Source organism: Aplidium turbinatum, chromosome 17 (assembly GCF_918807975.1).
Source record: "Aplidium turbinatum chromosome 17, kaAplTurb1.1, whole genome shotgun sequence".
NCBI classification, from domain to species: Eukaryota; Metazoa; Chordata; class Ascidiacea; order Aplousobranchia; family Polyclinidae; genus Aplidium; species Aplidium turbinatum.
In genome coordinates this window covers 3569414-3641502 of record NC_137488.1, presented here as the reverse complement: position 1 = coordinate 3641502, position 72089 = coordinate 3569414, and the positions used below count along the sequence as shown (strand labels likewise).

The 72089-nt window shown below is 37.8% G+C and overlaps 3 protein-coding genes and 1 non-coding gene across 4 annotated transcripts in view; 3 read left to right on the top strand and 1 right to left on the bottom strand.

Annotated features, from left to right (window-relative positions):
• Window positions 1–1686, bottom strand: part of LOC145786869 (ceramide kinase-like) — a 1968-nt gene extending 282 nt beyond the window's left edge. The window contains exons 1-2 of the mRNA XM_082598610.1: window positions 934–1686; window positions 1–189 (exon numbers count right to left, since the gene is read on the bottom strand). The exon at window positions 1–189 is cut by the window's left edge and continues 282 nt beyond it. Of these exons, the coding sequence (XP_082454736.1) occupies window positions 1–189; window positions 934–1686 (942 nt within the window). The remainder of the gene's footprint in view (window positions 190–933) is intronic.
• Window positions 1687–8212: 6526 nt separating this feature from the next.
• Window positions 8213–9826, top strand: LOC145786868 (uncharacterized). Its single transcript, XM_082598609.1, has one exon. The coding sequence runs from the start codon at window positions 8213–8215 to the stop codon at window positions 9824–9826; it is 1614 nt and encodes a 537-aa protein (XP_082454735.1).
• A 28789-nt stretch (window positions 9827–38615) lies between these two features.
• LOC145787012 (U6 spliceosomal RNA) lies at window positions 38616–38722 on the top strand. The gene has a single exon (XR_014291340.1). It is a non-coding gene; the product is annotated as a U6 spliceosomal RNA (small nuclear RNA).
• Window positions 38723–42597: 3875 nt separating this feature from the next.
• On the top strand, window positions 42598–68901 carry LOC145786867 (cAMP-regulated D2 protein-like). The gene is made up of 10 exons (XM_082598608.1): window positions 42598–42753; window positions 45281–45504; window positions 55194–55426; window positions 61049–61187; window positions 63662–63843; window positions 64223–64403; window positions 64595–64768; window positions 65978–66151; window positions 66582–66785; window positions 68437–68901. The coding sequence occupies exons 1-10, from the start codon at window positions 42612–42614 to the stop codon at window positions 68653–68655; spliced, it is 1872 nt and encodes a 623-aa protein (XP_082454734.1). The 5' UTR covers window positions 42598–42611; the 3' UTR covers window positions 68656–68901.
• Window positions 68902–72089: the final 3188 nt, after the last annotated feature.

Here is a 72089-nt window from a genome sequence, read left to right as displayed (position 1 = left end):
ATAATTTCCATTAGAACTCAATGATGACAAAAACGAATTCAGAAAGGATCTTTTAGATGTTTCTTCAATGAACACAATATCAAATTTCCCATCAGCAAGATGTGCGGAGGGTGAAAAGCCAAGAGGAACTCTTGGAAATATACATGATATGTTGAGCAAATGAAGACTGAGCAAACTTCCTCGTATCTTCTGCGAAAAAGAGAATACTTAAAATCTTGAACATTCAACCAACAACAGTTTACAAATTCTTTATGGTCCGACACATGGAAACCTATACACACAGGTCGCCAGACCACTCGGCATGCGACAACTCAGCAAGTGCTTCAGCTGAGCAAGTACGCGTCAGCTACTGTCCAAGTCAGGAAACGAGATTTTCGCTTGCTAAACAGTGATTTTGCTGACTGGTGACATGCCAAGTTTCAGTGTAGGCCTACCGGTAGCCTATTAGTTGCTACTTGGTTTGTTTGGTCATTTGTCAACTTCAGCCACTTGCTGAAGGGTTACCAGCTCAGTTATCACTTGCTCAAGTGCCATTTGCTCAGTTTATAACTGCTGATTTGTAGGAGACTCAGAAACACAGGTCATACCAATGTGCAAACTTTAGCTTTTATTGAAGGCCAATCTGCTACCGTTGATAGCAGTCAAATTGGTAGTACAGTCTGTAGTCCCTGCTTGTTAAGCCCAAGTTGGTCCGGTGCAGAATTATTCCTATCTATTACTGTAATAAAAAAAGCTTAAAAGCCAAAATTATCATTACATCGACCAACAGTCATTATCGCAAGTGCCCTATAGTTAGCAAGGCCTATGTATAAAGATCGCTATGGTCGGATGTAAGTTAAAGACTGTGCTGTAACTTTGTATGCAAAAAAAGTGTATAAAGTTACAAGTTACCATTTTAAATAAAAAAAACTTTTGAGCAATAGTTTACTTTACCTTTTGAAATAAATTTTGATTTGCAAAAGAAGACGACAAATTTTCTAGTGGATTGCTATCTTGCAGATTTGAATGAATGCTTCCTTTCGGAGCAGATTGCAAGAACTTTTCCATTGATTGATCATTACAACCCTGACTACATTGATCGCATGGATATCTACATTTTGATTCTTCTGAATAATGATCAATGTATTCGTCAGAAGAGTTGGCGATGCAAGTTATTTCAAAAGGATATGGACGAAGGTTGGCGAATGCAACTGCAAAGCTCACGAAGTCTCGAGTGGGACCGAAGTTTTTGAACCTGTTGTACATCATCTGAATGTCAGATGCAAAACCGTAACTTGTCAAAATAATTGCAAATTTCAGAAACTTTCCTTCATCATCGTGAATTGAGGAAACATCTAGTGGATGATTTTCACCACAAAGTATTTGTAAAGTTGCAGTTTCAGGGTCACCGGCTCCTTGCGTAGTGTAGTTTATTGCATTGATTGATCCACTTGGAATACAGCCCAGTTTCATTGAAGGTCTAGCAAGCTGTATAGGTTTGTTAAGATCAGTTTCTCCATCCAAACAAATTTCACGTTTCTTTTGTTCCACCAGTAAAACTCCATTCACAACTTCACTGAATGTTCCATCTCCTCCAACGGCTACAATACCATCATATACAGACAGATCAGCAGATTTAATGTATTCTAGAACATGACCGGGATATTGCGTTGTCACAATAGTTTCCTTAACTCCAGCTTTTCGCATCATAGGAGAGATCAAATTGTGGTGAAGAGATTTAGCTTTTTTCTTTCCAGAAATTGGATTAAGAAATATCAACAAATTATGAGGACGAACATAACCTTGCTTTTGTAATTCATTGTGGAGTTTTTCCTGAACCACAGTCTTCATGTCAATACAATCTTTCTCATTCTTTGTCTGAAGCTTGATTTCTTGAAATTTGCAGCAGTGCTTCTCTGACTGCGACCAAAAGTAAATAATAAGTGCAAAGTATGGTGACGATTTTTGTCGTCGAAAACTGAAGAATGATGGACGTTTTAGAACTGGTTCTCCTTGATCATCAACGTTCCAAGTATCTTGTTCACAAGTTATTGAAATCACTTTGGTTATTTCAACATACTTGTCGAATGAAGAGAGTGGCAATGCATTGGATGGTGGTGCTTTGATGCATTTTAAATGAACAGCGGTATCTTCCACATGAAGATTACATATAATGTCATTCCACAAAAACTGGACACTGTCATTTGGAGCTTTGTCACCCATGTCATTAATTAAGCATAATTTATGTGAATACAACTGAACAAATGAAATAATGTAACATGCGTCTTTAAACGAAGTATTGATAAAAGTAATGTAAACTGGCATCCGAACGTAGCATTTAATCAACATTTCATATTTAACCTTCATGAAGGACATGGTTTTGACTGAAGCAAAATATAAAACAACAGTGAATTTTTAGAAAAAACGCAGTTTGACAAAGTTTAACATCCTATAGCCTACCTGCAGGCTATATACAATTGTGTATTTTCCCAATAGAATGTGAATTATTTTTGACTGTAGCAAGACACGGCGAAATGTTAAGCAGAATACAGCGTAGACTAGTTCTTCAGGATTATTTGAAAGCCTTTAATTTCCTTAGTGGTATTTTATAAAACTTTCTTTGAATGCAATCAAAAATGCTTAGCAACTTTTACAGTAATAGCTGTCTGAATGCTGAACCTATCACCACGCACTACATATTTTTGTTTGATCTTCCGTGAAAACTTTGTGCAATAATATCCCTTCCGGAAAGTGGTTTGATTTTTTCGACGCCAAAATTTTCCCAAATTTTTGTTTGTCTCTGTTTTGCACGGTCCCTCCCAGCTGCGGAACAAAGTTTTTGCGAAACAATGACAACAAATGTTATTCACACCTCGCTGCTTTCTGTTTTGTTCTTTCGTATGAGGAGAGATTTCTTTTTTAGTCGATGGTTTATCGGGGTCAGATGTTCAGGCATTTCTTAAGCTGCCAATTGTTAGTAGGCCTATACCGGCTATGGTGCCGTCCAGAAATCAACTGCCCTTAAATTCTAAAAGTTTTCGTGCTTATAATACTGTAAGCTGGGGGTTTAACCAACTGAGCTATTGAGGATGTAAATTTGCTATTAAGCAGAAAATCATCACTATTTTAAGAAAACAAATCCTCCTGTATTTGAATGAGCCTAGTTGTTCTTATTACTCACTCTAGATTAGCCTTGTTCTAGATAAACAATATGACTTAAGGAGTTTGTAACCGAAACAAACACAAAAGTGAGTCAATAAGTTGCCTACACCTGGTTGAACTATAGCTACCTACTATGCAAGTTTTCTGCTTGGTAAAGTCTTTGTTTGCGCAAGCTTGCAGTACAGTATGCTGTGCCAACAAAATCACACCTTGTCTCCACTGTCGACTCTATTTACTTTCTAATCCAGGGGCCACCAAACTAGGACCCGCGGGCTCGATCCGGCAGCTCAGTTCATCCACCCTGCCTACCGAACTATGAAAAGAATGTGATAGACAGTACACACCCGTAGCCTGCATATAAATCTTATTAAAAGTTCATGCTGCCTGAAGTGTTTAAGTAGGCTAATTAATTTGTGGTTTCACATCTTTATATTCTTTTTTTTAATGACTGTGGCTGTTTTTGAAATATTAAGTAGACCCATGGCCACCTAAAGATACGGCCTGATTTGTCACATTTTACAGAAATTTCCAGGTTTTTCTAACTTTGGGCGAACGTTTAAATAAATTTTTCTAAAAATTATATTTTTTTGCTTTCTTTACTGTTTTTCCCAGATGACACAATAGGTTTTAACATCCTCACATGTTGAAAAACAAAGAAAATTTGATTTCGAAGATTTTAGTCAGACTGTTAATTTTCAATAACAGTCTGATTTAGCGTTTTTCAACTTATTTTTTCTCATTTGCTACTGCTTCCCCAAGGCAACAAAAAAGTTTTATGTCATTAGGAAACCGCAAAAAGTAAAAACATCTCAGAAAAATGTCAGTCAAGCACCAGCAGTAGCGGTAATCAAAATCTGCAAAATGTGACAAATCAGGCCGCATCTCCAGGTGGCCATGGTAGACCTATGCGTGACTCTGGTAGAAGATAAACTAATGATATTTTTCTCCTCAAACCGTTCGCCTGCTACAACCGAAAGTGTCAATTAATTGTTACTTAAAGGTAAAGGTAGTCCCATACACAGTTCTGAGTTTTAGGGAATGAAAAGATAAGATTCTCATCACAGTATAGGCCTTCGGCACTAATGAGAGTAGGGTTGCCAGCTCCTTTCTTTCAGCCGCCATTACTTCAGCAACTACTCCTACCCAATTTATTACACCCTGGGTAGAGGTGAACGGTGTTTTTTAAAAACCAGCTCAAACCGTGTGTCGAACCAGGTAGGCCTATGCATAAGTGGAAGGCCAGCGCATTATCCGTTGCGCGTCTCACCACCCAATTGTTGCTTACACTTAGCCTACAGCTGAATAAATCACATCTAGCCTACTCTGTTAAATCACCACCACCTAAGTTGCAGACTGAACGCTACTGAACAAAATGGGTAACCGGACGGTAACTCTTCTCACAGTGACCAGGCCCTTTCTCCATGGGCTCCGTTAGAGGGGGGCCGCGGGGGTGATTACCCCCCCACCAATCGGAGTGGGGTTAACTAATGCAAAATTACCCCCCCACTAATGTAGAGATAAAAATTTCATTTTTAATATATTTTTTACTTTTGTGTTTTATTTTCATGTTTTTATTTTGTTGCACAACTTTTAAGGTTTTTGCTTGGAAACTCCGACTCGCCTAAAACAACGCCAAGTCATCTATGGTCAATGTATCCTGTCAAAAATATAGGCTGCGCATCACAATGCGCTATGTGTGACGTCATAGTTTCTCACTGCTACAAACTGTTTAATTTCGCTTTTACCACTCACGAACGAAACCCACTACAGTTGCATTATTTCAATGTCTTTATATTTTCGGTTGTTGTAAAAGTTAATGCATTTTAGCTTTTCTTTAATTTTTTTTCTGAATTGAATGTAGGCCTAGACCCTAGATTAGTGGTTTTCAACCTTTTTGGTGGAACGGAACCCAATGAAACATTCCAAAAGCTCGAGGAACACCTGTTCAATAATTTAATTGCCTTATGCAAAAAACATCGTTTGATTAATGAAATTAAATTCAAATACTCATGTTCAGATTTATTTATGTACAATAAAAATACGAACTGTAAAAAATTACATTTATTCTCATAAAAAATTCAATGAGAAACTTGAGCCATATAATACTAAAATAGACTCTCGGATTTGAATGTAAACTTGCGGAACTCCTAGACTTACTGGCGGAACCTTAGGGTTCCGCGGAACCCTGGTTGAAAACCACTGCCCTAGATCCTGAAACTTTTTCTTACACTGCGGATGTTATGGCACAGGTTATCGTGTTGTATTCATGCAATTGTAAATTAAGTTATAGAAAACTTGGCCTTAACGCTTTTGATCTTTTAAATCTAACCATTTAGCATCTGAAATGCAAAATGTGGAGGACTTGAGCCAAGGAAGAACACAGAGAGGAATTTTTGCGTACGACCTCTCTTCCAGTCAAAATTATCTAAAAACCTCAAAAAATGTGGCAAATGTTAAAGAGCTTTTGCTCGCGATTTTAGATTCGTTGAAATAATTTTTCGATTTTAAATCGTGCTAAAAGGCAAAAATTTTGCGCCTTCGGCGCAAAACATGCTGCCTAAGACGCTGTATAAGAAACTGAAGCGTTCAATAATGCGAAGGAGGGTCTGGGTGGCGAACTCCTAGAAGTATATGTGATGCGATTATCCAATAAGCCCCCTGTAGATGTCAAAACATCGTTCCCGCCCCTGCTTAAATTACCCCCCCACTCTCAAGAAGTGTCCGGAGCCCCTGCCTTTCTCAAAAAAAGATTGATGACTTCTGGTCTAATCCATCCAATGGCTTGCTATTATTTGCTGTTACGATTACAAAGCGTGCAGTGTGTTAGCTTTCAACATAGCTTAGTTATCTAAAGCAGATACGCTTAACTGGCCAAGCGCAATCTTCGTATTATGTGAAATTTGACCCTCTGAGAAAGGATGCAACCACAAACTAGCACAGCAACTATGTTTGTTTGCCGGACTTTGTCAATAGGTAAATAAAAATTGCCTTAGGCCACAAGTGCGATGTCGGGAAAAGGTAATCTATGCTCGCTTTAGCCTACTACTGAAACACATGTTGTAAAAGCTATGCTAGCCTACTAGCCTATTGACCACAATGGGTTAAAATCAAGGATGAAGCCATCGGGGGCAGGGCCGGATTTAGCCTAAGTGCTGCCCTAGGCAGATGAGAAAAAAGCCGCCCCCCCCAAAAAAAATTGTTTTGATGGTGATTTTCGATAGGCCTACAACACAGGCACTTGTTTTCATTTGTCCTCAATGCCGCCATTTTAATAAAACTTTATGAAACTAAAGTTCTTTCGTAAACTAGTCTTACTTTTTGGCTTGTTTACATGTAGGCTACTTTAAGCATCAAGGCAAGTAGGCCTAGGCTACACAAAATAGCCTGCAACTTTTTAATGAACCTAATATTGACTAAAAGCCTAGTCCTCCATACTAAGCAAGACAGACAACTAAAAGAAACGCTAAGCAGCACATATTGTTGAAAACCATTAACCAATCAAGCGTGAAGTACTCTAGGGGCGATGACTTGCCATACATGACTTGTCGCACTGTTTATAAATGTCTGTGATGTGATAACATATTTAATAATTGCTGTATGTCTGAATATATCTGTTGTGAATTATATTCACGTACAGTATTATCAATGTAATATATTCGTATGTTTTGCCGCCCCCAATAATTTTGCCGCCCTAGGCAATTGCCTACTCTGCCTACTGGTAAATCTGGCCCTGATCGAGGGGAGGGAGGGTTTGGACTTGAGCTTCTGGACTAGACCTTGGGATGATTTTAGGAGCTCGGGAATTAAACAAAAACACAGTGCATGTTCACCGACCTAATTTTGAGATTGCCACTGGACATTTGTCACCTATAGTTTGAAAGCCCTGCTCTAATCAAACCTAAGAAGGTTGCAGTTGCAACAAATCTGATACATATATACGCTACCTGGTATTCTTCTAAACGGCCTTGGCAAGCATTTTTTCTAATGAAAAAGATTTTATACGCATGTATTGTATAGTATAACGCAGTGATGGACATAAATGTAATCCAATTCATTTTTTTTTTATAGAAACTTGTTTGCCAAGGTATTGGTCAAAACTGCAAGACAGGTGTAATAAACTTGTCGTTGACGCACTGTTTGAGAGTAGGCTATTGTTCTGTAGTGCTATGCCTCGTTGGAGACGCAATAATTGCCGTTAAGATTTAACTTTGTTTCATCTAACCCGTGCTACCAACTGGACAGAATATTTTCCTGTATTAGATGGTATAAGATCAAATACGATCTGCTTTTTAGTGGCCTCTTTGCGTAGGCTACCTCGGAAACAATCTAATGGGTAAAACGAGTATGCTATATCAACAGCCCCAAACGAATATACTCTCATCCCCAAAAGCTAGAGTAAAAACACTAAGTAAAAGAAACTAACTTTGTCTTACGACATTTCCCAACATTTTTTTATGTATTCCTCTTTTTGCCTATGTTGTAGCTTTTTATTCCTCATCTAATGCATTAAAAAGAAACCAGACAGTGACTAAGTAACCGGCGTCCTCATATCTATCGACAACACGAGAAAACGAAACGTTATTGAGTAGACAGTTAATGACTGAAAGAGTTGAAAGAGATCCGATAGCTCAGTTGATTAGCGCCTGACTTCGTAAAGGAAAAAGCTTCAAGATTAAGCGGCGCTGGTTCGACTCTTGGAGTGTGTGCTTGAGCAACGCATTCTAAGGACTACTATCCATTCAGTGGCACTCAATGGATAGAATAATTTTCCGGCAACAAGACCTCAACAATATGAAACTTCACTTTGTCAATCTCGGTAACCGGCTGTTGTATAGTATTTGCAATAATATGCTGGAAGCACTGCTTGTTGCAATCAGCGCGAGGAATGTCCGATTCTCCAGAAGCTACATTCTTGCGCTGACTGCAACGTGTTTATATTAAGTTTAATCAGTTCGACTTAAGCACTGGTAGAGAGTACAGGTGTAGTTCTTTTCCCTCAGTTTTCACAAATAAAAGGTATCAAACATGGCGCTGCGAACAGGATAACGATCGTTTTAAAAAATAAAGTGAAATGGCTTACACGTTTAGAAAAAGCGACGTCCATAGGCTAGACCTGGAAGTTGACAGAGGCGCTTCTTTCAACGCTTGGGAAGAAGAATGGAACGCTTATGTAGCAGTGTCTGGGTTAGCCGCCAAAGATAATCTTACAGTTTACAATGTACTAAGACTTTCGTTCTCAAGAGAAACCGCCAACGTCGTTAGCAACTTGGGGTTGAGAGATAACGAAGAGAAAAACCCTAGACGTATCATAGAAGCATTGAAAGCCTATGTGAAGGGGTCTATAAACGAAACTGTGGAGCGCAGAAATTTAAAAAAACGTCTGCAGGGACCGCAAGAGTCTTTCGATGACTATTTAGTATCGTTACGTGACTTAGTGAAAACCTGTAATTACTGCAATGAAGAATGCGCAAACAAAGCCTTGAGGGATCAAATCGTGGAAGGAACTCACGCTGAAGAGACCGTCGAAGAGTTATTGAGAGAGAAGCCTTTAACATTGGACAGATGCGTAGTAATTTGTCGAGCTCGCGAATCTGCCCGTCGGCAAAGAGCAGATCTTACAGTAGATCGAGTAAACCACGCTTCGGCCTACAAGCGGTACAAAAGAAATTTTACTCAGACGGCTAAAGGGACAACGGCGAGTAAAGAAAGCTTAACTCGTAGCATGTGTGGCCGCCCGTGGTATAAAACTTTAAAAGACTGTCCAGCTCGCAATAAAACCTGCTTTAAGTGCGGCAAACTTGACCATTTCTCGGCTCAATGTAGAAACCACATGGCAAAATCTGGTAATAAATTGCAGTTGCTAAGCACTAATAAGGCAGATAAAGCTCTAAAATTGATGACGTTTCAAGAAACGACGCGTTCACTACGTGGAATCGGTAGCGCACCACGAGTAAATTTGGAAGTTAGGTCACCTAATGGATCGGCGAAAATCACCGTGCTGCCGGACTCAGGAGCGGATATCTCGGCCGCCGATGAAACGACCTTACGTTTGCTCGGAGAAGACGCACGGAACATGAGCCGTACCACGGCACCAAGAACTATATACACAGTCGATGGATTACCACTGAAGGAGATTGGCCAGCTCAAAGTACAGCTGACGCTGGGTGAAGTAACTACTGAAGACATTTTACACATTTTTCCTTCTATTCCAGGCGGCATGTTAATCTCGTGGAGAACAGCTAAAACTTTGCGAATCCTCCCATCGTTTTATCCTAAGCAGATTAATAGTGTATCACGGAAAGCAACGACGAGCGCTACACTGGAAGACTTGGTCGAAGAATTTCCAACCGTCTTCGATGGAAAGATCCGGGTAATGAAAGGGGAAGAATTTCGCATCAACATAATGGATCAAGCGCAACCATTTTGTGTGAGTACCCCTAGGGTGGTGCCTTATGCTTATAGAGATAAATTAAAAGAAGAGTTAGAGCTTCTGGAATCTCAAGGCATTATAAAGGCCGTGACGGAACCTACAGAATGGTGTGCACCTATCGTGGTCGCACCAAAAAAGAATTCGGATAATATTAGATTGTGCGTTGATTTCTCCAAGTTAAATAAATTTGTGCGACGTGAACGTTATACATCTTCCTCGCCGGCTGAAGCTGTAGCCGACATTGATGCAGACTAAGCACGTTTTTTCACAACATTTGATGCTTTAAAGGGTTACTACCAGTGTCCTTTAGAAAACAATAGCCAACTGCTAACGACCTTCATCACTCCATTTGGCCGGTACAAATTTCTACGTGCCCCATTTGGTATTTGCTCAATCTCTGAACATTACAATCGAAGAATGGATGAAGCTTTCTCTGGATTAGACAACTGTCCAAAGGTAGTAGATGACGTTATTATATTTTTGACTCTAACGTAACCGATCACATCAATAGAGTAAGAAAATTTCTTCAAAGGTGTGCAGAACGAGGGATCTCTCTTCATAAGGAAAAGTTTAAATTTTGTCAACAACGCATTAAGTTTGCTGGATTCGAACTATCCCAGGAAGGCTATAAAATCGATAGCTCCTTGTGTAATGCACTTAGTGACTTCCCAATACCTGCTAACGTCACCGACTTACGTTCGTTTTTTGGCCTCGCTAACCAGTTATCTAGCAACAGCAAAACTGTAAGCAAGTACTTATTGCCTTTGAGACCCCTGCTTAGCAGTAAAAACGAATTTATCTGGACTCCGGAATTTACTGAAAGTTTTAAACAAGCGAGAAAAGCGTTGTCTGAAATCCCACTTCTTGCTTTTTACGACGTTAACAAACCAACGCGATTACAGACTGACAGCTCGAACAGTGGTCTAGGCTTTTTACTTCAACAATGCAGTGACAGCACCTGGCGTACGGTTCAAGCCGGATCGCGCTTTCTGACGGATACAGAAACTAGGTATGCCACAATCGAAAAAGAAATGCTGGGTGACACCTGGGCGATAAAAAAATGCCACAAATTTCTTGCAGGCCTGCCTCATTTTGACGTCATAACTGATCATAACCCTTTAATTTCGATTTTAAACCACAAGCGTTTAGATGAAATCGAAAATCCACGGTTACAGCGCATGAGGATGAAGGTCATGGAATACAACTTCACTGCTCACTGGCAAAAAGGTGCGTCGAATCAAGCCGCTGACGCCCAGTCTCGAAGCCCCGTGTCGGACCCTACACCAGATGATGAAATAACAGAAAACGGTATCCAATCTGTGCACAGGTTTGCAGAACTCAACGCTTGCGTAGATTTAAATTTAAGGCTTGTCAAGCTCAAAGAAGTCGCATCAAACGACCAATGTTATCGCCAACTAAAGGAGAACATCGTCGATGGATTTCCCAACTATCAATCTCAATTGTCTAATACGTTGAAACCCTTTTGGAAGATACGACATGAATTATCAGTTGACAATGACTTTATTGTGTATGGTGGTCGATTATTCATTCCGAAAAAACTTAGAAGTGAGATACTTGCTAATTTACACGAATCTCACCAACGCGTTACCCGTACCAGGGAACGCGCTCGTTTGGCCGTTTATTGGCCCGGCATAGACCATGACATTGAAACCGTAATTTTATCGTGTCAAAAATGTCAAGATGACCTCCCCTCGTTGTGCAAAGAGCCAATGGTGTTGAGAAATCAACCCATTCGCCCTTTTCAGGAACTAGCGATTGACTTAGCTGAATTTAATGGACAACACTATCTAATTATGATAGATTGTTTTACAGACTGGCCGTCAATTTATTTCATGAGGCATAGCACTACGTCTATTGTGATCATCAAAGCTTTAGGTGACTATTTTACTCGCACTGCAATACCAGATGTTATTTGGTCTGACAACGGACCCCAATTCAAGTCTGAGAAATTCGCCAAATTTCTTCATGAATAGGGAGTGCGGCATCGTACATCTACTCCAACCTATCCGCAATCTAATGGGAAAGTTGAAGCAACCGTAAAGAGCATGAAAAAGTTAATTCGTCGTTCATGGACGCATCGCTACCTCGACGAAGATCAACTAGCAAAAGCTTTGATGCAGTATCGAAATACGCCATGCAGGAAGGACGGATTGTCACCTGCTCAGAAACTGTACGGACGACCGACTCAAGACACCCTTCCAGTACATCATCGGGCCTTCTCTCATAAATGGAAGAGCGAGAGGCAACAAGCTGAAACGCGAAAACAGATGTCCGTTGAAGACACCAAAGCCTACTTTGATAATCGTGCTCATCGTCTTCCTGAATTCCCGATCGGAACTCACGTCGCCGTACAAAATTCGAACACCGGACTGTGGGACATTTATGGGAAAATAGTCGCTGTGGACGACTACCGGAAATACACTGTTAAAACTGCTAGCGGCCGATTGTTAATTAGAAACCGCAGATTCATTCGACGAAGAATATCTGCGTCTATCCCCTGGCCCATCGAGCCGCCGGACAATGTCAGACCTTCCGCTAGTGTCAACGTGGACTTGCCTGCTCGACCGCGCAGACAGGTTAAGAGACCGAATCGACTTATTGAAGATCCGAGTTGGCCTTAACCTGCCTGATGGAATGTATTAATTTTGGTGTTGTATTTTGTAGTGTCATTGAACTTAAGGGGGAGATGTTGTAGTATTTGCAATAATATGCTGGAAGCACTGCTTGTTGCAATCAGCGCGAGGAATGTCCGATTCTCCAGAAGCTACATTCTTGCGCTGACTGCAACGTGTTTATATTAAGTTTAATCAGTTCGACTTAAGCAATGGTAGAGAGTACACGTGTAGTTCTTTTCCCTCAGTTTTCACAAATAAAAGGTATCAAACACCGGCCATGCGTCGAAATCCTCTACAAGTATCGGAAACTACCAGGAATAACCTATCAAGGCTTTGTCAGTCTGAGGATAACGATTCAATCCAAATTATCATCATAGTCAAGTTTTTATGTCTTTCTAAAGCCACCATAGTCATAACAAGGATTGTTACATGAGCCTGTTTTACATAAAAATAACCTTGCAAAAGCAATTTTTTATTTTTTTTTTATTGAGAAAGTTTACTTTGTTTATGATAAAATTGTTTTATTAATGTAAGTGCAAGTTATGTGAAACGTTTTACAGTGTAACCTCCTTGTACCATAAGCAAGCATGAACAGAACTGTCTGAGAATGAAGAGTGTTTGTAGACAATGACGCCAGAACGTCATTTATTACCTATCCTGGACATTTTGTATGACACAAGACACTTAATACCTATCTTTTAGTTAGATACAAAGATTCCCTTCTCATCTACCTACGTTACTAAAAATCTTCAACTGCCATCAATAAGTTGGTATAGGCTACAACGGCATAGGCCTAAGTTCAAAAATGCCCCAATTGTACAACATAAGTGGTGTAATTAATTGATAAAGTCAATGTCAACTTGAAAACAAAATGCTTTCACAGCTAAAATTCCCCTTCTGAAATTCCTACTCGGGAGGAATTACTCTTCAGTTGAGAACCATTGGGTTAAATGCAACAAAGTCGCAATAACAAGTTAAAACTGAATTCCGGCCATACCACGCACTCGGCCTACATCATTTCATCAAACAGAAATAATAATCTACAAATCTCAGCCCAGTAAAACCAATAAAAAGGCCGACAGTTTAACAATTAGGCCCACCGCACTTCAAAAAAACAAGATGATACATCACAAAACCACGGTCTCAGCGATAAACTTCTTTTCACAAACCTGCTTTTAATCTCCAAGAACATAAGGCAATAGTGATGCGCACATAAGCATCTGTCAAACCCGGATGTGGTTGTGTTAGCAGTATCTTGGTTTGTCCAGCTGGACTTAAAAAACACTCAATCACGTAGCTTCTCCAGCATAGTCCACAAACAGCTGTGACTGCTCTGTGTGTTTATCAACACCAGGGATATCTTGACACTACGGGATGCGAAACTCGAAATTGCCTGTCCAACTGAAGGGCCAACTATGCTGTCTACATTGTATTGCACAATGCCGTGTTACTGTTACTGCATGAGAATGTGTTTTGCACTGACTGTTTTCACTTGATCGTTTCATTAAAGTGGTATTTGTTATGTTTTTTACAAAGTAGGTTATTAATATTTCATAAGTTTATTGCCTGTTACATAATAAAGTTACATGGAGAACGAACAAAGACCGGACGAAATCAGCCTTTCAGTTGGACGGGCAGATTTCGAGCTTCGCATCCCGTAGTGTCAAGATATCCTTGATCAACACTTACAAAGCTTAAGCGTATATAAATTTGTTTGACTTGAAAAATCTGCTTCGGTTTAATAACGTAGTCAGTATATTTAACCTTTTATTCATCAGATGAAGAAAATGTTTTCATAGGCTCAAATTAGTATGTTGAATACTTTTGGTTGAACAGAAAAAATCGCTTTCAATTTTCAAGTGAGGACATCACAAAGCCAGATGCCGAATGGCAACATTGAGAAAATTTGTTTATTGCTTCTGCTTATCGAAATCTTGTTCATTTCTTAGTTCTTTTGAAAATTTATTCTGAAAGTGAAACCACACTTGTAAAACAGGCTCATGATAAAGGTTAGTGTGCAACACAACATTGAAAAAGTACACTGAAACAATTATCGACAGAGCTTAAAACATAAATATCTTCAGAAGGAACCTCTGTCCTGGTAAATCGAAACTGTACTCTTCGTTGACTACTAGTAGTGAGTAGTCAAGTTTTAATCCGGTGATGTCCCCGTTACCGAGGGTGGCCGGGTTCACCTTCACACCTTGCCTTTAACATTTTTAAAAAACGACATGACAATGTTTCTTTAAACAAATTTGAAGTGTTCCTAATACCACATCTAATATTAATTTTCTTGAAAAAATGTCTTTCGATGTTTATTATGGCTAAAATAAACGTTCCTATTTCATACAGAAATGAATGTAAGTTTTCAGTCCTTATAAACATTGAACGATCTTTCAACTGAAGTAACACAAATTATAGTCATTGGTGTTGTAGTTTTTTTACAATTATTCTTTTGGAAAGATGTCATAATACCAATGTTGTACGTTGACGCCGTCAAATTGATGGCGTCATTTGACGGCGTCAACTTTTTGTTGATGCTGAGGCTAGCGCAGTCAATTCATTTTTTAGTTGACGCATGGCCACCTAAAGATACGGCCTGATTTGTCACATTTTGCAGAAATTTCCAGGTTTTTCTAACTTTGGGCGAACGTTTAAATGAATTTTTCTAAAAATTAGATTTTTACGCTTTCTTTATTCTTTTCCCCAGATGACACAATAGGTTTTAACATCCTCACATGTTGAAAAACAAAGAAAATTTGATTTCGAAGATTTTAGTCAGACTGTTAATTTTCAATAACAGTCTGATTTTGCGTTTTTCAACTTAGGCTACTATTTCTCATTTGCTACTGCTTCTCCAAGGCAGCAAAAAAGTTTTATGTCATCAGGAAACCGCAAAAAGTAAAAACATCTCAAAAAATGTCAGTCAAGCACCTGCAGTAGCTGTAATCAAAATCTGCAAAATGTGACAAATCAGGCCGCATCTCCAGGTGGCTATGGTTGACGGAAGTGATAGCGCCGTCAACTATTTTACCGATTTTAAGCGTCACGCGCTATGCGTCATTTTTTGTTTTCATGGAAAATCTCGTTTCACACTGAGAGTTTCACAATGTATTCCGGCCAGCGCGACTCATCCAAATTACCCATTTTCGCGTTGGTTGGAATGGCTACCGAATGCAAGCTGAAGAAATTCGCCAAATGGTGATCACTCATATCGTGAGCAATGAGCAGTAACGAGAACGAGGGATCAGACGGAGAAAGCGAAAAATCAATCAATGTCATTGCGGAGGTTGAAGATACTTTATTTCAAGAGCTCTATAGCCTACCCCTGAAAAGAGCGATGTTGGTGCAGTGGATCTCGTTAAAAGATTTATATATGCTAAGCCGTCACATCACGCTTGGAACAGTGATACCTTTCCGAGTAAACGTTTTCAAGGCTTGTTTTTGAAATACAACACACCAATACTATTCAGCGCTGCTGTGGAACGCATGTTTTCACTTGGAAAGGACATTATGCGTCCCAAACGCAGCAGATTGTCGGACAAACATTTTTAAATGCTTGTGTTTCTACAAGGAAATAACTATAATAGGCTAAGCAGCCAATTACAATACAGTCTTAAAACATATTACCTGCTCTTTATTTATAACTATTGTTAGCCAAAACTTGATTGAAATACTTTTGCTTTGTGAGACCTTGGCTAAAATAGCGCTAGAAATTAGCGCTGATGCTGACGCCGTCAATTTTTTGAAGAGCTGACGCAGCTGTACTTTACGCCGTGAAGTTTTTAGGCAATTCGCGCTGACGCTGACGAATTTATTTCATTGACGCGTACAACATTGCATAATAGGGTGGCTCGCTTTTGAACTTTTTTTTTTAATTCTCTCGGGGTAGTGGGGAAATGGTGCCAATGGGTGAGAAAACGCTTATGACAAAATTTGAGATTTGTAAAAAATTGTCTTCAGCCTCCTCATGGGGCCCAAAAATCGAAAAATGGGGTCAAAAACGCAATTTTTTTTTTAAATATTTTTAGTTTGGGTAGATACAATATTGTTTAGATATATCTAATTAACCTAAGAAAAAAAATTGGCGTTATTTGAACTATTCCTTCAGCTTCCTCACAGCTTCTGAAAATTTCCATTTTGCTGAAAATTTCGCATTTTTGTGGGTGGTTACATGATACATAATTGCGTTAGACATTTTGCCAGCTATAAAACGTCATTGTATTTCTCTTTATAGTCCTGCCCTGAGCTGTTGCGTCATTTTTTAATGAAATTGGGTTAATTTGGTAGGAAAAAGTGACGTCTTTTATTTGAATTTACGTCACTGACGAAGTTTGTAGTTGTGTAACCACAAACAAAAATGCAAAATTTTCAGCAAAATAGAAATTTTCAGAAGCTGTGAGGAAGCTGAAGGAATAGTTCAAATGACTTCAATTTTTTTTTATAGGTTAATTAGATATATCTAAACAATATTGTATCTACCCAAACTAAAAATATTTAAAAAAAAATTTGCGTTTTTGACCCCATTTTTCGATTTTTGGGCCCCATGAGGAGGCTGAAGACAATTTTTTACAAATCTCAAATTTTGTCATGAGCGTTTTCTCACTCATTGGCACCATTTCCCCACTACCCCGAGAGAATTTTTAAAAAAAGTTCAAAAACGAGCCACCCTATTGCATAATACCTGTGGTTACAGCTATTAGTAGCATACAAACAATAAACATATAATACACAATAAGTTATATGTTAAAGTTTACATGCTGCTGCATCATTTAAGCGAAAAGACATCATTTGATTTTTTAAAGATTTCTATTTAGATAGTTTATAAGACTATGTTCATTTAATAGCTGCTCAAATGGCATAAAACTGCATAGGATTTGTATTGCATAATGTTCAATAAAATGAGTAACACCATTATGTTATGAATTGAGCTTTTTTAGAAAAGGTTTGCTCAGATGCAAAATTAATTCGTATGTTGGAGCTGCTCAAGCCAACATGGTTATTTTGTCACTATACATAACACATTGCACATCAATGTACTAAATGAAACTTCTACATTACATATGTTGTGCAACACTGAAACATGCAGTTTTTCTTATTGATGCAATTTTAGGGCTTTTTGTTGAACAACATTTGTCTAATTTTTAAGGTAGAGATCTAAAGCATCCCAAAAATCACATTTCTCCTTCATGAAATTATCTACAACTTTTTCGCCGCTACCGGTCAAATTCATTGTTTGATATTCAACGTCATCATCACCAGAATCTTTGTATATTTGGTAAATTTTTGGCCAAAATGCAGCATCTGATAAGACATCCTCTTCTTTGGAAGTTACTTTGTTTTCTTTGTCAGCAAACTGGAATAGATATGTTGTATGAATAATACTGTATGATTACTAGATTACTTGTCGGCTGCATAGCCGAGTGGTGAGAGCTCTGAAACGGCAATCAAAAGGGCGCCGGTTCGACACCGCACAAGAGCATGCGACTGTGTCTCTGGCAGGACACTTAAAGGCATGCCTAAAGGTGGACACGAAGATTGGCTTCCTTGCCTTCCCGTCCACTTAATCTAAATCTTAAACCACTGGGTGCAAGCCTGGATAAGACAAACAAACTAGGCTACAATGTACTGGTTTGTGCTTTACGAATTTTAAGCTTAAACTTTGCGATTGTTTTATTTTGAGGCTCTTTAGGCTTCCACCACCTTAACGCGGACAGGCATTTGAGCCTAACCGCTCCAAGGTCTCTGCTCTGTCAAACAAGTACCTCCGTCGACTGAAATCAAGACAACTGTTTGTTCCAGCCGCTCAACTTCTGCTCAACGAAGCTGGTGGACAAAACATTTCTGCGGCTAACTAATTGAGCAAGCCATAATTAGATATCTGAATGGAAGTCAAGTACCATCAGACTTATTCGTTCCTCTTCGACGCCGACTGCCCGACACCCTTCTCATCGGCCTGAGACTACAGAGACAGGCATGGGTACGCCTCAACTATCTTCGTAGGGGCGACATGGTACGTCATAGTATGGGCATCAACCATTTTCATATGGGGATCGGCTTTTCTGCTCAACCATGCACCAATGGGGAATGGCCTCTTCATGTGAATGTGGTGTTGAAGAACATACCACATCATCAACGATTGCACCATCTTCAAGCCACATGGAGGGGAAGGTCTGTGCGTCATGAATGATAAAACCAAAGACTGGCTGCTCTCTAGGAGCCTTCCAATGTAATTCGGAAACATCGTGAGAATGGAATGGTAAAAGGAAAGATTCTTGACCCCAGAAATTCACGGAACGACGACGAACTTAATGCCAAAGTTTTTCATTAATTAAATTTCAAAAAAGTTAATTGTTTCTTTATAAAAAAAAGATTCATCCATACGATTTGAACTAGGGACTGAGAGTGAAAGAAATTTGTTAAGATATTATAATCAAAGGCGATTTCTGTATTCTAATTTAAAAAAAAAAAAAAATATTGAACCGTACTTACCCTGATTTGACGTCTACTTGGCCAAATTTGATTGGGATTATGATATTTGGCAAAATTACTCCAATAATAAATCATTTTATCTGAAAGTAGCGCTTCTTTGTCAGTGAAATTATAGTTAGTCAAACCTTCTACATCAAACACGTAAGGAATTTCCGTAGAATGACATACCAAATCATAGCATTCAAGAAAACCTTCCCAAAGTTTCTGTTAAAAGACGAATTCATGTTACAATGAATCTAATAGGAGATTAGACGCTATCAGAATACGCCATGGCCAACTGCATTTTACATTGCATAAACCTTTCCTTACTAAACTATCTGAAATTCATTTCTGTAATGTTGCAAGAACATAAAATAGATTAAAGTAAAATAACTCCAATAGGATGTGGGCTCTCTATTTTGAGCACTTTTTAAGCATCGTAGGTGACAACACGTCAAAAGTTGGAAATCCATCCCATCCATGTTGTTGATGATTGGATTTCAATCAGCTACGTCAGGATTTTCAATCCCTCTACCAGTGTGCGAATCTTTCAGGATTTAGCTTCCAAACAAAGTTTCTAGGTAATACAATATCATAATGTAAAATACAGTTCCATGTAATAAGTCAAGTTTTTCATCAACAATGTACAAGAAATAAAAAGCTTATTACCGGAACCGACCACAACTGGTTGAAAGTGTACCACCAGACTTTCAAAGTTGGGTTTTGATATCTCGATGGAGTGCTGAAAACACGACGGCTGGGGCAAACGAACAGGAAATCAGTCACAACATCATTCAAGGGATATCTGTTGTCGCAATCACCAAACGGATTTTTGTGCGTACACTTGAAAAATATTTATATTATAGATTCAAGTTTGAATGTATAAGTACTGTAAGTTATTCAAACCGAAGTAGCATCAAGGCGGTGAAGACGACGTCGCAGGATTGGAACTATTTGGCTTCAGACAAATTTATAGACTTCGGAAAGTAGTTTTAGCTGCGGACACATAACACGTTTGTTTTTATGCATTGTCCGGTGTTGACAATTTTTTTCAATTGCTTTCTAGAATTTTATGCCTACGTCTATACCACGGCGAGCTATAGAGGGCGCCATGGTCTATACCTATGCGTTTGATACAGATTTTAAAAATTCTTCGACGTGTGTTCCGTTTTAAGTTGACAACAAAACTAACTAACTTTTTTTTGTAACGAAGCAAAATAATTTGAGTTTGTTTAAATTATATTTTCGATTGATTAGAAACGGTTAGTTTTCTCATATTTTTTGGACAAAAGAAGGGTAATTCATATCTTCTATCAAATGATCTTCAAGATTCTTTGTAAATTTTGTAGTTTTGTTAACTGTTTCGTTGATTAAAAGTTACATGTTACCATCTGTCACTTTTGTTTATATAATTTATATATTTTTAGTAGGCCTACAATGTTAGTGCAAAAAACCTGATAAGGTCGATCCAAATTTGGTAACATTGGTTATTGACGAAACACCCCAGCGATTAAGGGTTAAAGTTACACAAGCGGTTGTCAATAACAAGATTTTTGAACAAATAAATGTACATACAGTATAGTGCTTATGTTACTTCAAAACTAAAAAATAATTGCTAAAAGAAGATCTAGTTTTCACTTACATTGGGTGGATAGAATTCCAATATGTCAGTTAGATTTTCGCTTCCAAATGTTTTCATTAAAAGAGTTTCATACTGTTCATTGCTTTGTAAACGATCAACAAATGATGCTTGAACAGAGACCATGCCTTCATCTTTGGTTGATCCTTGAATAATTGGTTTGTCTTGATTGTTTTCCTTCCAAAAACAGGCAATGTCAAGCTTATTTAAACTTTTATCAAAGATCAAGAGCAAAAATAGATAACTACTGTACATAACCGGTTATACTGTAAAGTTAAAACAACTTTTATACACAATCAATATTAAAAATAATTTTCAAAAATGATGTATGATCAAGCAGTCAAAAACTTTAAACTGTTGCAGTACTTACATTCAGAAACGTATCAAACGGGTGCTCAGATAACAGATCGTTGTCAATGATGGGTGCCCAAGGTTCAGGGATGCGTTAGCGAGTCGCCGTCGAACGAGTTCTCAATAAGGAAGTGTAATACTGAGCCAAGAAGTACGTTCCATGTAAGACTACGAAGACATTTCATATCGTTCGGACTGAAGTAAACACGTAATTTCATCAATAATGAAGGCTACATTTTCTACATTTAACTTCTCAGTAGGCTACTACATTCTGGTTAATTGTCCTTATTTTGTTCAAGCAAACTGAGCTCGGGTTAAAGCTTCTAAGCTATAATAAATGAGTGTTGTCCTTGCATTGCTCTCATTCATGAAACATTACTTAAAAACATGAATCAAATTTCAGGTTTCCAGTCTGCTTTGAGTGAACCTGATAACGAACAAGCAATCAATAAGAGTAGCCTACATAGACCAAGTGATGCAATAAAATAACCCAAAGTAAAAATGTTTTCATAAAACGTTTATAAAACAAGTAAGTTATAGTTTGTAAACATGAAAATTTTACATAACTTAACATCTTACGTGCATGTAGTATACGTTTCTACAAAGTCATCACAGCTGTATTGAGATTCTGCGGCAGTTTCATAAGGTAGTCCAAATATATTGCTCTCCAAAATAGCCGCTGTGAATAAAGGGTCGCTGTACTTGTTTGAGAGGTGCACTGCTATACTTTGGGCGCCTGCACTTATACCGAGCAATGTAGCCTGAAGCGGTGGAAATATTAAAGTTGGTTTACAAATAAACAAAATAGACTAGAAACAGTGACGTATATTCTAAGTGGTCGATATTCACTGAACAATGAACATTTTAAAAAATCTGGGCGATAAATTATCATTTATTTGTTCGTTTAAATTTTATTCTACTGTACTAACTTTTTAACGTCTTTCTTAAGCTAGTTATTTTAGTTTTCATAAACTTTATGAACTTATTCTTTACGATTGACTGACATTTTGTTTTCTTTACAAGAATTTAGAGTGAAATTTTGTTCACTTTTTTCTTAATATTTAGTAAATGCGATTGAACAAATGAGAGATTAAATATAAGGAAAAAAGATTTGAAATAAAAGCAAGACGCAGTCTAACCGTCACAGAGATGCTCCCATCGTCGTTTGAACAACCAAATTATGTCATCACAATATTCTTTCAGCAATTAAAAGAAAGCAAGCTTTCCCGATGATTGTCATTGAAATTAGCTTCTGGTTGTTTAGCTATTAACTGCATTGTCGGGTATAATTCAAATAAAACGATTTTGTGACTTTAAAAAGATTTTCAATTTGTTGTGGAAGCTAGACGTGGTTGGATCTTGTGACAGTACAAAAGCTAATTGTTTGATTTAGCAACAACGTGACGCAATTAACAAGCCTGTTTCCATTAACAGGTCGTTGAGAAGATAATTTAGGGCCCAACAAAATTCTCGGGCTCCTCAAACGAGGCAACTTTAAACAAAACAATAAGACTCCAAATTTCCCTGTCAACTCTTGTACTTATGAACGTAACGTTTGCAAGTTGTAGGAGAAAAGACAAATGAGAGCCGTACCCACATTTTAAAAAGACATCCCAGATTTGGGTAAAAATAAGCAGAATTTTCGACAAGCAAGTCGTAGGCTACTATGGCTACACGAATATAGCTTACAGTATTATAACAACAGTTGCGATACGTGAGTTATTAGTAGAAAGTGTGAAAAAGAAGCCATAGAATGATGCTTTTATGAATTACAAATAATATTTTAAGGTTAGAAAGAGCATGTTCTGATACGCTTCCGTTTACCTATGATAAATGTCGTGTTAATACATGGTTTCCTTCACTTCTAATTCAACAAAGTAATTTCTCTACCAACTAGTACCACATTTTTTTTGACAAACGTAGTTCAGTAAAACTTTTGGTCACTTTTTTAACAACTGAACATGATTATTACTTTAAAACTACACAAAAGATCTATCTTGAAATAAAGTTACGTATGTGTGAACCTGGCCTCTTTGGCTTATAAAGAAATCCAAATCAGAGCTTGATGAGGAACAAGCACTTCAGTTAAACTAAATAGCACAAAGAAATAACTGCTGTTTTATCATATAGACATATCATATCAACAGTGGAGGAAAAAATAACTAAGTCTAAGTCATTGGTTCTTAACCTTTACTAACCTGTCGAACCCTTACGCCAGTCTGCAAGCTTTCCTTGAACCCCAAATTTTCGCCAAGTCACAAAAACAAAAATCTACCACATTTTATAGTAATACATTAGTGAATCAATGAGACTTCTGTTGTCGGTTTTCTGAGACTAATAGTGAGATTCGAGGCTTTGTCTCGGAAACAGTAATTCTCATGTCATTTTCGCATGCAAGGCGGTATCGTTTTTTTTTTTGGTTTAACATCCACCAGAATAGAAAACGCATGCTCGGATAAATAAGTGGTTACAAATGGCATGAGAACTTCAAGGGAAACTTTTGTAATAAGAGGATAACTTTCCATTTGTTGCCACCAAAACGATTGAAGATTTGTTGTGCTAAATTTCTTTTTTGAATCTCACTTTGTTGAAGCTCGATAATGTCATTTAAGTGAGGACTGTTTATTTCTGCTGTTGTAGTATCATAAGCAAATGGTTGACGTATCCATGCTGGATATTACATTTGTTCAGGAAAGTAGTTTTGAAATAAATTTGCAACTTCTGCAAATGCTCAGTAAATACTGGCTTAAGCCTCCGAACTTCTGCAACTTCGCCACTAATTGCTGTATCGGAACTACTTACTACCTCGTCCAGACGTAGAAAGTCAGCGAAGTTGTTATTTTCCAATCGCTGCCACCACAACTGCAATTTCCTCTGAAAATCACTCATTTGCTGTTCAGCTTCTATTACATTTTTACTACCTCCTTGCATTTATAGTAATTCAGCTGATAGATAGCGCCAAGGTGTACGGTCGTTCGGTCGACAGACATTTGGTCGACAGGACGTTTGGTCGACAGGACGTTAGGTCGACAGAACGATTCATTTTAGGGTTAGGGTTAGAGTTAGGGTTAGGTTAATGCTAAAATGATAAATTTTAGGTCGACAGAACGATTCATTTTAGGGTTAGGGTTAGAGTTAGGGTTAGGTTAATGCTAAAATGAATCGTTCTGTCGACCTAACGTCCTGTCGACCAAATGACCGGGTACCGAGCGCCAAAGATGTCAACCAAATAAGCCAAAATAAGGATAAAACTTGTCCTCAAAGATTTTTTAAATGCCGATGGTTGTGACGTTTCAAGAACTCCAATAATTCTGTACTCAAAGCAAAAACGTGATTCATCACTTTCCCCTCGATAGCCATCGTACTTCAGTGTGGTTCAAAAATATTTCCAAAAATATTCGCCCCGATAGCTCAATTGGTTAGCGCGTTACTTCTAGAACGAAAAAGCTTCAAGATCAAGCTGCGCTGGTTCGACTCTCGTGGTGTGCGCTTGAGCAACTCACGTTAAGGACTGCTCTCCATTCAGCGGCATCTAATGGATGGAATAATTTCCCGGCAACAAGACTTCAACAATCGGAAACTTCATTCGGTCAATCTCGGTAACCGGGCCTGCGTCAGTGATTCAAAGCCTCTACAAGTATGCAAAACTGCCAGGATTAAGCTCTGCAAGAAGCTTTCCCAGTCCGAGGATAAAGATTCAATCAATCAATATACCATTCGTAGGCCGTGTGTTCATGTTTCAGAGGACGTTCGCGCCGAACCCCTGAAACAGCTTCGTCGAACCCCAGGGGTTCGATCGAACCCTGGTTAAGAACCACTGGTCTAAGTCATTCTCAATGTTGTGGAAATAAATCGAATAGAATGAACAAGCAAACAATGTAGCGAGATACCTGTAATTTGCTATTACTAGAATAATCTCTCCTTTTTCGGCTATGAATCTTCCATCGGTCAAAGTGAAATTATTTGACCCGTGCATGAACGCTCCTCCATGTATATAAAACATGACTGGGATTTTTGCATCTTGTATGTTGTCTATCAGGTTAAAACCACCTTCTTTATTGACTGTTTGCTTGAACAAGTTTGTGGGGACATATATGTCGATGTACAAACAATCCTCATCGATCTGCAAAACAAATAAACATTTATTATAAAAAAAAACTGACTTATAGGCCTAATGGGATAAAGCATGTTAATAAAATAAAGAATCAGAAATTTCTTGAATTATTTTATGGGATGCCAAACTACCTGCTAAGAAAAGGGTGCATAAAAGTTAAGTGCGTTGGTTTTGGTTTTTGAATCTTTATCCACGTACTGACAAAGCCTTGATTGGTTATTCCTGGTAGTTACGCATACTTCTAGAGGCTCTTGACACAGGGCGGTTACCGAGATTGGCAGAGTGAGGTTTTCCGATTGTTGAAGTGCTGTTGCCGGGAATTATTAAATTCACTAGGTGCCGCTGAATGGAAAGCAATCCTGAAATGCGTTGCTCAAGCGCACACCCCGAGAGTCGAACTTGTGCCGCGTGAGCTTGAGCCCGGCGCGTAACCACTGAGCTAACGGGGCGAAGTGTTGCCAGACGTCATTCAAATTTGCTTGCTGAATTGGTTTTTGAAAGTTGTAACAGCCCAAAATTTGGCCTTTAGCTTCAGCATGCATACTTGACAAATTTTACGTTAATGCATAACAGGATCATTTTGACCCATATTGCGGTTAGATGTAATTTTCCATTAAAATGTTATTTTCTGTTCGACATTGTTTCTGTAGCACAGTGCTTTCCTTCTAGCTGACAGTTACTCATTACACGTGATGGTGTTGACCCTGTGTTTTATATACACAGGATTGCAACATCCAAAACAAGATTTTGCAACCTTCTTGTACTTTGCTGATTGGCATAAGAGTGTCACAATCAATATGCGAAGCCTCACGACAGGCTACACTATGTATTAACCGAGCGTCCTGTTTTAATTGTAAAATTCTTATACGATAGGCTATGTTATTATCCGTTACTGTCCTATAGTGACCTTTGATTGCGAAATCTTAATATGTGACGTATTTCTAGAACATTCTGCGTACGTGCAAGTCTGGAAGCTTCTCTGGACTCTAGCTTGCTCCTCAGGATTTGCCAGGTGTAAGTTTTTATGACGTCACAAAGATGTTTACGTGTAGTAAAACTTGACCAGAACAATGAGTTCTTATGATGTAACATTATCGTACTTTCTCGAAGTTACTAGACCAAACATACCTGTTATACTATAATTTTTGTAAAAATGGTAGTTGTAGATGGTAATATAGAGGTAGAGATTATAGTGAGATTATTGTTGATTGAGAGTTGGATTGAAGTTGAAGTTATTGAATAGGCGTAAATGAGATTTGGTACTATTATAAATTGTGGCTGTGAGTGAATTACGTTAAAGTAGATTATAAGAGTTACAAGCGGTAGAATCTATTGTTGTTCACTGTTACCGTACTGTGATCATTATTTTGTTGGAAGTGTTGAGCTATTCGTTAAAGTCCTTCAAGAATATTCATTTATCATCTCACAGGTTGAACTATTCGACCATTTAATTGACTGCTTTTCGGTGATAACCCATTAAACTACTTCACTAATCCTTTTCCAGTCTCTATCCTGGTAAGAGATAGAACGAGTCGTGACAAAGAGACTTCTTCTTCTACAACGTGTTTGCTGTTTTCGGGAATGAACTTTGAAAAGATAACCCACACCTAATTATACCTTCTTTTGTGGAGTTATGGAATTTCCAGACTGACGAATTCGTTAGAAAGTTGGACAAATCCGTAAAAAAATCGTCATTTGAGCTATGACTACTAAAATCCACCAAACACCAGGCCTCTATTTTGGATCAATGTTACATCATGATGCATTGTGCTCAGTGAAATAGCTACTTTATTTTTGGACCATAGCTGACCATTGTATTTGATCGTTGAACTTGTCTTTCTATCTTTCTTAATCTTGAAATTTTGATGTTAGCTGAATGAACACAATTTGAGCAGTTTTTTCTAAGGTTTTGATCCACAGCCAAACGATTTTTATGCCATACTTGGCAGGCTTTCCCGTCATGTGTTGTATAAAGGGACTGAATTGTATAAACTGCTCGTCTACTGTAGCATAATCTCTCAGCGAAAATTGTGTCATGCAATTTTTTAGGAAGTATTTTCTTTTGGGTTCGAAAACAAATGTCGTACATCTTAATCTCAGTTCTTTTCTACTCCTGCCAGGAGTAATACATCAATAAAGCTAAAAGCCAAAAGTTCTTCTTTTTGTGGAGCGTTCCATTTGGCCGAAGCTCTTAGACCTTGCAAGTTGATACACAGCTGTGGTTATCGCCATGTATAAAGATACGAGATGCATCTTTGTCGGAAATGTAGATATGCTCTATCGATAGATAACTTCTAACTGGTTATAATTGAATAATCATCATATGTTCATACCACAATATAGCAGTATATACAGGTACATTATTAACAACTGGATTTACGTTACAGACCAACAACACACATTTCCTATGCAAATTGCTTTAGGTCAAAATGACCAATGTTATGCATTCAAGAGGTAGTTTAAGAAAAGCATTTCTTTAAATACTGATGATCAAATTTACAACATGCTTTGAGCAATCAACACGAGTAACACTGCTGGGGTCATTTTGACACAGGTTATGCATGCTAGAGTTAAAATTAACCTAAGCTTAATCGATGTCGATTTATTATCAAATCTCATCAAACAATAATGATTAAAAATTGAACCTATACGTGTAAAAATTACAGGATGAAAAGAAATTGGAAGTTTTAGCATTTGGCATATGAAGCAGTTGGATACTTCTCAAGTGTGCTTCAGTTTCCTTAAATTTTCTTAGTTGTAGATGTTTAGTAAAATATTTTATTGAATTGCAAAGCTCTTTTTAAGATTATTATCGTACGCTTTACTAAGAAATTTACGAATATCATTGCAAGTTGAGTTGACTACAAATTGAACTCGAGAAGCGTTGCTTCGACTTTCGAGGTGTGCGCGTGGACAACGAATTTCAAAGACTGCTCTTCATTCAGAGGCACATGGTAAATGCAATAATTCACAGACAACAACACTTTAACTACAAGGGGAAACTTCTCTCTGTGAAACTCGATGATTGGGCCTGCATCAGTAGTTCAAAGGTTCTACAAGTAAAACTGCCAGCATTAAGCTCTTGAAGGAGCTTTCTCAGTCGGAAGATGAACATTTAGTAAACCAACAAAATTCATTTAAAACAATTTTTTTCAACTTAAAAGTTTGAGCTCTTGAAACGGCTACTTGAAAATACATAGCATGCTGTTTTACATTTAACAAGAATATGAATAATAACTATCTAGCTACACGTCTTGTTAACGCACTTTTCTCATGGCAGATACTATTGGGCATCTCATTCATCTAACCTCTGCATAAAATTTGCAAAGAATGCAAACTGTAGAATTCGCAAAATTAAAAAACAAGAACATGAATGAATAGTTTTTTATTTAAACTCTATTCCCAATTAAGAAAGTAAACCTTGTAAAAGTCACCTTGTAAACCTTGTAAAAAGTAAAAGTCAAGAAATATAGGCTAAGCGTTTTAGGAAAATTCCTTCTAAATAAAATTTCAAAACCAGTAAAGGGCGTGGCCATTTGGCCACGTTTGATAACAGGTCGAGTTAACTACAAGGGGAAACTTTTTTCTGTAAAACTCGATGATCGGGCCTGCATCAGTAGTTCAAAGTCTCTACAAGTAAGTTATGCAAAACTGCATTAAGCTCTTGAAAAAGCTGTTTCAGTGGGAAGATGAACATTTAGTAAACCAACAAAACTCATTTAAAACAACTTTTTTCAATTTGAAAGTTTGAGCTCTTGAAACGGTTACTTGAAAATACATAGCATGCTTTTTTACATTTAACAAGAATATGAATAATAACTATCTAGCTACACTTTTTAACGCACTTTTCTCACGGCAGATACTGTTGGGCATCTCATTCATCTAAACCTCTGCATAAAATTTGCAAAGAATGTAAACTGTAGAAATTAAATTTAAAAAACTAAAATTAAAAAACAAGAACATGAATGAATAGTTTCTTATTTAAACTCTATTCTCAATTAAGAAAGTAAACCTTGCAAAACTAACCTCGCTCGGGCAAGCGTATTCTGGAGATATCATTGTGCAAATTTGGGGACATTTTGGCCTAGAATAATTAGCGTCGTAATACCTTCCTTTACAATCCACACTTATAAGGGGAATGCGCTTTTTCCATCTATTTTCTCCGACTGGTGGCTCACTGAAAGCAGAGATGTACGTATACGCCGCAAATTCTACGCCGCATACTTGCGGCGTAGACTTTTTGTTTACGCTAACGCTTGCGGCGACATTTTTTTGGATAGTTTGCGCTTGAGGCTACGCCGTGAAATTTTCGCGGTTTTTTAGCGCATAGTGTCAACGCATACTTTTTAATGTCTTTTTTTCGCTACAACAAGCCAATACCTTCCAGCGCTGCAGTTGAAAGAATGTTTTCAATGGGTAAAGACATATTGGAACCAAAACACAGCAAAATGTCAGATGAACATTTTCAGATGCATGTGTTTCTTCGTGGAAATTCAAAATAAAACTTGTTTGTTTCGAGTGGTTTATACCGTGTGAATGTTTGGCACCTAGCAAACAAAATGAGTTTGCGCTAGTGTATGCGCTAACGCTAACGCCGCAAACTTTTTTTTACAAGTTGCGTTGACGCATACAGCGTATGGTTTTTCGAACGTTTGCGTTAACGCTGACGGCGTAAATATTTTTTGTATGCGAGTACATCACTGACTGAAAGGAATTCCAGCAAATATTGCAGCTCCTTCGGAGGGTATCAGGCCCTTGAAGCTCCCGAATCCAGGAACTGCAAGAAGTCATGGAAGTTAAGTCAACAAACAGTGTTTATCAACTTTTTACATGTTAATGAAATAGCCTAGTCACATGACCCCAAAACAGAAACAGGAAATACTTTGACGTATTAATGGTGCTTCTCCCGCAGTTTTGGAAATCCTTCTGTGCTTTATTTCTCTTTACATTAAACTTGGTTTCAAAAGAGCAGTGTCTCAGCCTGGGAATGGATTTTAAAAGTCTTGTTCCCTACTTCAATTTTTCAAGGTCTATCAGTGGAATCCATCAAGATTCTTTTTATATTCTTACGAATGATTCTTTCTATTGTAAAACTACTTTCCTCAGGGGTTTGGTGAGTTTTTAATAGGAAGTGGCTATTTTTACCCCCGTGTTCCGATAGTTACAATCAGTTGTAGCCAGAGTTAGGATTAAAGTTAGGAACGGTTAAGGTAAGAGTTAGAGTTATTAATAAGGCTAGGGTTTTGATCTTTGCCCAGGATTAAAAGTTTTTGTTTTCAACAGCTTTAAACTTTTCTCAAATTAGGGAAGAATTCCTTATCTGGCAACGCTATAGAAGCTATATTTACACTATATAGTGAATATAACCACAGCCTTTTAAATATCTCTTGTTCATAAAACGATCCTTGAATTGGTTCATAACTCAAGTCTTCAATCAGGAACGTAGCCAGACTTGTATTTTTAACTTCAACAATTTTAAAATTTCTTCAGTCCAATTAGGTGTATATCCTTTGTCGAAAACCTTCCGTTTGTATTTGCAGATTCTAACAAAGTCACCTATGTTAAATTTTGGCTTTCCCACAAGGTCTTCATGATCACTGTATAAATTGTAAGCAACACGACCAGGGTTGTTTTTTAAACTTGCTTCAGTCGGCATCATTTTTATGGAAGAATGCTTTGTGTTGTTGTACTTTTCGAACAATTCAAGAAGCCAATCCACAAATTGTGTTGAGCTTGTTTCAGTAAATCGTTTCCACATTTTTTCCTTTATTGTTCGATTCCAACGTTCAACCACACTCGATTTTTTTCATTTTCTGTTATGTACAGGACGATTGTTGCTGTCACATATTAATTGAAAAATTCTTTCCCTTTATCAACCCAGACCATTTTTGGCCTTCTCCCAAATTGTTTCAAAATATTTTGAAAAGCTTTTGCGACTGTTTTACTCTTTTTATCTTTTAGCGTTTCAATAAAACAAAATTTAGAAAATACATCAATTATGGCATCAACAAGTAGCTCACACCATTGTTCTATCTGGAAAATTTTGCATTTTAACTAAATCTGCAGCCCAAATGTCATCCTCCTTTTGAAAATACCTGTCGTCGATTAAATTTCCTCCTTATGGTTTATGAAACTCATCAACTAGTGGACCCACTATTTTTTACTCCAAGCCCCAGCTTGCACTTTGTTCCAACCACTTCTTGAACGAATTTCTTCTCAAAGCAATAGCATCAACTTAATTGAACGGTTCTTGACCTGGCAGCTGATTGTTATTTCCATCGAGTTGTTGATCAAGAGGGTTGAACGGACCTTTGTATTTGTGACTTAGCACAGTAAAACCACCTTTTGGTCTTGATAATTTTCCGATTAGTGAGTGAATATCAATATTTTCACTCCTTTTAATAAAAGTATTTTTGGTGAACCATATCGGGGTCATGTGACTAGGCTATTTCAACATTTTAAGTCATTTCCTAGAATTATAGCTATTTCAACAATTTAAAAGTCATACTTTTAAATTGAGGTAGAATCGGTAATTCTCTACTACTAGCTTATTAGCATTAACTATAAGCCTATTAGCACTATGTGTCAAGTTGTACATATTTAGTTGTTAATCAAGTCAATGCTTCTCACTACTTTGACTACGTACAATGCTTCTATGAGTCGGCCGCATGGCCGAGTGGTGAGAGGGGTCGACATTCGTAAGGCCGCCGGTTCGACACCTTTCAAGAGCATGTGGCTTTGTCTTTGGCAAGACACTTAACACTATCTGTAGCGACACGGGGTTTTATGAGGACGCCCCACTCTAGTAGTGAAATATTTCACAGAAGGAAATATGCTAGAAATGTAAAATTTCTTGACTTTTAGTTTTTATTCGTTGCGAATTTTCTAAACCTACGCTGGTCATTTTTCTACCTTCCTGCCCTTTACAATAAGCACTTCGTCTCAGGTGACTAGAGCTAGACAATGCTAGTAACATAATATATTAATGTTAGTGCAATATAAAAGTTAGTGCAATTACTTTGAAAATGTAAAAACGTCCAGAACTGCATTATATTTATGAGCAAAAGTAATTTTTTATTTAGTTTAGCATTACTCTCTGTTATAAGATTATTCAAAAAATTTCAATTTTGAAGGTATTTTCGGGAAATCGGAAAAAAAACAACTTCCTGACGTTTTTTCATCTCAAACCCTTCATTTCAATAAATTTAATTTCTATACGCACAATGCACATGGCTATTGTTTTGTAAAATATTTTGACTTTGTGATTTTTATAGCTCCCGTTATTAGCTAGCGATTAATTAGCACGGGGCTTAGATACAGCCTGTAACGTACTTTCCGCGTACGAAACAGATAGTACTAAAATAAGGTTAAAGGCGTGTCGTCGATAACAGAGTGTCACCCCTTCCACTACAGCCTTTGATTTCTCTCATGATTATGAACTAATGCGCTTTTTTGTGAAATTGACTAGTTTAAACTCAAAACGTGTGTCATCAAAACATTTAATGAGACATGAAAAGCCGGGTGGTGTGTGTTTTTGAAATTGATTTCTGTAACTTTGCGTTGGGGTTGGTTGACATGTACAAATTTCCTTCAAAAACCATCCTGCTGTGAAATATTTCACTACGAGAATGGGGCGTCCTTATAAAACCCTGTGTCGCTACAGACAGTGTTAAAAGGCATGCAGCAGATAGCGGAGTGTCACCCCTTCCACTATAGCCCTTGATTTCTCTCATGATTATGAACAGTACACTGCTCTAGAGAAATGCTTACGGCCCTTCTTAAGTCTATGGCCTGCTGAAGTGAACGTACTTTAAAATATAAAGTAAAGCTCTGCATATTACTGTACCTTCGACATATGCAAAATTATTTCCTGAAGACCTTTCTGTTGCTTGCAATGGTGATCTTTTGTTTGGACTTTGGAAATTCACGATTTCTCCAGCGGCTAGTAGCGACATTGTGAAAAACACCAAAATTCTTTTTACAGTCATTTCAAATTACGGAAACCTTTCAACTGCAAATTACGGAAACTTTTCAACTTTTCCTGCAAAGCGGAAATACAATAAAAGTTCTGATGCAATCTATTGTTTTTTGTGGTTTAAAAGCTTTGTAAAAGTAAGTTATCCAGTAAGGTCATTCAGTGATGCAGAGCTTATTGATATTTTACTGCGCATTGTTACAAGGTGGTGGACGTATCAGAACAATCTGTTTAAGTTTTGACCCATGTGTTTCATTCATTTGAGAATATAGGTCGTGGTTAGCTTGGTTTGGTTGGTTGGTTTCGAATCTATATCCTCGGACTGACCAAGCCTTGATGGGTTGTTCCCGGTGGTTTCGCAAACTTGTAGAGGCTTTTGACGCATTGCCGGTTACTGAGATTAACAGAGTGAAGTTTTCCGATTGTTGAAGTCTTGTTGGCGGGGAATGATTCCATTCACTAGGTGCCGCTGAATAGAGAGCAGACCTGAAATGCGTTGCTTAAGCGCACACCCCGAGAGTCGAACCAGCGCCGCGTGATCTTGAGCCAGGCGTGCTTCTACTGAGCTAACGAGGCGGACTAGGTTAGGCAATAAAATTTCAATGTTTACTAAATTTCAATGTAAACTATCCAATTGAAAACACAAAACCACACAAGACTTTACCTACAAAACCAAGCCGTTTTTGAATGATTATTATTTGGTTGCTTGTATATGGTTGCAAATTTATGAAATCACTTGAAATCAAAATTGTTGTTCAAATTGTAAATTCTATTAAAAGCGAAATAATATCAACTCAACTTTTGCAAATTACAGGATGCTTTCGTTGTTTTAACTTACAGTATAACAGTGCAACCAACTTTCACATTTCCATTCTGCCACTCAATATGAGACTTTGATTAACTAGACAATCACTCTACTGAAGAAATTAAACTATAAAAATTCCATTTGGTTTATGTTTTACGGGGTGTAGCCATCTTTTTTACTGCTATAAAAAATTCCTTAAATTGATGAATTAGACAATGCTTTTCCTGTTCCAGTCACAACAATAAATTATTTCTCAGGGTATACAGAGAATCTTTTTGATAAGCAAGTTATGCTCTGTATTTTCAAAATATATACATTCCATAACTTTTTATGTTATAAATTTTTTCCTCTTTAAAATTGTTTTGTATTCAAGTTATCACGCTAGCCTTTTCACTCATGCTTTAGTGATTTATTCTGAATTAACACCACAAGAGCAAGAAAAATATCTTCAGGTGGCTTAAGGATCAGATGCCCTTTCTGTTATATTTAGTCTTGCTCTTCAAATAACATCTGTTTTAGTATAAACACAAGTGTTACTGCAGTTAAAATTACATCAGGCAAATACTGGAAGCTGTCGACTTACTAATGATTGTTAGTTTCTGATACAGTTCAGTAACATTTGTTTTGCGTTATGGTTATTGCCTTGGTGCAAGTGGATTGCACCGAGTCACGTTGATGACGTCGTGCCACCCTGTGGCTGTGAGTAGTTTGTACTTATTGTAGCAGGACTTGGTAACCACTACACAGTGATTTGCTACTTGTACACATAGCTCTACTCGTTAAGACCTCTTTTCAATTTCTTTACATTTGTGGTTTCTGTAGCTATTCTGCAGTAGCTACCTACAAGCGTACCAGTTTCAAGGGCACATGTAAGCCAAGCAGGTCACCAAGGGTTTAACCATCAGGTGGAGATGTGTTTGGCGGACAACATGGTGTAAGGACATCATGACTACAGACCTGGAAGTGGAAAACTCCAAAACTGCCAACCCACGCAGCTACTGTTCTGGTGATGCTTCCATTCGTGGTACTAAGGCCGTCAGCATGATGACGATCAAAGCGACAGAAACCCAAGACATGCCCTCATCATTCCGCGAAACCAAAACTGTGGCAGCAGCTCCATAATCGGGAAGCTGATCGTGAAGCTACAAGTCCAGAACAACGGAAAATCTCTGTCCTTCTGCCCCGAACCAAGATATCTTGGGGTGACACTGGACAGATTGCTCACATACCGCCACGATTTGGTGTCACTGCGCAAGAAACTCACATCCCGCGCTGCGCTACTCAAGCGTCTGGCAGGCTTTAGCTGGGGAGCGAGGGCTGACACTTTGCGTATAGCAGCCTTAGCCCTTGTCTACTCTTCTGCAAAGTACTGTGCACCTGTTTGGTGCCGCAGTGCTCACTGCCTTAACATCGACATTGCCATAAACAGCGCCCTGCGCACAGTGACCGGATGCCTGCGTCCCACACCATTGGACAATCTCCCCATTCTCGCTGGCATCCAACCTGCTGATCTTCGTCGAGAAGCCACTCTGTCCCTCGGTCGACGGGCACTGGAGCCTAACCACCTTCTCCATCACAAGATCTCTGCTCTCCCAAACGAGCACCCCCGTCGACTGAAATCAAGACACCCATTCGTGCCAGCCGCTCAACTTCTTCAACATCAACAAAGCTGATGTACAAGACATCTCTGCAGCTGCTTGGGCGGACCATAAATGGAGTTCTGAATGGAAATCAACCGCCACCAGACTCTATTCGTTCACCCCCGACGCCGACACGCGTCCCATCGGTCTAACACTACCAAGACAAGCATGGGTGCGCCTCAAACGTCTCCGTACGGGTGTCGGGCTTTTCCGCTCAACCATACACCAATGAAGAATGGCCTCTTCCTTCTCCTGTGAATGTGGTGCCGAGGAACAGACCGCAGACCACATCATCAACGACTGCTCCATTTTCAAGCCACCTAACGGAGTGGAAGGTCTGCGTGTCATGGATGATGAAACCAAAGACTGGCTGCTCTCTAGTAGCCTTCCAGTGTAGTTCGGAAACATCGTGAATCTGGGGTGGTAAAAGGATAGACCCTCGGCCCCAGACGCTCACACGACGACGACGACGAACCCTCATCTATCAATGTTGACCAGATGCAGACCATGAATAACTCCGCCAAGGTAAAGCTTCGTGACCAAGACTCAATCAAGAGAATCCTCCGTAACCAGCATTCCAAACTGGCCGACCACATTGTCTCTTTTGGAGATACCGAGTGTAGATTATGTGACAAAGTGTCTTCTTGAGCTCCAGATTTAGGCAAGGAAGTGTCATAGTGCCATTTTTTCCACTTGCATTTGTATGGGAGCAACTGAACTTTAGAGACAGAAAAGTGCCATCAAAGACCATATCATGGAGTTTTCTTTTTGCACAGATCGCAAATTCTCTACTGACTCACTTAAAATTTTACGCAAAGGCAAATCCCAATTTGATGTCAGCTCTATCATTAGTTTTGTTACCAATTAAAAACGGGATAACTTTTTTTCGGGAACATTTGCAATTAGCCTTTTCCTAATTTACCGGTCAATTGACGGTACTGTCGTTCTAGGTATAACGATTTTCCTGGTAGTTCTAGGCTTATTAACCGGAAGTCTCAACATATTTTAGTAGCCGCTTCTACACCTGTTGCAAAGTGTGAAAACCTTTACCCCAGAAATCTCTACAAATAGCCTAACTCCTTTAAATGCCACGGGTTCTTTAAAGAGCCTGTGCCCTCAAAAATACACACTGTTTGCAATCACCATAATATAACTCAATTTTTTGCATGTTTGTCCGGTGTTGTAAAACCATCTTATACTTCTTGTCACGACAAAGGAATGTCCCATCAATCTTTTTGGTTTGAGTATAAGCGCTACATTTCCTCTTCTTGTCACGACAACATTATTTTTCGGATGTGCTATGTAGTATTATATCTTTGTATTAGATTGTCGTATGGTAAGAAAGTAAGTCATACTCTAAAAGATGCAATAAGCCTTGTTACTCAATGCAATAAACAATTTACCAGCCTAATTTTTTAATCATAAAACGATTTCGCTATCACAGCATCCTCAGTATGATCATATCTAGAGCAAAAATAATAAAATTCATAGGTTTTGTTTGCCAGATTTTGAGTTATACTGCTGGTGTCTATACTGCATATTTTCACAAATGAGCAAGGAAACCACCATGAGAAGTGAGTAAAAAAGTAATTTAACTAACAAGAACTACATCGTTGTTAGGTGGTGATGACATGCTAAAAAATCAAATTCTTTCAAAAGAACATTTAAAGACACAAAAAAATAAGTTGTAATAAAACAGAGTACCGTATGGCGGTTGCATTGTAGTCATTCGCAGTGGCAGAATTTCGACTTGTTAAAGTGGCTACCAGGACAGACTGGTTATAGCATATTGTCATCCGTTTTTAGCATCTTTGGTGATCAACAAATATTTGAGTCGGCTGCATAGACGAGTGGTGAGAGCGCTGGCACGGCAATCGAAAGGGCACCAGTTCGACACCGCTCAAGAGCATGCGGCTTTGTCTTTGACAGGACACTTAAAAGGCATGCCTGAAGGTGGACACGAAGATTGGCTTCTTTGCCTTCTCGTCCACTTAAACCAGGGGTCACCAACCTTTTTTGCATACGGGCCACTTTGGCACTAAGGAGAGCTGTGGCGGGCCGCACTAATAAAATGTTAGGTAGATTGACTCTCATGCTAGAAAAGAACGCATTTCGTACCCAGTATCCAGCGGTAGGCCCACATGTTGTTCATAATTATGTTAGAATACCGCAGCAACGAAATTAATCGAACAACGCTACTGCCAGGCCAAGCTCCTTTTACAACACTTTTGACTTTTTTAACAATGCCTAATAAACGAGGTCACTTGTTTTGCGCACTTATAGCGAGGCGAGCGGTTTCATCAGAATATTCATCGCCAAGCAAGAGTGGTGTTGTCACTTCGCTTCACAAAAGATGTCTTGCAATTAACAATTTCAGTAAACAAAGAAATGTTTGACACATCGCAATACAGGCAACAATAGTGACCTGCAAACATATCAGCGAAAAATAGGCTCCAATAACAGGGGAAAAGAAACCAGGCACCATAAAACAAACGCTTGTGAAAATCACCGAAAAATCGTAATTGTATCGTAGTTCATGAACAGTCTTCCCTCTAAAGAAGCAATGAGTTGGTTTTTCATCCTTTTTGTGAGAGTCCATAAAACCGTCTTTCTTTTATTATAGACAACTGTCACTTGTGGTCAGGCCCGTAGTTATACATTTTAGCTTGGGGGGGCTCAAAAGCTGTTGCGAAGTAAAAGGCTATGCAGCAGTGGCGGCTCGTGACTTTTGGCCATGGGGGTGCTGTAAATGGTGATGTTAAATATGACGTCATAAAGTGACAGGAACGGACAAGCGCCGAAGGCGCGAGCCTCCTAGGGGGGTCTGGGGAGCATGCTCCCCCAGAAAATTTTGCACTTTTATATCCTCTAAAATGCCATTCCTGGTGTTTTCAGGACAAAAAATAAAAATTTTAAGCAGTTGAAAATGTGGATTTTTAGAACTTTGAAACAAAGAGCACGAGGGATCAGAGAGAGAAAGCGAAAAATTAATGAATGTCATCACGGAGGTTGAAGATACTTTATTTCAAGAGCTCTGTGCCCCTGAAAAGAGCGATGTTGGTGCAGTGGACCTCACTGAAAGATTTAGGCTATATATGCTAAACCATCACAGCACGCTTAGAATAGTGATACCTTTCAGAGTAAACATTTTCAAGGCATGTTTTTGAAATACAACACACCAATACCATCCAGCGCGGCTGTGGAACGCATGTTTTCGCTTGGAAAGGACATTATGCGTCCCAAACGCAGCAGATTGTCAGACAAACGTTTTAAAATGCTTATGTTTCTACAAGGAAATAACTAAAAGCTTTGAGCTTGGAGGGGCATTGCCCCCCAAGCCCCCCCCGGCAATACGGGCCTGCTTGTGGTGCTTATCAGCGTGGCAAGAATTTGTTGATTAACAATATTTTGCAGTACTTGCTTCGGCAGTACATATACTAAAATTGGAACGATACAGAGAAGATTAGCATGGCCCCTGCGCAAGGATGACACACAAAATCGTAAAGCGTTCCATATTAAAAAAAAAAAAATTTGCAGTAGGTCTAGCCTACTAAGCTAAATATTTTCATAATACAATCAGAAAAGTCTTTAAATTTATATATAATATTTTGCCAATTTATTATAAATTGAATTGGCACACCGATCTATTTTGCCAACAAAAACTTGCATAAAGAGAACACTGCTCGTGAAACACAATAACGATGAAACGCACACTAGTGTTTAAATGACATTTGCAAAGTTAAAATAAGCAACCCTATGCTCACAGACAATTTAGAAATTCGAAAACAGACGTTTTAATCAACCACTGGGACAATATGGCTGGACATCGCATTGGAATAACTTTAAGCAACCCCCACCTAGAACTATAATCTGATTGGTCGATCAGTAGAATCATAGACTTTACATACGTACACCATAGGCATACATACTTCCACCATAGACTTTACATACGTAAAGTGTATGGTGGAATCGTATGCAAAGCGAAAATACGCTTCCCGGAAAGTATTTTTTGCCTTCGTGCTCTTTAACTCCTCAAGAAAAGTATTTTTGGTTATACTTGTATGCTGATGCCTTCCGCGGGCCGTAGCGATACAGCGTGGCGGGCCGCCATTTGGTGACCCCTGACTTAAACTAAATCTTCAACCACCAGGTGTAAGCTTGGATACGACAAACATATTTGAGTTATTTTGATTTTACCATCCATCTTTCACTGACTTTAATTGAACTTCGGCTCGTAAACTCAAGTAGTCCTTTAAATTTGTTTTTAAATTTGTAGTTTCATTCTATTAAATAAAAACTAATTTCACTTCACAACATGAGGCTGGTATAAAAAAAAAGTAGTTTCATGTCACTTTGTGAGCTGTAGGCTTTTTCAATGGGTTTATTTAAATCCGTTCGGTAAAAGATTCAAGACTCACTTGGAAACGTAGCATGTAATTGTTTCCATGGTGATTGGTGAATCTTTAAATTGGACAATGTCCAATTTAAAGATTCACCAATCACCATGGAAACAATTACATGCTACGTTTCTTCATTAGTAATTACGGAGTAGTTGATTATATAATTGTTTGCATTGTGGCGCAACATGCATTGTTAGCCTGCGCCACCATATCTAAACCTGAAACTTTTGAAGAATTACATCAAGTTATTATTTTTGCTCTAGACATGATCATACTGAGGATGCTGTGATAGTGAAATCAATTTATGATTAAAAAATGAGGGTGATAAACTATTTTTTTGCATTGAGTAACAAGACTTAAATTGCATCTTTTGGACTAGAGTATGACTTACTTTCTTACCATACGACAATCTAATACAAAGATGTAATACTATACAGTGCATCCGGAAAATAATATTGTCGTGACAAGAAGAGGAAATGTATCGCTTGTTCTCAAAGCAAGAAGATTGATGGGACATTCCTTTGTCGTGACAAGAAGTATAAGATGGTTTTACAACACCCGATAATCAAGCAAAAAAATTGAGTTATTTTATGGTGATTGCAAACAGTGTGTATTTTTGAGTGCTGGGCTCTTTAAAGAGCCCGTGGCAGTTAAAGGAGTTATTTGTAGAGATTTTTAGGGTAAAGGTTTTCACACTTTCCAACAGGTGTAGAAGCGGCTACTAAAATATGTTGTGAGACTTTCAGTTATTCAGCTTAGAACTACCAGGAAAATCGTTATACCTAGAGCAACAGCACCGGTAAATTGACCGGTAAATTAGGATAGCGCTAATTGCAAATGTTCCCGAAAAAGTGTTATCCCGTTTGTAATTATTGGTAACAAAACTAATGATAGAGCTGACATCAAATTAGGATTTGCCTTTGCGTAAAATTTTAAATGAGTCAGTAGAGAATTTTCGATCTGTGCAAAAAGAAAACTTCGTGATATGGTCGTTGATGGCACATTTCTTTAACTCCATAAAGTTCAGATGCTCCCGTACTCTTGTGGTCAAATGTCTGGTGGACATACCGATGTATGTCAATGCCAAATCACACGAACATGTAAAACTGTATACGACATTTGAGCAGAGAGACGAAGGCGTCTGGGACTTTAGTTGAAAATTCGAACTAATTTTGAATGTTTTGTAGCCTAAGTAGGAAAAAAGTCCAACTCAAATTTTTCTATCATAAACTGTCCGATTTTACGAGCAAATGTTTTAGATTCTTTTCCTACAAACGGAATGGACAAGCAGTGCTTCATGTTTAACTAATTTTCACCCTTTTCGTTCTGGTTGGAATTCGCGGATAAACTTTAATTTCTCTGTTTCAATATTAAAAAGAGTATCATTAAAGCAAATAATTTCAGACCAAACTTTTTTATTCGGATAATTTGAAAATTTTTTACAGTGCCCTAGTTGAAATTAATCTGGCAGTTCTCTACCATTTCGTTATGAATATTTTTAGATGACAACAACTAAACTAACTCTATTGTAAATGGCAAGTAACTGTTTCTGAGAATCGCGTCTGAAACAAGTAAACTTATGGTAAACATATCGCATACGAAAAATGGACCGATAAAACAGAAAGGGCATCTGATCCACAAGCCACCTGAAGATATTTTTCTTGCTCTTGTGGTGTTAATTCAGAATAAATCACTAAAGTATGAGTGAAAAGGCTAGCGTGATAACTTGAATACAAAACAATTTTAAAGAGGAAAAAATTTATAACATAAAAAGTTATGGAACGTATATATTTTTAAAATACAGAGCATAACTTGCTTATCAAAAAGATTGTCCGTTTACCCTGAGAAATAATTTATTGTTGTGACAGGAACAGGAAAAGCAGTGTCTAATTCATCAATTTAAGGAATTTCTTATAGCAGTAAAAAGATGGCTACACCCCGAAAAACATAAACCAGATGGAATTTATATAGTTTAATTTCTTCAGTATAGTAATTGTCTTGAGCAGGGGTCACCAAACTACGGCCCGCGAACTGATTTTATCCGGCCCGCCACGTGCTGCGGAAATAACAGCTGCACTACAACTGTTAAGGAAAAAAGTTACCAAACTTTTTGTAAAGGACTGATGTTGCTGTTTATCATTAGGCCACCATAAATGGGGACAGCCTAGGCCAAATTTGGAAAGATGTAATGTTTTTTCAAGATCCCAATGCCCTGTAGTTTATCACAGCAGGGGATAACTTTTCCAGAAACCTTTCGATTTTCATCACAACTTTGCTATTCCACCACTGACTTTGTTATTTATTGTGCTCAATTCAAGTCAATGGAAATTTTAAATAGTTGTATATCTTTTCGCAATTTGCATCCGGCCCGCAGCTATTAATCTCGCGGCAATCCAGCCCTCAGAGAAAAAAGTTTGGTGACCCATGTCTTAAAGTAATAGAAATGTTGACCAAAGTCTAACATGGAATCGTACAATGGAAATATGAAAGTCGGTTGCACTGTTATACTGTAAGTTAAAAAAGCGAAAGTATCCTGTAATTTGCAAAAGTTAAGTTTATATTATTTCGCTTTTAATAGAATTTACAATTTGAATTCAACAATTTCGATTTCAAGTGATTTCATAAATTTGCAACCATGTACAAGCAACCAAATAATCATTCAAACCAGGCTTCATTTTGTAAGTCAAACCTTTTGCGGTTTGGTGTTTTAAATTGGATAGCTTACATTGAAATTTAGTAAAGATTAAAATTTTACTGCTTCACCTAGAAGCTAACCACGACCTATATTCTCAAATGAATAAAACACCTGAGTCAAAACTAAACAGATTGTTCTGATAGGTCCACCACCTTGTAACAATGCGCAGTAAAATATCAATAAGCTTTGCATCACTGAATGACCTTACTGGATAACTCACTTTTACAGAGCTTTTAAAACACAAAATACAATAGATTGCATCAGAACTTTTATTGTATTTCCGTTTTGCAGTTGAAAGGTTTCCGTAATTTGAAATGACTGTAAAAGGAATTTTGGTGTTTGTTACAATGTTGCTACGAGCCGCTGGAGAGATCGCAAATTCCCAAAGTCCAAACAAAAGATCACCATTGCAAGCAACCGAAAGGTCTTCAGGAAATAATTTTGCATATGTTGAAGGTACAGTAATATGCAGAGCTTTACTTTATATTTTAGTACGTTCACTTCAGCAGGCCATAGCCTTAAGAAGGGCCGTAAACATTTCTCTAGAGCAGTGTACTGTTCATAATCATGAGAGAAATCAAGGGCTGTAGTTGAAGGAGTGCCACTCCGCTATCTGCTGCATGCCTTTTAACACTATCTGTAGCGACACAGGGTTTTATAAGGACGCCCCATTCTAGTAGTAAAATATTTCACAGCAGGATGGTTTGTTGTTTGAAGGAAATTTGTACATGTCAACCAACCCCAACCCAAAGTTACAGAAATCAATTTCAAAAACACACACCATCCGGCTTTTTATGTCTCATTAAATGTTTTGATGACACACGCTTTGAGTTTAAACTAGTCAATTTCACAAAAAAAAATCAGAGGACCAGAATGTAGCCCAAATATAGTTCAAGAACATATCGATTCTTGGTTTGATTTTATAATTTTCTCATGTATTAAAGATCAAGATGTGGTATTTAAAATTTGATTTGAATTTGTCAAAAAATCCGAAAAGAAAAATTATCTCTACCGGGAAAAAGAAATCGGGAGTCTCCATTTGATTGTTTTCTACAAGTCTGCGTGGTCCAACAAATGCATCACTTTTGCTAACAGAGAGACAGATGTATAAAACTAAGAAAGCAAGACAACAAAACCGAGACTGGACTTGAAGTTGTGGAAAACTCAGATGCAAAAGCTCGGGGATGGGATTTTCAGTTCTCTGATGAAGATGTTGCTGACAATTGCAAAAAAGGTCTTACCTACTTTAGGTTTAGCTTCTGCATCGGGTGCAATTCTTGGGACAACCAGCAAAGCTGTTCAAACTAGTTATAAAATAAAGGATGATGAAACCCCTTTCCAATTAGAAAGATTGATAAAAAAAAACAACTCAATTTTGGAGGAGTGTTCTTCTAAATTTTAGAATCTAAAATTCTTGAACAATTCCGATTTGCAATGACTCACAAATTCAGAACATGAGTTCAATTACGTGTCAGTATTATTGCATCTATTTATCAGAATAAATGAAGACTTCCTAATGAAATTTTAAAAGATATTCATGACATCACAAGTCAGTTTGAAGCGTTTTTTCAATTTTTCAAAGTAGAGCTGTGAGAGAAAAACATGTTTTCCATAGTAAACAAACTGATATGGAAAGCATTGCGTCACACAACGAATGAAAACAAAATGTGTTCCAGGAAGTGAAACGGTCCGTCAGGTGAAAGGGGTCGACTGATGGTGAAATGCATGGTTGGTTGGTTTTGATTCTTTAGTCTCGAACTGACAAAGCCTTGATAGGTTATTCCTGGTAGTTTCGCCTACTTGTAGAAGCTTGACGCAGGACCGGTTACCGAGATTGGTAGAGTGAAGTTTTCAGATTAGTGAAGTGTTGTTGCCGAGGAATTATTCCATTCACTAGGTGCCGCTGAATGGAGAGCAGTCTTGAAATGCGTTGCTCAAGTTCACACCCCGAGAGTCGATCATGAAGACCTGAAAACGATCATGAAAACAGCAATCATGAAGACCTTGTGGGAAAGCCAAAATTTAACGTAGCCTTTAGGTGACTTTGTTAGAATCAGCAAATACAAAAGAAAAGTTTTCGACGAAGAAATTTTAAAATTGTTGAAGTTAAAAATACAAGTTTGGCTACGTTCCTGATTGAAGACTTGAGTTATGAACCAATTCAAGGATCGTTTTATGAACAAGAGATATTAAAACGGCTGTAGTTATATAGGCTACGCTATAATGCAAATATAGCCTCAATAGCGTTGCCAGATAAGAAATTCTTCCCTAATTTGAGAAAAGTTTAAAGCTGTTGAAAACAAAAATTTGTATTTTGAAATTTGCTTATAATCCTGGCAAAGATCAAAACCCTAGCCTTATTACTAACTCTAACCCTTACCTTAACCGTTTCTAACTTTAATCCTAACTCTGGCATTACCTGATTGTAACTATGGGAACAAGTGGGTAAAATAGCCACTTCCTATTAAAAACTCACCAAACCCCTGAGAACAGTAGTTTTAGTGTAGAAAGAATCATTCGTAGGGATAATAAAAAGAATCTTGCCTTGGTAAAGTGGAAGGGCTATCCAGAAAAATTAAACAGCTGGATCCCACTGATAGACCTTGAAAAATAGAAATGGGGAAGAAGACTTTTAAAATCCATTCCCAGGCTGAGACACTGTTCTTCTGAAACTAAGTTTAATGTAAAGAGAAATGAAGCACAAAGGGATTTCCAAAACTGCTGGAGAAACACCATTGATACGTCAAAGTATTTCCTGTTTCTGTCTCAGGGTCATGTGACTGGGCTATTTTAAAACAATTAGGTACCGGTAATTTTAAAAATATGACTTTTCAACAATTTAAAAGTCATTTTTTATAATGAGTTGGAATCGGAAATTCTCTACTACTTAGCTTCAGCTGTAGCGTACAACCTCAACCTCACCTTCACATGTAAAAAGTTGATAAACACTGTTTGTTGACTTGTCTTCCATGACTTCTTACAGTTCCTGGATTCGGGAGCTTCAAGGGCCTGATACCCTCCGAAGGAGCTGCAATATTTGCTGGGATTCCTTTCAGTGAGCCACCAATTGGAGAAAATAGATGGAAAAATCCCATTCCCATTACAAGTGTGGATTGTGAAAGAAGGTATTACGACGCTACTTATTCTAGGCCAGGATGTCCCCAAATTTGCATCATGATATCTCCAGAATACGCTTGCCCAAGTGAGGTTAGTTTTGCAAGGTTTACTTTCTTAATTGGGAATAGAGTTTCAATAAGAAACTATTTATTCATATTTTCTATTCATTTAAGTCATTCATTCATGCCATTCTTGTTTGTTTTTTTTTAATTTAGCGAATTCTACAGTTTGCATTCTTTGCAAATCTTATGCATAGGTTTAGATGAACGAGATGCCCAACAGTATCTGCTATGAGAAAAGTGCGTTAAAAAGTGTAGCTAGATAGTTGTTATTCATATTCTTGTTAAATGTAAAGCATGCTATGTATTTTCAAGTAGCCGTTTCAAGAACTCAAATTTTTAAGTTGGACAAAATTGTTTTAACCATATCTGTAGCGACACGGGGTTTATGAGGACGCCCCACGCTAGCAGTGAAATATTTCACAGAAGAAAATATGCTAGAAATATGAAATTTCTTGACTTTTAGTTCTTATTCTTTGCGAATTTTCTACACCTAAACTGGTCATTGTTCTACCTTTCTGCCCTTCACAATAAGCATTCCGTCTCATGTGACTAGACATTTTTGTGCAATGGTAGTTATATATAGGCTATATTAATGTTAGTGCAATATAAATGTTAGTGCAATTACTTTGAAAATGTAAAAACGACCAAAGATGCCTTATATTTATTATCAAAAGTAATTTTTTGTTTAGTTTAGCATTACTTTATGTTATAATCCAAAAATTTCAATTTTGATGCTCTTTTCGTGAAATTAGAATAAAAACCGACTTTCTGACGTTTTTTCATTTCAAACAATTGATTTCAATAAACTTGGGTAAAAATTTAATTTCTATAGGCTACGCACAATACACATGGCTATTATCTTGTAAAATATTTTGGTTCTGTGGTTTTCATAGCTCCCGTTATTAGCGATTGATTAGCACAGAGCTAAGATAGCCCGCGACGTGCTTTCCGCGTACGAAGACAGCTCGTATTAAGATAGGGTTAAATGAACTTTGTTATTTACTAAATCTTCATCTTCCGACAGAGAAAGCTTCTTCAAGAACTTAACTCTATCTGTAGCGGCACGGGGTTTTATGAGGACGCCCCACTCTAGTAGTGAAATATTTCACAGAAGGAAATATGCTAGAAATGTGAATTTTTTTTTAGTTTTAGTTTTTATTCGTTGCGAAATTTCTAAACCTAAATTGGTCATTTTTCTACCTTCCTTCCCTTCACAATAAGCATTTCGTCTCATGTGGCTAGACATTTTCATGCAATGATAGTTATACCTATGTTAATGTTATTGCAAGATAAATGTTAGTGCAATTACTTGAAATGTAAAAACGTCTAAAAATGCCTGATATTTATGAGCAAAAGTAATTTTTGTTTAGTTTAGCATTGTTCTATGTTATAATTCAAAAATTTTAATTTTGAAGTTATTTTTGGAAAATTAAAATAAAAACCGACTTTCTGACGTTCTTTTTCATCTCAAACAATTTATTTCAATAAATTTGTTGGGAAAAATTTAATTTCTATAGGCTACGCACAATACACATGGCTATTATCTTGTAAAATATTTTGGCTCTGTGATTTTTATAGCTCCAGTTATTAGCGATTAATTAGCACGGGGCTGAGATAGACCGTGACCTGCATTTCGCTTGCGAAACAGCTCGTATTAAGATAGGGTTAATCCTGGCAGTTTTGCATAACTTACTTGTAAAGACTTTGAACTACTGATGCAGGCCCGATCATCGAGTTTCACAGAGAGAAGTTTCCCCTTGTAGTTAACTCGACCTGTTATCAGACGTAGCCAAATGGCCACGCCCTTTACTGGTTTTGAAATTTTATATAGAAAGAATTTTCCTAAAACGCTTAGCCTATTTTTCTTGACTTTTCCTTTTAATATTTGAGAAACGTTTTAACCTGATTTGGTTATTTTTGAAACATTGTTTGGTTCACAATAAGCATTCCTATATTTTGGCAATCGGCCTCGAACTGACTCCTTTCGCTTTTGTTATTGTATACACAGTGGCCGCAGTCAACCACGAGTCAAGTCATCAATCACACATCTAGGCTAGTAAAGTTGACCAGTTCTTACAAAGATTCGACGTATTCAAAACATGAAAAGCAAACTTTGGCTACTAGGAATGATCCGTTACTTTAGTATTTACACTTTGCTACTTCTGAAAAGAAAAACAGGGCTAATCACAACCGAATCATCAACCACAGCCATCCAAAAAGCGTTGTGCCATATGTGTAGACATCAGAGGAATGGGTTGTTCCAAAAAAATAAATAATTTCGGCAAAGTTTCTCATCGTTGCTCCAAATGCAATATGCCTTTGTGCGCAAACCACATGTTGAAGCTATGTAGGTCATGCCATTTATGACATGTACACTCATTGTACAGTTGAGAAGAAGCGATCATCCTGGCGTCAGCACTACCTGACTACTCACTACAGAACAGCGAGCATTGTGTTTCGCTAAATGCTTGTAAACTGAATTTTTCGTAATTCCACGATCATTCGATGTGTGTTGATCGAGAATTGAAGTACATTTCATTTTGAATCTTGAAAAGTAAAATTAAATTTTTTTACATTGTCTCGACATTGCCAAACTCAAATTTAGCAAAAAGCAGCAGCCCAGGCAGAAAAGTTGGCTTTTATATTGTTTCAACGTTTAGCTACATTGAAAAGTATCAAAAAGAATTTTTTTTTCTGATTCTAAAACATTTTGGCAGGTTGAAATGAAAGCTACACTCTATGAAATGAAACGCCTGACAAAACAGCTGACTGGAAATCGTGTTAACTATACTTTTAACCCAGCCAGTAAATCAACCACTTTCAACAATGATTCGACGTCTGTAGACGTTAAATAAATGTAAAAAGGATCAATTTTGCTTGCTAGAAAAGAATGTGATAAACTAGAGTTTTTTCAACCAGAAAATTGATCTGCGAACGTTGAATCAATGTAAAAAACTGATTAGCTGGCTGGGATCGCGACAACTACTTTGTGTTTCATTCATCTTGATTTGTTTGAGAGATAGGCTACTACGAACTAAGCAGCCATGACCGCCCGCGGAGAAGCAATTCGTCACAATAACCTCAAAACCGCTTGATGTAGTATGAATATGACAAATACTGCATTTATTGTAGGAAAAAATTATTTGTTTCAAACAATTTTTTTGAATGCTCACAAATCATCAAAATTAAAATTCGAACGAACAAAATCGGACATAAAATAACTAAATGCCAGCAAAATTCGCGCTTTTAGAGCTTTTTTTGCAACATTTATTTTCAGAATACACAAACTGAGCATTATTTTCGAAAACAAATAATTACAGTATAAAATTAAAGCATTTGACTATGTGCATGTTAAATTTCTCAAATGTGCGTTATTTAGCGGCTGAGTTATAAGCCATTAATCAGGGCGGGCTCAAATGGCCACGTTTCGTGCTTTAAGAGCGTTTTTGAAACGAATACCAGATAGGGTTAAAGTGTTGTTGTCTGTGAATTATTGCATTTACCAGGTGCCTCTGAATGAAGAGCAGTCTTTAAAATTCGTTGCCCATGCGCACACCCCAAAATTCGAACCAACGCTTCTCGAGTTCAATTTGTAGTCAACTCAACTTGCAATCGTATTTGTAAATTTCTTAGTAAAGCGTACGATAATCATAAAAAGACCTTGCAGTTCAATAAAGTATTTTACTAAGCATCTACAACTAAGAAAACTTAGGGAAACTGAAGCACACTTGAGGAGTATCCAACTGCCTCATATGCCAAGTGATAAAACTTCCAATTTCTTTTCAGCTTGTAGGTTTTACATGTAGGTTCAATTTTTAACGATGATTGTTTGATAACAAATCGACATCGATTAAGCTTAGGTTAATTTTAACTCTAGCATGAATAACCTGTGTCAAAATGACCCCAGCAGTGCTACTCATGTTGATTGCTCGAAGCATGTTGTAAATTTGACCGTCAGTATCCTTGACTTTGTCAACAAATTATACCAATACAAAATGATCAAAGGATTATTTTTCAATTTCGTACCAGTTATTTAAAGAAGTGGTTTTCTTAAACTACCCCTTGAATGCATAACATTGGTCATTTTGACCTAAAGCAAATTTGCATAGGAAATGTGTGGTGTAGGTCTGTAAAGCCAATCCAGTTGTTGATAATGTACATGCTGATATTGTGGTATGAACATATGATGATTATTCAATTACATCTAGTTAGAAGTTATCTATGGATAGAGGAAATCTACATTCCCGACAAAGAATCAACTTGCAAGATCAAAAAGCTTCGGCCCAATGAAACGCTCCACAAAATGAAGAGCTTTTCGCTTTTATTGATGTATTATTCCTGGCAGGAGTAGAATAGAACTTGATGCACGGCGTTTGTTTTCGAACCCAAAAGAAAATAGTTCCTAGAAAACAGCATCACACAATTTTCGCTGAGAGATTATGCTACAATAGACGAGCAGTTTATGCAATTCAGTCCCTTTATACAACACATGACGGGAAAGCCTGCCAAGTATGGCATCAAAATCGTTTAGCTGTGGATCAAAACCTTAGAAAAAACTGCTCAAAATGTATTCATCCAGCTAACATCAAAATTTCAAGATTAAGAAAGATAGAAAGACCATTTCAACGAACAAATACAATGGTCAGCTATGCTCCAAAAATAAAGTAGCTATTTCACTGAGCACAATGCATCGTGATGTAACATTGATCCAAAATAGAGGCCTGGTGTTTGGTAGATTTTAGTAGTCATAGCTCAAATGACGACTTTTCTTACGGTTTTGTCCAACTTTCTAACGGATTCGTCAGTCTGGAAATTACATAACTCCACAAAAGAAGGTATAATTAGGTGTGGGTTATCTTTTCAAAGTTCATTCCCGAAAACAGCAAACACGTTGTAGAAGAAGAAACCTCTTTGTCACGATTCTTTCTATATCTCTTACCAGGATAAAGACTGGGAAAGGATTAGTGACGTAGTTTAATGGGATATCACCAAAAAGCAGTCAATTAAATGGTCGAATAATTCTACTAGTGAGATGATAAATGAAAATTCTTGAAGGACTTTAACGAATGGCTCAACATTTCCAACAAATAATCAAAGTACCAGTGAAAAGCAATAGATTTCAACGCTTGTAACTCTTAAAATCGACTTTAACGTAGTGCACTCACAGCCACAATTTATAATAGCACCAAATATCATCTACACGTATTCAATAACTTCAACTTCAATCCAACTCTCAATCAACAGTAATCTCACTATAATCTCTACCTCTATATTACCAGTGTTGTACGTTGACGCTAAAGCTAGCCCAGTCAGTATATTTTTAGTTGACGAAAGTACTAGCGCAGTGAACTATTTTGCCGATTTTAAGCGTCATGCGCTATGAGTCATTTTTTGTTTTCATGTAAAATCTCGTTTCAAAATGAGAGTTTCTCAATGTATTCTGGCCAGCTCAACTCATCCGATTTACCCGCTTTCGCGTTGGTTGGAATGGTTACCTGGAATACAAGCGGAAGAAGTTCGCCAAATGGTGATCTCACATATCGTGAGCTGTATCGAAAACGAGGGATCAGAGAGAGAAAGCGAAAAATCAATGAATGTCATCGCGGAGGTTGAAGATACTTTATTTCAAGAGCTCTATACCCCTGAAAAGAGCGATGCTGGTGCAGTGAACCTCGTTAAAAGATTTATATATGCTAAGCCATCACATCACGCTTGGAACAGTGATACCTTTCCGAGTAAACGTTTTTAAGGCTTGTTTTTGAAGTACAACACACCAATACCATCCAGATCACTTGGAAAGGACATTATACGTCCCAAACGCAGCAGATTGTCAGACAAACGTTTTGAAATGCTTGTGTTTCTACAAGGAAATAATTGATAAGCAAAGCAGCTAATTACAATACAGTCTCAAAACATAATACCTGCTCTTTATTTTTAGCTATAGCTATTGTTAATTTGGTTGAAATGTTTTCGTTTTATGAGATTTTGGCTAAAATAGCGCTAGAAATTAGCTCTGACGCTTGCGCCGTCAATTTCTTTAAGAGCTGACGCAGTACTTTACGCCGTAAAGTTTTTAGGCAATTCGTGCTGACGCTGACCCCGTCAATTTATTTCATTGACGCGTACAACACTGTATATTACCATCTACAACTACCATTTTTACGCAAATTACGCCACTACTATAACAGGTATGTTCGGTCTAGTAATTTCGAGAAGGTACGATAATGGTACATCATAAGAACTCATTGTTCTGGTCAAGTTTTACTACACGTAAACATCTTTGTGACGTCATAAAAATCACACCTGGCAAATCCTAAGGATAAGCTAGAGTCTAGAGAAGCTTCCAGACTTGCACGTACGCAGAATGTTCTAGAAATACGTCACATATTAGGATTTCACAATCAAAGGTCACTATAGGACAGTAACCGATAATAACATATCGTTTAAGAATTATACAATTAAAACAGTACGCTTGGTCAAGAGATAATGTAGCCCAGTGGTTCCCAATCTTTTTGATGTCGGGGCCGAATTTCAAACTTCAGAGTACGTATGGAGCCACATGTAAACACTCAAGTAATTATAACGAAAATTTTAAAGCATGAAAGCATGTACCAACGAATAGCAACACTAACAAGAAAAATAACACAAATCAATTTGTCCAACTTGGCATTGGCTTTGAGCTTTAGCAAGTTTGTCAAAGCGAGGCGCAATTGCAGATGATGCAGTAGCTGCTTGAGGTGGTCATCGGTCAACCGATTGCGATATTTATTTTTGATTCTAATCATTTTGCTGAAAAGTGCTTCACATACGTAAGTTGATCCAAATACAGAGGGGTTTTTCTGGGCATTGGTTTTCAAGTTGGGATACTTTTTCTCTGCAACTCGACTCCAAAATTCAAGTAGGTCTTCAGTTTGAAATAATTGTGCTCGATATCTGACTGCATGTCTAGCAACTCCAATTGAAAAATATCAGGAGCAGTGGCCACATTAACTGCAATAGGATTTGCAAACATGTTCATCATTGACAAAACATGACATCATTGACAAAACAAATTGTGACAAAACTTGCTATTGCCTTGTAGAGTTCGATTTAGAGTAGGAAGATTTGTAGTGATATCAACAAAAAACGCCAAATCAGCATTCCAAACTTCATCCCCAAGCTGAGACATATCTTTCTTTCCTTCAGCAAACGTTTTATTCTCTGGAAGAAGGTCATAGAATCTTTTGACACATGTAGCGCGGCTTAGCCATCGCCCAGCTGTGAACATGACTAGGTCACCATACTTAGCATCAGTATCTGCTAGAAAGTTTTTGAACTTCCGATGGTTAAGTGCGTTAGCTCTAATCCAGTTTACGGTTGTTGTTACCACATCCATCACATTAGACAATCATGTTGAGTGACTTAGCAACAAGACTTTCTTGGTGTAGCCTTAAATACAATGATGCCATGTCACAGCAGCAAGATGATCTTCGTCTCTTCATTTATATTGATGAGCCCTTGAAATCCAAGATTTGTTCCAAGCATGGAAGGGCAGCCATCCGTTGCCATTCTAAACAACTTTGGTGAATCCAAATGTGCTTCTTCAAGAGTAGAATGAAATTCACGAAATATATCTTTTCCTTTAGTTGAGCCATGGAGAGAACACAAAGTGAGATATTCTTCATAAATCGTAAAATCTGGCATGACTCCCCTAATAAACACGGCTAATTGCTCTGTGTCAGTGAAGTCTTTTGAGCTGTCAAGTGCAAAAGAGTAGTATACAATTTTTTTTTATTTCTCAAGAAGCTGATCGTGTTGGTCGTTTGATAGGCCTATAGGCTACATTCCATGCGCCGAGTTACTGTAGTATTGTTCAGCTACAACTTTTGCCTTTTGTTGTAGCCTATGGCACTAGAACAGCATTCTGTTGCAAACGTAACTATCGCCTGCTTCATAATTTCACCATCCGAATATGGTTTCATATTGCGAGCAAGTAGATAGCTCACCTTGTATGATGTTTTGGTAATATCTTCAGATTCATTACTAACCTTGAACATATTTGTTTGCTTATTCCGTGCCAGAGATTCCAACTTTCTTTTCCTTGATTCTCCTTGCATGGTAGCAATCATATTTTGTAGAATGAGTTTGTAGTGCCCTCAATGTTAAAAGATTTTACACTACTTATCACCACAGGACATAGAAGGCAATGCGCTTTGTTGTCTATCTCAATTTGAAAAAAAAAATACTTTTCTTCCCAAGCGCTTTGAAAGACCCGATTCTCCTGCTGAAGAGTACCTGCTTTTTTGAAGACTGATCTGACATAATTTTTGGCTGAATATACTAAAACTTAAGCGAATGGCTGATTATTCTATCACAGTTTTGTAGCGGCAATAACTTACTGCTTTTCTCAGTCTGTTTTATAGGACCTACCAGAAATTTTACACGTTTTGAGCTGGTTTTGAAGTGTGTTGAGCATCACACCATATCAACCTAACTATTTCACTCATGGCCACCTGGAGATGCGGCCTGATTTGTCACATTTTGCAGATTTTGATTACAGCTACTGCTAGTGCTTGACTGACATTTTTTGAGATGTTTTTACTTTTTACGGTTTCCAAATGACAAAAAACTTTTTTGTTGCCTTGAGGAAGCAGTAGCAAATGAGAAAAAGTAAGTTGAAAAACGCAAAATCAGACTGTTATTGAAAATTAACAGTCTGACTAAAATCTACAAAATCAAATTTTCTTTGTTTTTCAACATGTGAGGATGTTAAAACCTATTGTGTCATCTGGGGAAAAGAATAAAGAAAGCGTAAAAATCTAATTTTTAGAAAAATTTATTTAAACGTTTGCCCAAAGTTAGATAAACCTGGAAATTTCTGCAAAATGTGACAAATCAGGCCGTATCTTTAGGTGGCCATGTTTCACTTAACGGTTTATGATTCATAATAAGTAGACAATGGGCCATTCACAACAGTATATAGTAGGCTACAAGGTGTAACATGTAAAATGAAACGTTCACTAACAGTGCAACCTCTACGACACAACGACAATGCAGTTTGTAAACAATTTTGACTTTGTAAACAATTTTGATAAGTCAAGAAATAATCGCCCTAATTATTATAAATAGATTTTTTGTATTTTTTGTGGGATTTTTAGGGGTCAATGAAAGCCGCAAGAAGGCTAGCTTGGAGCCGCATGCGGCTCCAAGAGCCGCGGTTGGGAATCACTGAATTGTAGCCTGTCGTGAGGCTTCGCATATTGATTGTAACACTCTTATGCCAATCAGTAAAGTACAAGAAGGTTGCAAAATATTGTTCTGGGTGTTGCAGTCCTGTGGATTTAAAACACAGGGTCAACACTATCACGTGTAATGAGTAACAATCAGATATAAGGGAAGCACTGTGCCACAGCAACAATGTCGAACAGAAAATAACCTTCGAATGGAAAATTACATCTAACCGCAATATGGGTCAAAATGATCCTGTTATGCATTAACGTAAATTTTTTCATGTATATGCATGCTAAAGCTAAAGGCCAAATTTTGGGCTGTTACAACTTTCAAAAACCAATTCAGCAAGCAATTTTGAACGACGTCTGGCAACACTTAACTTTGATGCACCCCTTTCTTCGCAGGTAGTTTGGCATCCCATAGTCCAAGAAATTTCTGATTCTTTATTTTCATACTTTATCCTATTATAAGTCAGTTTTTTATATTAAATGTTTATTTATTTTGCAGATCGACGAGGATTGTTTGTACATCGATATATATGTCCCCACAAAATTGTTGAAGAAAACAGTCAACAAAGAAGGTGGTTTTAACCTGATAGACAACATACAAGATGCAAAAATCCCAGTCATGGTTTCTATACACGGAGGAGCGTTCAAGCAAGGGTCAAATAACTCCACTTTGACCGATGGAAGATTCATAGCCGAAAAAGGAGAAATTATTCTAGTAATACCAAATTACAGGTATCTCGCTACATTGTTTGCTCGTTCATTTTATTCGATTTATTTCCACAACTTTGAGAATGACTTAGACTTTGTTATTTTTTCCTCCACTGTTGATATGATATGACTACAGTATAATATGATACAACAGCAGTTATTTCTTTGTGCTATTTAATTTAACTGAAGTGCTTGTTCCTCATCGAAATCTGATTTGTTTTTGTTTATAAGCCTATAAAGGCCAGGTACACACATAGGTAACTTTATTTCAAGATAGATCTTTTGTGTAGTTTTAAAGTTATAATTGATGTTCTGTTTTTAAAAAGTGACCAAAAGTTTTACTGAATTACGTTTGTCAAAAAAAATGTGATTCTAGTTTGGTAGAGAAATTACTTTGCTGAATTAGAAATGAAGGAAACCAGCATGTAGTAACACGACATTTATCATATGATCAAACACAAACTGTAAACGTTGTTGGCTGTTCCTCATTTAGCCATTGTCAAGCGTTTAAAAAAGTGATTTACATTGCACTAAACTAAAAATTGCTAGAGAATAAACAGCACACGACATCTGGGCAAGCCACTCTGGAAGAAACTCTCTTGGACTAGACCATGTGGGCGACGACCCAAGTCGGCGACGGTAGCGAAAGTTACCTGTTCGGAACAGTGGTGACCTATACAATTTATATAGTTGCTTTGCGCGTCACAGTTTATCGTGAAGCGAGAAACCCATCAGAAAAGAGACAAACGAAGACCTCCCAAGAGGAATGGCCAAAAAGTGGTTGACGTCAGTTATGAACGCTCCCTAACCGTCATCGAAACTTGTCAGTCGCAATACCGTTGCTGCATTCTGTTGAAACATTTTCGGTATAAGCGACAGGCAGCAGAATCATCCGGCAACCATGCACTGCGAAGTTCTGACTCCGTGTGACTTCAGGTCTTAAAATGTTATGACTGTCAGTCACAATATGTTCTGTAAACTGCTGATGCGCCTACGCAGCGTCTAGAGCAGTGGTTCCCAACCTGGAGTTCGCAGACCCCTTGGGGGTCCGTGAGAAAGCATTTGGGGGTCCGTGATTACCTTGATGACTTTTGGAAGAAAAAAACAACTTTGTTCTATATGCACGGATGGAGCATCAGTTATGCTCGGGAACAAATCCGGATTTGCTGCTTTAGTAAAAAACGAAGCTCCTCGCGTGGTTGTTACCCATTGCTTCTTGCACAGGTACGCCTTAGCAGCAAAAACTTTACCAGCAAGTCTCAAAGAAATTCTGACGAATTGCGTGAAAGTCGTTAGTTTCATCAAAAGCAGAGCTGTAAACCACCGTACTTTTAAAGCGCTCTGTCAAGAAGTAGGGTCAGATGACGGAGTACTTAAAATTGTATCATTCTGAGGTACGTTGGCTATGTATCTAGAGAAGTTTTAAAACAACTGCAGCAGCTAAAAAATGAAGTATCAACTCTTTTGAAAGCAAAAGGAAGTCCCCTCTCAAAATTATTCGAGAGTAAAAGTTTTCTATACGGCATGGCCTACTTAGCCGATATTTTCGGTCATATTAACAATGTTAATCCTGGTATTCAAGGACCAGGTGTGACAATAATTGATGCAGCTGAAAAACTGAAAGCGTTTTTAGCCAAGTTGCCGGTTTGGAAATGCAGATTGGAAGCAGGTAATTACGCTAACTTTCCAATGTTAGAAGATCTTATCTTGATGGATGAAACTCAAAGAGAATCTACTCTTTTGATCTCTATGAGAGAAAGTTTTTGTGCACACTTGAAACCCTGCAAATCTCATTTCAACGTTATTTTAATTTAGAACACCTGCCGAACAAGTTGAAACATGCATTCGAAATCCTTTTCTTTTTGACTTGAACAACATCAGCGATGACGATCTCAGTAATATGACCTAATTGATTTGAGATCAAAAGAGTTATTACGCATTGAGTTTCATTCAAAAACTGTGGAAGAATTTTGGTGCTCACAACTGCAAACCTACTCATTCTTGGCAAAGCAAGCGATTATTGTTTTGTTACCATTCATAACTACTTAACCTTTACGAGGCAGGATTCTCAGCTCTTGTTACAATAAAAACAACATCGAAATCACCTGGACAGTAGACGTTGAAGATGACATGCGTGTTGCATTGTGAAAAACTCAACCGTAGTTCAGTCGTTTAGTTCAGGAAAAGCAACAACAACCATCTCATTAAATTTGCTTACGTTGAAAAAGTTTCGGCATGGCACTTTGGGTCACCTTAATATTCAAACACTGCTGACATTTCTTGAACAATCCATTCATTTTCTTATTTGAGCAACTGTTTGACCTGATATTTGCCGCATGAGTCACAGCGGCTATGCAATATGACACCGTAAACAGTAGTTGAGTAGCATAATTATTACAATAGTCAATAGTACTGTGATTGAACTGACTCGTGTAAAAATAAATTTCTTTGCAATAGTCAATAGAATGTTAATTGAGTTTCAAGTAAAATTTAGGTAGGGGTCCGCAGAATTAATAATTTGTCTAAAGGGGTCCGTGACAATAAAAAGGTTAAGAACCACTGGTCTAGAGCAAAGGTGACGAACCTGCGGCTCGTCAAAGAATTTTGTGCGGCCCGCAAAACAATCTGACAATCGTTCATATGCATTAAAAGACAGAAGACATCTCAAAGCTGTTTTATGCATAAAACTACAGAGTGATGACACGCTAAAAGAGATGTATGTGAACAAGCCGTTGCTTGAATTTTATCATGTATGTCAGTGGTTCCCAAACTTTTTTGAGCGCGACCCAAATATGAGTTTGGTGAACATCTCGCGACCCAAGACGCAGAAAATCTGTATAAACAATTTCAGCAGTCTATACTGTTTTTGCAATGTTTGCCTGCTTCTTCTTCTTCTCTCGTTTGACTTGTAGTAGCTTAGATTGGCAATACCTCATCGTGTAGCCATGATACGGTAGTTGGGTCCGGTTGTCAAATACGGTACCGATGTTTCCACTTGGAGGCCGTAAGATGGGACATTCGTGGAATATGTGTAGCATTGTTTGTTCTACCGCTCCGCAGACACATATCGGCGTATTGTGCAACCCCCACCTAAACAGATTAGCTCCAGTGCAGCCAACGTCACATCTGATCCTGTTCAATGTGACCCATGCCTTTCTTGAGAGGTCTGCTCCAGGAGGGATGGAGAGTGCTGGTATAACTGAAAACTGGGGAGGGATATGTGACAGCTCGTTCCATTCCTGGGCCCATGTCTCCATGCAGCTGAAGTTCTTATCCACAAGCGATGTAGCATATCGATGAAATGGTTGATGACAGGCGTTGAAGTCTGACTGGTCCATATCTTTGGGAGTGACTGTGGAGAAGGTGTTGAGGATCGAGTCTTGCATGCAAAGCCAGTTTGTGAGAGGCTTCTTCCCTACGGAGATGAGCAGGAGCAATGCCAGCCAAAGTTGGTAGATAAGCAGTAGGTGTGGGGCGGAGACAGCCAGTGATGATGCGCAAGGTGTCGTTAATGCATACATCCATCTTTTTTGTGTTTTTGCTACGGTTCCACACAGCTGTGGCATATTTGGCTGAGCTGTAGACCAAGGCTAGTGCCCTTGTACGCAAGGTTGATGCTCGGGCTCCCCATCCTTTTCCTGCAAGGCTTCTCAAGAAGTTATTTCTCGAGGTAACCTTGGCACGGAGTGACATACATGTAACATACATTGTATGTTAATCAAAGGAAGAGTTACCAAACTCGAGAGCTCCCATTTACAAATAGCCATCTGTTTTCGGTAGCACGCACCTATGCGAACAGTTTTTTTCTAAAATGCACTTTACAAAAAGTCGTTATACAGTAGGTCGAGGCTGACAGAGTAAAATCTTAATATGCAGTTGAGAGTTGCCACATCGTCTGTTCGACCTAATATTGAACGATTAGTCAAGCAAAAACTTTCCAAAAATCCCACTAAGCAAAAAAATTCAATGCTTCAATGTTATTTTTTAATATTTTATGCTTCAATGCTGCATTAGATAGCTTCAGCTGTATGATTCGCATGGGCTTTTGTTCGTTATTTGAAAAAGAAATTTCATTAACTGATTTGTTGTTTCGGAGCATAATGGTCGAAACATTTAGTCAATTTGAGCAAAATTGATAGAGCCAAAAAGAAAAGAAATCATACTCATATGAAAGCAAACGCTTCGAAAATTAAACTGTCGTCATTATCAATGCAAGTACTGTTGCGCTATCCTTCTTGCCCAAGTTGATTTGTTTTTATTTTTTACTGTTGTATGTTTCGATTCTGCGTAAGATAATTTCAACTGTGTAGATTTTATTACTTTCATCTGCCGTTTGTTACTTTTCATGAATAATATCTTGAGTCGCTTCTAAAAGATTTCATAGTAGGTTACAACTAAAAAGTTGTGTGGCCCGATAACTCAGGTGCAATTGACAAAGTGGCCAGCAACCGCAAAAAGGTTCGTCACCTCTAGACTCTAGAGCATTCGGATTAAAAAATATCAGTTGACGTTCAGTAGCAGAGGACACAGCTTGTTGTACTAACCATACGCAAATCAGTAGCTATTACTGCAGTAAATGATTTTATTTTAAGTGCCCAAGTTAAAATTATGACTGAACGTCGACTGATAGTTTTGGCCGTCGCCCACGTCGACCGTCGCCAACATGCTCTGCCCCCACATGAGCCATCGCCCACATGGCCTGTCGTCCACTTGGGTCGTCGCCCACATGGTCTCGCCCAAGAGGGTTTTGCCCAGATGAGCTCGCCCAGATATCATTATTACATTAACAATAAACAAATGTACAACACGTAATAGTTTAATGAAAAACTTGTAACAAGTAGGAAGTTCCTTCAAAAGAAAACTGTCTGTTGAGCCTATGCATACAAAATTCGATGGGCAGGTTTTGTGTCATCAAAAAGATTTACCAACAATTGAAGATTTATTGTTTAAGCATGACTGGCATTGAATAATCTTCCATGATTTTTTTTTGCTTAAATCCAAATACCCGTTTTACCATATGGCCAAACGTCCGTGGGCATGCTGCGGACGTTTGTACAATTCGCAAAGTACAAACAAGTAAACTTATATCCGTTATTTGAACACAAGTATATGCGGGAATCCTTGATTTCAGCTAAAATGTACATAAAAACACAAAAATAAAAAAGGTATTTTGACGCACAAGAAAGAAGAAGCCACCCAAGAATGTTCAAATTCATTACAGCGAGAAAAGTTTGATAAAACACATTCCATCAATTTTAGAAAGGTTTGTTAGTAACCTGCTACTGGACTGCAATTTCGAAGCTAACATTCCGTGGTTCATGATCTTTATTTATATTTAAAAAGCCAAAATGATCACTTGGACTTGATAATCGAATCTGAAAAAACAAAACTTCTTTGTTTTTTTATAATTATAAGCTTTTACGTGAAAGCAGTCTTGGCGCAAGATTCCACTTTTGCATTGTTTATCTTTTTCATATTTAGGCTATTGATCCATCTTTCTTTATCAAGGCTGTTATTAAATAAAAATGCACTGTAACTTGAGTGTAAAAACTTATCTGAGAAAAGTAAAAATAAAAATACTTTCTTTGTCGTTTAAATAGAATAAACCAGCTACTGCTAAATCTTGTCAAATTTATTGTGATGTAGACTCGGTCCTCTTGGCTTTTTTTACCAAAACTATGGAACAGCTGATCCAGCTCTTGGGAATTTTGGAATTTGGGATCAAATTGAAGCTTTGCGTTTTTTGAATCATAAGATTAGTTACTTTGGAGGAGATCCAACGCAGGTAAACGGAAGCGTATCAGAACATGCTCTTTCTAACCTTAAAATAATATTATTGTAATTCTGAGCATCTAACATAGAAGGGCATCATTCTAAGGCTTCTTTTGCAAACTTTCTACTAAAAAGGGAATACTAATAACTCACGTGTCGTAACTGTTATAATACTGTATATTCGAGTAGTCGTAGTAGCCTGCGACTGGTTTGTCGAAAATTCTGGGTTTTTTTACCCAAACCTGGGCTGTTTTTTTTTTTAGAATGTGGGTACGGTTCCCATTTATCTTCGCTTTTTCTACAGCTTGCAAACGTTACGTTCATAAGTACAAGAGTTGACAGGGAGACCAGCCTTTCAGGATCCCTAACTTTTATAGAGGGGGACTTTTATAGAAGGAGTTTTATAAGGGAGACAAGCATATCGAGCGTATTCTTTGGAGTTTTATTGCTTTGTTTAAAGTTGCCTTCTTTGAGGAGCCTGAGCATTTTATTGGCCCCTAACTTATCTTTTCAACACCTGTTTAGGAAAATAGGCTTGGCTTGTTAACAGAGGTGGGCACCCGCTACTTTTAAAGTAAGGCGCTAGCTGCTACCGCTACTTGGGCCAAAGTAGCGCGCGCTACCGCTACCCGCTACCAATTTACAGAAGTAGCGCGCTACCCGCCACCGCTACTCGGGCCAAAGTAGCGCGCGCTACCGCTACTTTTGTCTAAAATTACACTAGGAAACACTCAAGTCCCTAGTGACGCAAAAATGACTTTGAAAACGAATGTTATCATTCGTTTACGCTGTCATTTTAACGTCGTTATAGAAAACACACTCTAAGGGAAATTTATTGTTACGCATCTTTCAAAAACACGAGCATTTCAAAATGAGAGTCACTAAGTCTTGCCCACTTTCGCTTAAGCACATCTTTCCAACAGAGAAAAGTCCCTCCACCGCAGCACTGGAAGGAATGGGGGTGTTGTATTTAATGAACAGATGTTTTAACTCGGTATTCGAAAAGCTCAAGGACTTGCTTTTGTCCGAAAAAATGGCGTCCACAATTGTCGCTTCCTTCTGCACCGACGTTTCACGGGATGGCGCAAAGACTCCAAAAAATACATCCTCGGAGTCATGACTGGTGTTGGTGTCACTCTTTTCGGTATCAACCTAGCTTGATGTCTCCCGCAACAGTCGAATTACATCTGTCTTGACTTTTTCTCGCAGTGCGTCAGCATCATCCGTGGAAACGTAGTGTAGAAATTGTAGCCACGACGTCTTGAAGAAGAGATGAAGACATGATTCCATAACGCATTTCATGTTGTTGAAGCACTTGTTGAATCGTTTCTTCACCCCTTCAAGGACTTTCATTCTCAACTCCTCACAGCACACAAGATCACTGATCTCGGTCAACTTTTTCACGCAAATTGTGATGGTTGGAAGCAAGACTCCGTAATATGCCTTGGACTCGCCCTGGAGAATGTCTAAAGCCTGGCAGATAGGCTTCATCACAAGGAGATATTCGCCGAAGAAGTTGACGTCAGCTAGAAAAGACCGAAAATTTGCAACCAAGCCGATTATATAGCTGCTTGACCAGCCCAGTATTGCAAAAAAAACAAGTATTTTTTTCAATTTAAATTAAAAAGTAGCGGGTAGCGAGAGTGTGACTGAAAAAAAGTAGCGCCTCTCACGCTACCGCTACTTTGGAATAAAAATAGCGCTGCCCTTGCAGCTGCTACTGCAGCCGCTACTCCAACTAAAAAGTAGCGCCGCTACCGCTACTTTTACCAAAAAAGTAGCGCCGCTACAAAAGTAGCGCGCTACTGCCCACCTCTGCTTGTTAATGGCGTCACGTTGTTGCTAAACCAAACAATTCGCTTTTGTGCTGTCACAAGTTGCAATCACATTTAGCTTCCAAAATAAATTGAAAATCTTTTTAAAGTCACAAAGTCGTTTTATTTGAATTATACCCGACAATGCAGTTAATAGCTAAACAACCAGAAGCTATAATTTCAATGACAATCATCGCGAAAGCTTGCTTTCTTTTAATTGCTGAAAAAATATTGTGATGACATAATTTGGTTGTTCAAACGACGATGTGAGCATCTTTGTGACGGTTAGACTGCGTCTTGCTTTTATTTCAAAACTTCTTTCCTTATAATTAATCTTTCATTTGTTCAATCGCATTTAGTTAGCAACTACATAATAAGAAAAAAATGAACAAAATTTCACTCTAAATTCTTGTAAAGAAAACAAAATGTCAGTCAATCGTAAAGAATAGGCCTAAGTTCATAAAGGTTTATGAAAACTAAAAAAAAATAGCTTAAGAAAAATGTCAAAAAGTTGGTAGAATAAAATTTAAACGAACAATTTAAATGATAATTATCGCCCAGATTCTTTAAAATATTTGCTGTTTAGTGAATATCGGCCACTTAGAATATACGCCGCTGTTTCTAATCTATTCTGTTTATTTGCAAACCAACTTTTATATTTCCACCGCTTCAGGTTACATTGTTCGGTATGAGTGCAGGTGCCCAAAGTGTAGCAGTGCACCTCACTAACAAGTACAGCGACCCGTTATTCACAGCGGCTATTTTGGAGAGCAATATATTTGGACTACCTTATGAAACTGCCGCAGAATCTCAATACAGTTGTGATGACTTTGTAGAAACGTATACTACATGCACGTAAGATAATTATTATGTTAAATTATATTAAACTTTCATGTTTACCAACTATACTTGTTTTATAAACGTTTTTCTGAAAACATTTGCTTTGGTTATTTTATTGCGTCACTTGGTCTATGTAGACTACGATTGCTTGTTCGTTATCAGGTTCACTAAAAGCAGACTGAAAACCTGAAATTTGATTCATGTTTTCAAGTAATGTTTCATGAATGAGAGCAATGCAAGGATTACACTCATTTTAAATAACTTAGAAGTTTTGACTCGATCTCAGTTTGCTTGAACAAGATAACGACAATTAACCAGAATGCAGTAGGCCTACTGAGAAGTTAATAGTAAAAATGTAGCCTTCATTATTGATGAAATTACGTGTTTACTTCAGTCCGAACGATATGAAATGTCTTCGTGGTCTTACATGGAACGAACTTCTTGGCTCAGTATTGAACTTCCTTATTGAGAACTCGTTCGACGGCGAATCGCTAACGCACCTCATCCCTGAACCTTGGGCACCCATCATTGACAACGATCTGTTATCTGAGCATCCGTTTTATACGTTTCTGAATGTAAGTACTGCAACAGTTCAGAGGTTTTGACTGTTTGATCATACAATATTTTTGGGAAATATTCTTAATATAGATTGTGTATAAAAGTTATTTTAACTTCATAACCGGTTATGCAGAGTAATTGTCTATTTTTGCTCTTGGTCTATGGTAAAAGTTTATTTAAGCTTGACATTGCCTGTTTTTTTTGGAAGGAAAACAATCAAGACAAACCAATTATCCAAGGATCAAACAAAGATGAAGGCATGTCTTTTATTCTTAAATCATTTGTTCATCGTTTACAAAGCAATGAACAGTATGAAACTCTTTTAATGAAAACATTTGGAAGCGAAAATCTAACTGACATACTGGAATTCTATCCACCGAATGTAAGTAAAAAGTAGATCTTCTTTTAGCAATTATTTTTTAGTTATGAAGTAACATAAGCATTACACTGTATGTACATTTATTTGTTCAAAAATGTTGTTACAGACAACCGACAGTGTAACTTTAACTCTTAATCGCCTGGGTGTTTCGTCAATGACCATTACCAAATTTGGATCGACCTTATCAGGTTTTTTGCACTAACATTATGGTAAAAATATATCAATTATATAAACAAAAATGACAGATGGTAACATGAAACTTTTAATCAACGAAACAGTTATCCAAAACTAAAAAAATTACAAAAAATAGTTCAAAACAGCAAATTACAAAGTGTCATTAACAAATCAACTGGCAAATCGAACGTAAATTTGCAAGCACTTAGGTCCCATACTATCAGAGATGTGCAAGATCACCAGTTTTGGAGATCTAAGAATATGTGATTTTGAAGATCAAATCACCAAAACAGCGTGATCTTGAAGATCAAGATTACTTTCAAGATCACTTTTTTGTACTTGAAAAAATGAAGTTTTTGATCAATGTTGAAAAAAAATTTTTACCACAAGCAACTCGGTTAAAGGTAGTTGGTATTGCTAACTCTGTTGCTTTTAACTACTCCATCGCCTATGAATTGTAATACGTTAGTGACTGTTGCTATTAGGCCTATCAATCGTTGTTGTAGTTTGCGTAGAATTGCAACGTCACACCCAAGGCTGAGGGTAAGTACAGTAGGCCACTGAAAAACTGTTGGCAGGTACAGTTCAAAAATATTTGTTTCTGTTGATTGACAATTTAACAATTTTACAATATTTTTTGAATGTAGCTAAATTGGATGGAAGATACAAGTTACCCTGATTTTTTCCTTAAAATTCAAATTATTTTGGTTCGCTACAAAAAAGGTTATTTAGTTTTGTTGTCAAATTAAAACGGAACACACGTCAAAGAATTTTTAAAATCTGTATCAAACGCATAGGCGTAGACGTAGGCATAAAATTCTAGAAAGCAATTGAAAAAAAAATGTTAACAACGGACAATGCCAAAAAATAAACGTATTATGTGTCCGAAGCTAAAACTACTTTCCAAAGTCTAAAATTTTCTGAAGCCAAAATAGTTCCAATCCTACGACTTCGACTTCACCGCCTTCATGCTAAATTCGGTTTGAATAACTTACTTATACATTCAAACTTGAATCTATAATATACATATTTTTCAAGTGTACATACGAAAATCCATTTGGTGATTGCGACAACAGATATCCGTTGAATGATGTTGTGACTGATTTTCTGTTCGTTTGCCCTAGCCGTCGTGTTTTCAACACTCCATCGAGATATCAAAACCCAACTTTGAAAGTCTGGTGGTACACCTTCGACCAGTTGTGGTCGGTTCCGGTAATAAGCTTTTTATTACTTGTACATTGTTGATGAAAAACTTGACTGATTACATGGAACTGTATTCTATGATATTGTATTACCTAGAAACTTTGTATGGAAGCTAAATCCTGAAAGATTCGCACACTGGTAGAGGGATTGAAAACGGTGACGTAGATCCAATCATCAGCAAAATGGATGGAATGGATTTCCACCTTTTGAAGTGTTGTCACCTACGATGCTTAAAAAGTGCTCAAAATAGAGAGCCCACACCTGATTGGAGTTTACTTTAATCTATTTTTGGTTTTTGCAGCATTACAGAAATAAATTTCAGATAGTTTAGTTACCTACTGAAAGGTTTATGCAATGTAAAATGCAGTTGGCCATGGCGTATTGTCATAGCATTAATCTCCTATTAGATTTATTGTAACACGATTTCGTATTCTAACAGGAACTTTTGGAAGATTTGTATGAATGCTATGATTTGGTATGTCATTCTACGGAAGCTGTTTACTTGTTTGGTGTAGACAAATTGACCAACTATACTTTCACTGACAAAGAAGCGCTACTTTCAGATAAAATGATTTATTATTGGAGTAATTTTGTCAAATATCATAATCCCAATCTATTTTGGCCAAGTAGAAGTCAAATCAGGGTAAGTATAATTCAATATTTTTGTTTTTTCAAAATTAGAATACAGAAATCGCCTTTGAATAATTCTTAGCTTGAGAAATTTCTTTCACTCCCAGTCTCCAGTTTAAATCGGACGGAAGAATCTTTATTTTTATAAAGAAACAATTAACTTTTTTGAAGTTTAATTTGTAGTGCCCTGCATTTCACCTTAGGTCTTCAACTTTCCTTAGGTTTGTCACCGTCATGAAATTTACAATTGTGCATCGGGATTTTCACCTTAGGTCTTTTCAACTTTTCTGAAACGCCTGTTACCGCTTTGAAATTATCGTTCTGTTGCATATATGTGATGTTACCCAGTAAGTCAAGCAATTCATGTAGTTTGGCAAGTGTGCTTTGGGCTTCCTGAAGTATGATTAGGAATCTGCCTGCCTCTTAAGAAATCGTATGCCAATCAGCTAAACGCATTCTTGCAACCGGCACCTTTCAATCACACATGCGTAATTTTTCGTCTTTTCAACGTTCTGGCTTACAGATGCTTCATTCCTCAGCGACTATGTATATCGCGTTTTGGCCGACCATTCGAGAGACAGAGAATTTTACTTTTGGTGTAGGGAGTATGTCAGAGTATGGTATAATTTTGGTGCAGTTCACTATAACATGATTTTGGTACAGTAGTGATATTAGTTCTGGCTCCGCCTGTCTACGTTCAGTGTGCAGTTTCCTGGGTTGGACTTATGATTTGGATTACGTTCTGTTGTGGAAAGACGATTGCAATCTTTTAAGTTATGTGGTGACAATAGAATCATACTTGTAATAAAAAAGTACAGACCTCGTTCTCGGATCATTTCTGCCACATTGCTGTGCCCGAAATGTCGCTGTAGACTAGTATTACAGCTAGGTATGGGCGGATAAGTTAAGTTACCCGTTGTCCGCTACAAATTAATGAAAAACTTTGGCATTAAGTTTGTCATATGAACTTCTGAGATAAAAGATCTTTCCTTTTACCACTCCAGATTCACGATGTTCCCGAATTACATTGGAAGGCTCCTAGAGAGCAGCCAATCTTTCGTTTTATCCAAGACGCACAGACCTTCCCCTCATTGAAGATGGTGCAACCGTTGATGACATGGTCTGTTCCTCAGCACCATATTCACAAGAGGAAGAGGCCATTCCCCATTGGTGCATGGTTGAGCAGATAAGCCGATCTCCATATGAAAATGGTTGATGCCCATACTATGCCGTACCATGTTGCCCGTAAGAAGACAGTTGAGGCGCACCCATGCCTGTTTCTGTAGTCTCAGGCCGATGAGACATGTGTCGTCGTCGAAGAAGAACGAATGAGTCTGATGGTACTTGACTTCCATTCAGATATCTATTTATAGTCTGCTCAATTAGTTAGCCGTAAAAATGTTTTGTCCATCAGCTTCGTTGAGCAGAAATTGAGCGGCTGGCACAAATGGTTATTTTGATTTCAGTGTACGAGTGTGCTTGTTTGACAGAGCAGAGACCATGGAGCGGTTAGGCTCAAATGCCGTCCGCGTTAAGGTGGCGGAAGCCTGATTTGCCTCAAAATAAAACAATCGCAAAGTTTAAGTTTAAAATTCGTAAAGCACCAAGCAGTACATTGTAGGCTAGTAATCATACAGTATATTCATACAAAATGTCTATTTCAGGTTGCTGACAAAGAAAACAAATTAACTTCCAAAGAAGAGGATTTCTTATCAGATGCTGCATTTTGGCCAAGAATTTACCAAATGTACAAAGGTTCTGGTGATGATGACGTTGAATTCCAAACCATGAATTTGACCGGTAGCGGCGAAGAAGTTGTAGATAATTTCAAGAAGGAGAAATGTGATTTTTGGGATGCTTTAGATCTTTACCTTAAAAATTAGACAATTGTTGTTCAACAAAAAGCCCTAAAATTGCATCAATTAGAAAAACTACAGTACATGTTTCAATGTGGAATTTCATTCAGTACATTCATGTGCAATGTGTTATGTATAGTGACAAAATAAACATGTTGGTTTGAGCAGCTACAACATACGAATTAACTTTGCGTCTGAGCAAACCTTTTATAAAACAGCTCAACTCATTACATGATGGTGTTACTCGTTTTATTAAACATTGTGCAATACAGATCCTATGCAGTTTTATTCCATTTGGGCAGCTATTAAATGAACATATTCTTATAAAGTATCCAGAATAGATAGAAGTCTTTAAAAATAAAATCATATCTTTTCGCATTTTAAATGATGCAGCATGTAAACTTTAACATATATTTGTTTATTGTTTGTAGGCTACTAATATCTGTAACCACAGGTATTATGACATCTTCCAAAAGAGTAATTGTAAAAAAACTACAACACCACTGACAACAATTTGTGTTACTTCAGATGAAAGATCGTTCAAAATGTTTATAATAGTCTGGGAGCCTACGACAGAAGATTTCACCCCATAAGGTACAAAAGGTTTGACCCCTTGAAGTTACTGGGGTCAACCATGTCACTCACAAAAAGTATGGAAGATTGACCGCACCGGGTGGATCTGGACCCTAGAGCCCCCTAAAAAGCCCAAAAAGGGGGTTAATTTCACCCCATAAGGTACATGGACCAAACTTGGTGAAAACGAAGTTCTATGTCAGGACATCACAAAAATATCAAATCTAACAATATTTTCGAGTGGAAAGGTGATGTAAGACTCCCCCCAAAGTGACCCCCCAGGGGGTTAATTTCACCCCATAAGGTACATGGACCAAAGTTGGTCAAAACGAAGTCTTATGTCAGGACATCACAAAAATATCAAATCTAACAATATTTTCGAGTGGAAAGGTGATGTAAGATGCCTTCAAAGTGACTTCCCTTAATGTGACCCCCTCGGAAGGTTTATTCCACCCCATAAGGTACATGGACCAAACTTGGTCAAAATGAAGTCTTATGTCAGGACATCACAAAAATATCAAATCTAACAATATTTTCGGGTGGAAAGGTGGTGTAAGATGACTTCAAAGTGACTTTCCTTAATGTGACCCCCTCGGAAGGTGAATTTCACCCCATAAAGTACATGGACCAAACTTGGTCAAAACGAAGTCTTATGTCAGGACATCACAAAAATATCAAATCTAACAATATTTTCGGGTGGAAAGGTGATGTAAGATGTCATCAAAGTGACCCCCAGAGGGTTTATTTCACCATAGAGTACATGGACCAAACGTGGTCAAAACGAAGTCTTCTAGGGCACCACAAAATATCAAATCTAACAATACTCTCAGTTGGAAAGGTGATAAAAGACCTACCCAAAAGTGAATCTCCTCCTATAGTTTAATTTACTTCATCCCTTTCTCGAACCAACCTAGGTGTAACGAAAGTGCTATGCCAGGACAGTACGAATGGATTAAATTTAAAAGTATTTTTATATAGGTTTTGATGAAATACATTCACACGCTGTCCCATGATGCATGAAATGGAACTATAGCCTACTTTACAAAAAGTTTTTGTATAAATCATATTCAGTCAATCGAAAAAAGGCAACAGGACATGACAATACATGGCTTTGTAACACCAAAAACAGAAAGTACATAAGAAGCATATAGGCTACAGTAGCCAGAAAATTGATCCAAGATCTTGATACGACCACTAAATGTGGACTTAATCGAACAACTGACTATCCAAATCAAAACGTTTCGAAATGAATCATTTGGAACGTTAATTTAGGCAGTAATGAACATTTTCCAGCTGCTACAATAAATAACCCAATAAACCCAATGTAGTAAATTTTTGTTTAATGCCATTTGCTTCATGTCTCCAATCAGTTATTGTAACTGTTCATTCATAAACAGAGATTGTTCGTGTAAATGTAAACGGTCGTTTCTTTATTCTTCATTGTCACTGCTGTCGCTTTCACTTTCTTCATCTTATTCTTCAGATTCATACAATTCTCCTGTTACATACAGAGATAAAGCAAGCTGTCTGCGCAGGCCCGGATTTAGGGGGGGGCAGAGGGGGCAGTTGCCCCGGGCCCCCCGACTTTTGAAGGGCCCCCCTATCTGGAAAAAAATGTGATTTTGTGTTATTTTATTCCTTTTGACCTTTAAAGTTTCTGCAAAATGCTGTGCAGTACTGGACTGATGCTACTGTAGACGTAGAGATGGTTTTTACGCGCCGTAGGCTTGAAAAATTTTTTTGCACGGGGACCCCCGATCTAAAAGTGCCCCGGGCCCCCCATCAGTTAAATCCGGCCCTGTGTCTGCGATGTACCAGCCCCAAGCAATGTGGTTATCCGCACGTCTGACACTGACTGTCTTGTAATTGGCCTAGGTTGCTATGGAACTTTTGATCCTTCATTAAAGATATGGATAGAAGCTGGCTTGCAAAGCAATAACACGCAGCGGTACATCAACATCAACATCAACCAGCTGCATAGGCCTACCGCACTTGGAGTGACGATTTGCAAGTGTTTACCTGCATATCATGCCTTTACAGATTCTGATTACACCTCGTCATTTAGCAGGAAAGGGAAAGTGCGGCCGCTGAAATTACTCCAAGGAAACCACGAAGCGCAGGCAGCTTTTAGCCAACTCGGACAAGACAAAGAAATTAGTGAAGACATTATCATCGCAATAGAGAACTTTGTGTGTAACATGTACAAAAACAAGAAAATTAATTATGTCAACGAAGTCCGTTTACAAATGTTTTTAGACGGCTACAAACCCAAAAAAGAAAATGAAAGGATATCATGCATACCAGAAGCTACTGTAGATAGTAGTACTCTACCACTTTGTTTACGAGTACTTCTCCAGAAGACAAGGCGCACTCATCTCATCACAAGATGGTGGTTATCTTCAACTAGAAGTGAACAAGCAGCAACGTCGCTGCTAGAGTAGGCTATGGCTGGAAAGAAGAAGGAGGTTGTTATAAAGTGGTGTGGTTTGAAGGTAAAGGTATAAAGCATCTTTAGATGTCTCTGCGTGGAATCTGATCTCATCCAGGAAAGTCAAGAAGAAGGTAAACAACATTGGATGTCGCTTGGGTTACCCTTTATAAATATAAAACTTTCTCCTGGTCTATCTGTCATTTACTTTCTTACTGTAAACATTAGCCAATAACTGGCTGTAAAGTTTCGTTTTAGGAACCTATAACCAATAGTTTCTGCAATCTTGAGAAAAATGCCTGGGTGCACTAAATAACAAATAAATGTTGAACTTTTTCCAGTTAATAGTAAGTTGCAATGTTGCATTATTCGAAGAAAAATAGACGTCTGTAAAAGATAATAAAATTACTATTGTATGTTACGCATATCTGTAGTGCATAATAGCAATTGTTTTGTACAG

Bases quoted from the DNA above. Each gene is read 5' to 3' on its own strand.
- LOC145786868 (XM_082598609.1), top strand. From the start codon at position 8,213: ATGGCTTACACGTTTAGAAAAAGCGACGTCCATAGGCTAGACCTGGAA.
- LOC145786867 (XM_082598608.1), top strand. From the start codon at position 42,612: ATGACTGTAAAAGGAATTTTGGTGTTTGTTACAATGTTGCTACGAGCC. The intron at 42,754-45,280 runs GTACAGTAATAT...GACTTCTTACAG, and splicing joins TAATTTTGCATATGTTGAAG to TTCCTGGATTCGGGAGCTTC. The intron at 55,427-61,048 runs GTATCTCGCTAC...ATTGTGATGTAG, and splicing joins CTAGTAATACCAAATTACAG to ACTCGGTCCTCTTGGCTTTT.